Source organism: Camellia sinensis, chromosome 3 (genome assembly GCF_055761805.1).
Source record: "Camellia sinensis isolate YWXY chromosome 3, ASM5576180v1, whole genome shotgun sequence".
In the NCBI taxonomy this organism is placed as follows: Eukaryota; Viridiplantae; Streptophyta; class Magnoliopsida; order Ericales; family Theaceae; genus Camellia; species Camellia sinensis.
The window spans coordinates 38,796,963-38,869,051 of record NC_138963.1 but is presented as its reverse complement, the minus strand read 5'-3'; the positions used below and the strand labels follow the sequence as shown (position 1 = coordinate 38,869,051).

The 72,089-nt window shown below is 37.1% G+C and overlaps 5 protein-coding genes and 1 pseudogene across 6 annotated transcripts in view; 4 read left to right on the top strand and 2 right to left on the bottom strand.

Annotated features, from left to right (window-relative positions):
- The window catches only part of LOC114288412 (pentatricopeptide (PPR) repeat-containing protein), a 2,364-nt gene extending 2,232 nt beyond the window's left edge, over window positions 1–132 (top strand). The window contains exon 1 of the mRNA XM_028231907.2: window positions 1–132. This exon is cut by the window's left edge and continues 2,232 nt beyond it. The gene's annotated coding sequence lies outside the window, so the exon portion shown is untranslated.
- Window positions 133–12,322: 12,190 nt separating this feature from the next.
- Window positions 12,323–17,701, bottom strand: GNA1 (glucose-6-phosphate acetyltransferase 1). Its single transcript, XM_082919542.1, has 2 exons — window positions 17,545–17,701; window positions 12,323–13,087 (listed from the first exon to the last, which is right to left on the bottom strand). The coding sequence occupies exon 2, from the start codon at window positions 13,047–13,049 to the stop codon at window positions 12,579–12,581; it is 471 nt and encodes a 156-aa protein (XP_082775668.1). The 5' UTR covers window positions 13,050–13,087; window positions 17,545–17,701; the 3' UTR covers window positions 12,323–12,578.
- Window positions 17,702–41,551: 23,850 nt separating this feature from the next.
- LOC114288415 (iron-sulfur assembly protein IscA-like 2, mitochondrial) lies at window positions 41,552–48,367 on the top strand. Its single transcript, XM_028231917.2, has 4 exons — window positions 41,552–41,982; window positions 42,944–43,074; window positions 43,644–43,752; window positions 47,758–48,367. Exons 1-4 carry the CDS (start codon window positions 41,803–41,805, stop codon window positions 47,818–47,820), a joined length of 483 nt encoding a protein of 160 aa, XP_028087718.2. The 5' UTR covers window positions 41,552–41,802; the 3' UTR covers window positions 47,821–48,367.
- A 4,537-nt stretch (window positions 48,368–52,904) lies between these two features.
- LOC145821436 (protein FAR1-RELATED SEQUENCE 5-like) lies at window positions 52,905–53,492 on the top strand. Its single transcript, XM_082917958.1, has one exon. The coding sequence runs from the start codon at window positions 52,905–52,907 to the stop codon at window positions 53,490–53,492; it is 588 nt and encodes a 195-aa protein (XP_082774084.1).
- Window positions 53,493–53,805: 313 nt separating this feature from the next.
- Window positions 53,806–54,612, top strand: LOC145821435 (protein FAR1-RELATED SEQUENCE 5-like). The gene has a single exon (XM_082917957.1). It carries the CDS (start codon window positions 53,806–53,808, stop codon window positions 54,610–54,612), a length of 807 nt encoding a protein of 268 aa, XP_082774083.1.
- Window positions 54,613–63,783: 9,171 nt separating this feature from the next.
- LOC114288416 (large ribosomal subunit protein uL1-like) lies at window positions 63,784–69,935 on the bottom strand (annotated as a pseudogene). The gene is made up of 5 exons (XR_014363783.1): window positions 69,804–69,935; window positions 66,140–66,359; window positions 65,454–65,617; window positions 65,082–65,287; window positions 63,784–64,158 (listed from the first exon to the last, which is right to left on the bottom strand). The product of XR_014363783.1 is annotated as a large ribosomal subunit protein uL1-like (transcript).
- Window positions 69,936–72,089: the final 2,154 nt, after the last annotated feature.

The following is a 72,089-nucleotide window of genomic DNA, read 5'->3' as shown; positions in this document are numbered from 1 at the left end:
TATTTTCCACATTGTTTGGTATGGACAAAGTTACAATGTATTTGTGAATGTATAGCCAAAAAGAATTGTAATAAAGCACGTTTTTAGAAAGGCAAAATGGGAAATGTCATTCTCATAGCTGTTGTGGTTCAATCTATTCCATTGATGTTCTTCAATTTTGATTAATAGCATTCTTGTTTGTAATATATTTGGAAAGACCTTACACCTTACTACTTGGGTGTTAGCCAATTTTGATTAATAGCATTCTTGTTTGTTATGTATTTGGAAAGACGTTACACCATTCCAATCAAACATGCCAATTGTTGCCAGAGTCCATGTACCTGAGGAGGTCACAAGTTTGACTCCCCCTCCCCCTCCAAAGTACCAACAAAAAAAATAAAAAAAGGAATTGCCAAACTACTTTCTAATTTTTCAAAATAAAATAAAATAAAATAAAACAAGCTCTAAAAACTCAACCAAACGAAGCACATGGCAGGAAGAGGAAGAAGGGGGGAAGGGCACAGGGAACTTACCATGTATCATGTTAGCCTTCTTTTATTACCATATTCAAACATGTTTATTTACTCACAGGTTCCAAAGGTGAATGTATTTTTGAAATTTTGATTCCGGTATCATATCAACTCTTGCATGAGTCCTATGGTCACAAAATTTTATTTGATGTTAAGCACATTGCTCATGCTTTTATTCCTTATTAAACTCTGTAATTTGAGGCTGATTTTATTCAACACGTAATAGGGTGTGTGAATAAAACACAAATTTCGGATTTTTAAATTGTGAAATTGACAATTTGGGTGGAATCAATACACTTTTTTGAATGGAAGGTCCATTATTTTGAACCAAACACAAGTTATGTTTTATTCACATATTTTGGCATATTTTGGCCTATTTTGAGAAGGTGGTAAAAATCAGCTTTTTTGCTTTTAACCAAGATTTTTGGATTTTTCATAAAGTGATTTGGGAAGTTGGTAAAAAGTTGTTTTTTTGATTTTGTAGATAATATTTTTTTAAGTTGTCATGTCATAGTATAGAACTGTAAAATTACCAAAATGTCCTTACCCAATGCAATATGTAACCCTCTTTGAGAACCAGCAACTCCTCAAAGTCCTCGAAGCTCTGAAACAAGCTTCTCACGATTTACACTCCAACCCTATTCCCAAATCCTCCGATTCTTCCAACTCCTCCGCCATTAAAGCTCTCCTCGAGCTCCAGACCGAGTCCAACTCAATCCTCTCCACCGACCCTTACCTCTCCACCCTTTCTCATCACCTCACTTCCCGCAAATCCATCGTCGAATCCCTCGACAAATCCCGATCCCGACACGGCCTCCGATCCTTCCTCACTCGCCGAGTCACCACTCACGAGATTTCGCGAGTCGCCGTGTAACAACCCTCATACTGATTACTGATTAATGACTGATTGATCACCAGTTACTGTTAAACGGAACTGATAATGACTGATAACTGACCGATAATTGAACTGATTAAAAGTACTGAACTGACTGACTGAAACTGGAACTGAATTGACTGAGTATATGTTAGTTAATTTCATTCTATCTGTTTGATTGTATGATTATCTGTTCATGTTCGTATGTTTAAACTGCTAATTGAAGGCCTTATCGGCGGCCGAATCTGAAACCGATTAGTGTTCTGTGACCCTCGTAATTTACGTGATTTTATTGTACAATTATCTGAAAATTGATTAGGTATGATTAAATTAGATTAAATAAGCTAATTAAAGAGTTGGATTTAATTACAACCTTGCCACTAGTGGGCCACTCACACACACACACACATGAGCCTTGTAAACACTCCACGTATTGATTAAACCCACACTTCTCCTCACATTTTGAGCCTCAACCGACCCTAGAGAGAGAGAGACTTGAGGAGTTGGTTTTCATCTTGAATTGCTTGGAATTGCTTGAGAAATTGTTGAAGTAATTGCATATTTGAGCTCCCTTCTTGAAATACAAGACTTAAGGTAGCTCCATTGTCTTCTTATTCATGTTTTAAGTTGAATCTTGCATGATTTATGTCATATTGAAGGAGTGTAGAGCCAAACATGGTTTAGATGGCGAATTGTAGCTTAATTGTTGCATGCATGTGCATATATTGAAGTTTTGAGGTTGTAGTTCATAATGCCTCACATGCATGTCCATCTTTTGGTCATACTCCATGAGTTCATCTTGTTTTTGAAGGTTTGAGCTCTTTTGAAACAGCATTGAAGCTTTGAAAAGGATTTAAGATCATGCATGTCATGTTTGAAGAATGTTCTTGGAAAATGATTTGAAATTGGTTTGAATTAAACACCCTTGGGCTTTGATTTCTCGAATTGATCTTTGAATCATGTTACTCCATGTGTTTATAAGAGTTTTCCAGAAAATGAGCCCAAGAGGATCGGTTTTGATGCATTTAAACTTGAGTTTGAGCTTGGAGGTGCAATCTGGGTTTTCCAGATTTCGCACTTCCGCTCGAGCGGGGAAATTTACGCTCGAGCGTGGAATCCGAGCAACCAGCATATCTCTGCACTATTTTGCAGTCCGCTCGAGCGGAGTATTGGGCGCTCGAGCGGAGTCATGTCTCAAGCTCGAGCGGGCGTCGAGCGGAGATTTCACCCATCCAGTACTTTTACAGTACGCTCGAGCGGGAAAGTTTGCGCTCGAGCGTGTACCTTTGTTTGCCTGTACGCTCGAGCGGGGAAACCTGAGCTCGAGCGGGACTCTGTTTTACTGAAAATTCTGTAACTGTTTTCTGATCGCATTTTTGCATCCTCATCCCATCCTAGGCATTTTTAGGCCTAGTTTAAGACATCTTGATGAGGATATCGTTGTAGAACACACCAAGGCAAATTAGGGATTAAGTTATGCTATTTCCCAACTGTGTAGCTTAGTGTGTGTTCAACCTGTGAACTGTGTAGGGTTGGCAACTGGGGAGACACGCTCTAGCATACTGTAGCCCAGAACTCTGTGAGTAACAATTGTGTAAAGATATGTTCAACTGATTATCTTCTGAATACTGAACTGAACTGTTTACTGAACTGGTATTATTTACTGAATGAATGTATGTCCTTTATTTCTGAACTGTACTGTGGCATCCTTAGTATTTACGGTTTACTGTTACTGTTACTGTTACAGAGATCTCTGTCGGTTCCCTCGTGGAACCACTACTGTTTACTGACTGATGGCCATCATTACTGTTCGGTCTTTTAAGACCTACTGTTACTGTTATGCTAATGGATGTACCACATATGACTGTTTACTGTACTGAACAACTGAATGACTGATTGAAATGAACTGTTTTCATACTGTAAGGACATTCATTCTTAACCTCTTTACATATTGTGTTATTCACTGGGCTTTAGCTCACTGCTCATATATATATGTAGGTGTACAGGCACCAGACCGCAGCTAGAGGCGTCAGGGTTACTCCAGTTTTGTCAAGCCAGCCTTTGTGCCTCACTGTGAGGTTCCGAGTTGCCATGCTATGGCTTGGGGGTGTTTTGTCTGTTTTTCCCCCTTCTGCACTGTTTTACTGTTTTGTATAGACCGTACTGTTTTGTACAGACGGAATGTTTCTGTACTGTTCTGTAGGGTTGAGTCCCTAGTTGAATGGATGTGAATATTGTGTATACTGTTCTGTACTGTTTATGTATAAATGTGTGAAAAGCCTTTTTGCATGCAGACTGTCACAGCTCAATGGACACTATTTATTTACTGTATTGGCTTCCGCCAGGCCCTGTACTCTGTTTTACTGTATTACTGTTCTGCAGGCCTTCGGTAATCTCGGATTACTGGCCGGTTACGGTACTAAACCCATAGGGCCGGGTTTGGGTCATGACAGAGTGGTATCAGAGCGATACTTACCACGAGTTATATCGCACACACGTGTCCAAATGAGCTATAGGGTGTCCTAGAAAAGTGATTAGGGCATCTCATGAGCATGATAAGTGTGTGGTTATGTTATGACTGAATATCTGTTAATGTGTTAAACTGGTAAACAAATGACTGCTTATGTTTAAAACTGTTATAACTGCTTATAGTGAAATGGACAATGCAAATGAACCTGAGTCCTCATCTACTGAGGCAAGAATGGAAAGAATGGAAAGAATGATAGAACTGATAACTGCTAGACTGGAACAACAACAGAACCAACAGCCCCCTCCTCCTCCTCCGGTACAGCCGGAACCTAATGCGAATGCGGATGATGGGGATATTATTGCTCTTACCCAGAAGTTCAGCAAAATGAAACCGCCATCCTTTCAGGGAGGCCTTGAACCGCTAAAAGCTGAAGCTTGGGTTCTGGAAACAGAGAAATTATTTGAAGTGTTTCCGTGCTCAGAAGCGAACAAAGTACTGTTAGCTACCTTCACCCTACAAGAAGAGGCTAGAAGGTGGTGGATGTTAATCCGTGAAACAAACATTGTTATGACTTGGGCTCAGTTCAAGGAGTCCTTCTTTGAAAAGTACTTCCCTCAGTGTGTTAGGGATAGGAAAGTAACTGAGTTCGAACAACTGAAGCAGGGCACAATGTCCGTTGCAGAATACGAGACGAAATTTACTGAACTTGCTAGATATGCACCGCATATGGTGGATACTGAATATAAGAAGGCCAGGAAATTTGAAGGTGGCCTTAATGTGGCAATACTTGACCGGATAAATGTTTTGAAATTACCGACTTTTGTGGGTGTTCTCGACCGGGCATTGATGGCCGAGTCGAACATTGCAGCAGTGAAACAATCTGAAACACCAACGACTGAATGGCATGGAAAAAGGCAGAGTTTCAAATTCAAGAAAGGCAAGCACAACCCAGCCAACAAGAAACAGAATACGGGGTCGACAACTAGCCCCAGCCAAGGGAGTGGTTTCATACCACCCTGTTCTGAATGTGGCAAGAAGCACAAAGGGGTTTGCTACAGAATATCTGGAGCCTGTTACAGGTGTGGCAAGGTGGGCCACATGGTTAAAGACTGCCCCTCTGCTCCACAAGTCAGTGGTAAAGCTGCACCAAGCGCAGTAGCATCAAATGCTCCACCAAAGCCTAACCCCAGAGTTACGGGGAAAGAGCCTGTGAGGCAAGGCCGAGTGTTCGCACTAGTACCGGGAGATGTGCAAAATACCGAGACCGTTGTGTCAGGTATTCTCTCTATTTGTGCACAAAATGCATATGTATTAATTGATTCGGGGTCTACGCATTCTTATGTATCATATGCTTTTTCGCGGAAATTGGATAGACCCTTAGAACCCATGAACTATCTGCTAGCCGTATCATCACCCGTAGGGGGATCCATGACATGTGCTTATATGTACCCCGCATGTGAAATTATTGTTGGGGATATGCATCTGTTTATTGATTTACTGCCATTGAACATTGATCATTTTGACGTAATATTGGGGATGGATTGGTTACAAAAATATCATGCCACTATTGACTGTGTGACCAAGCAAGTTGTTTTCCGTCCACCTGGTTTGCCTGAATTTGTGTTTAATGGGAGTGGAGTAGTACCTCCTCCGTATTTGATTTCGTCAGTAAAAGCTGTTAAATTAATTAGAAAGGGGTGTAAAGGATATCTGTGTTCTGTACTGACTGTGTCTACTGATGATAGTGTTAAAACTGATGTGAATTGTATTCCTATAGTCAGGGAATTTCCAGATGTTTTTCCAGATAATCTTCCAGGGGATTTGACTGACAGGGAGATTGAATTTACCGTTGATGTGATTCCCGGAACACAACCAGTTTCTAAAGCTCCCTACCGAATGGCTCCAACTGAACTGAAGGAACTGAAAGTGCAATTGCAAGAACTGTTAGATAAAAAGTTCATCAGACCTAGCACTTCGCCATGGGGTGCTCCTGTTTTGTTTGTCAAGAAGAAAGATGGCTCACTGAGACTGTGCATCGACTACCGTGAACTGAATAAGGTAACTGTAAAGAACAAATACCCATTGCCACGCATTGATGATTTATTTGATCAGTTACAGGGTGCACAAGTGTTTTCTAAGATTGATCTCAGATCGGGGTATCATCAACTGAAGGTTAAACCGGAAGACATCGATAAAACTGCTTTTAGAACGAGGTATGGACATTATGAATTTCTAGTTATGCCTTTTGGAGTCACGAACGCACCAGCTGCTTTTATGGACCTCATGAACAGAATTTTTAAACCGTACCTTGATGACTTTATTGTTGTATTTATCGATGACATATTGATTTACTCCAAAAGCATAGGACAGCATGAACATCATCTGAGACTTGCCCTACAAACCTTAAGAGAACAGAAACTGTATGCTAAACTGTCTAAATGTGAATTTTGGCTTGATCATGTTATGTTTTTGGGGCATGTTGTTAGCAAAGATGGAATTTCTGTTGATCCACAGAAAATTGAAGCTGTAGTGAACTGGCCTAGACCAACAAATGTGACTGAAGTTCGAAGCTTTTTGGGATTGGCTGGATATTACAGAAGATTTGTCAAAGATTTCTCCAAAATTGCCCTACCATTGACTCAGTTAACTCAAAAGGGGACATCATTTGACTGGACCGACCAAAGAGAATCTGCTTTCCAGGAGTTGAAAACTAGACTTGTGACTGCACCAGTTTTGACTTTACCCTCAGGTACGGATGGTTATACTGTATTTAGTGATGCTTCTCATAAGGGTTTGGGATGTGTTGTAATGCAGAATGGGAAAGTTATTGCTTATGCTTCCCGACAGTTGAGACCACATGAAAAGAACTACCCGACCCATGACCTGGAACTTGCTGCAGTGGTGTTTGCACTGAAAATCTGGCGTCACTACCTGTATGGGGTGACATGTGAAGTATACACCGACCACAAGAGTTTGAAATATTTCTTCACACAGAAAGAACTGAACATGAGACAGCGGAGATGGCTAGAACTGGTAAAGGATTACAACCTACAGATCTTGTACCACCCAGGAAAAGCCAATACCGTTGCCGATGCATTGAGCCGGAAATCGATTGGAAACTTAGCATGTTTGCTTACAGGACAGAAAGAGTTGCTTTGTGACCTTGAAAAATCTGAAATTGAAATTGTTTTACGGGAACAAGGTGGAACCTTAGCTGCTATTTCTGCTCAACTGGCACTGATTGAGGAAATTAAAGAAAAGCAGCAACTGGATGACTTCTTGAAGAAGATCATCGAAGAAAGAGAATCTAAACCGAGACCGGGATTCAAATTTGAGAATAATGTACTGAAATTTCAAGAAAGACTGTGTGTACCAAATGATACTGAACTGAAAAGAAGAGTTCTGCAAGAAGGCCACAATTCGAAATTGTCTATCCATCCGGGGAATACGAAAATGTACCAAGATTTGAAACAGAATTTCTGGTGGCCGGGAATGAAGAAAGAGATTGCTGATTTTGTATCCAAATGTCTTCATTGCCAACAGGTCAAAGCTGAACATCAACGACCTGCCGGACTATTGCAACCCCTACCCATACCAGAGTGGAAATGGGAGCATATCACGATGGATTTTATCGTTGGATTACCTCGCTCCAGAAAAGGTATGGATTCAATTTGGGTTATTGTTGATAGATTAACCAAATCTGCTCACTTCTTACCTGTCAAGACAATCTATAATGCGGACAAATTGGCTGTTATCTATATTGATGAAATTGTAAGACTGCATGGAGTGCCTGTGTCTATTGTTTCTGACAGGGATTCGAAGTTTACATCGAGGTTTTGGCAAAGCCTACAAACTGCACTGGGTACTGAACTGAGATTGAGTAGTGCCTATCATCCTCAGACAGATGGCCAATCAGAAAGGACCATCCAAACTCTGGAGGATTTACTGAGAATGTGTGTCCTTGATTTTCAGGGAGACTGGGAAAGCCATTTGCCCTTAGCTGAATTTGCGTATAACAACAGCTACCAATCGAGTATTGGCATGGCGCCTTTCGAGGCATTGTATGGCAGAAAATGTAGATCTCCGATTTGCTGGGCAGGAGTTGGAGATGGGCCGTTGCTTGGGCCCGAGATTGTGTATGAAACAACTGAAAAAGTAAAACTAATACAGCAAAGACTGAAAACTGCACAGAGTAGACAGAAAAGTTATGCAGATGTCAGAAGACGGGACAGAGAGTATGAAGTGGGTGATCACGTTTTTGTGAAAGTGACACCAATGAAAGGCCAGACTCGTTTTGGAGTCAAAGGCAAGTTAGCACCGAGATACGTCGGACCATATGAGATCATTGAGAAAATCAATCCGGTGGCGTATCAAGTTGCGCTCCCTCCTGAAATGGAGCATATGCATAACGTCTTCCACATCTCTATGTTAAGAGACTATCTTCGGGATCCCTTCCATGTAATAGAGCCTACCCACGTAGTGTTGAGTGATGACTACACATACGAGGAACGGCCTATACAGATTGTAAACAGACGGACCAAGAAACTGAGGAACAAAGAGATCCCGTTAGTGAAAGTTGACTGGCAGAACCATGGTGGCGTGTATGCCACTTGGGAAAGGGAAGATGACATGGCTAAACGATATCCTGAACTGTTTCCACTGAATCCTGTTTTCTTCCAGAATGAAGGTAACTCGAGTTTAGAGGACTAAACTCTTTATAAGGAGGGGAGACTGTAACAACCCTCATACTGATTACTGATTAAGGACTGATTGATCACCAGTTACTGTTAAACGGAACTGATAATGACTGATAACTGACCGATAATTGAACTGATTAAAAGTACTGAACTGACTGACTGAAACTGGAACTGAATTGACTGAGTATATGTTAGTTAATTTCATTCTATCTGTTTGATTGTATGATTATCTGTTCATGTTCGTATGTTTAAACTGCTAATTGAAGGCCTTATCGGCGGCCGAATCTGAAACCGATTAGTGTTCTGTGACCCTCGTAATTTACGTGATTTTATTGTACAATTATCTGAAAATTGATTAGGTATGATTAAATTAGATTAAATAAGCTAATTAAAGAGTTGGATTTAATTACAACCTTGCCACTAGTGGGCCACTCACACACACACACACATGAGCCTTGTAAACACTCCACGTATTGATTAAACCCACACTTCTCCTCACATTTTGAGCCTCAACCGACCCTAGAGAGAGAGAGACTTGAGGAGTTGGTTTTCATCTTGAATTGCTTGGAATTGCTTGAGAAATTGTTGAAGTAATTGCATATTTGAGCTCCCTTCTTGAAATACAAGACTTAAGGTAGCTCCATTGTCTTCTTATTCATGTTTTAAGTTGAATCTTGCATGATTTATGTCATATTGAAGGAGTGTAGAGCCAAACATGGTTTAGATGGCGAATTGTAGCTTAATTGTTGCATGCATGTGCATATATTGAAGTTTTGAGGTTGTAGTTCATAATGCCTCACATGCATGTCCATCTTTTGGTCATACTCCATGAGTTCATCTTGTTTTTGAAGGTTTGAGCTCTTTTGAAACAGCATTGAAGCTTTGAAAAGGATTTAAGATCATGCATGTCATGTTTGAAGAATGTTCTTGGAAAATGATTTGAAATTGGTTTGAATTAAACACCCTTGGGCTTTGATTTCTCGAATTGATCTTTGAATCATGTTACTCCATGTGTTTATAAGAGTTTTCCAGAAAATGAGCCCAAGAGGATCGGTTTTGATGCATTTAAACTTGAGTTTGAGCTTGGAGGTGCAATCTGGGTTTTCCAGATTTCGCACTTCCGCTCGAGCGGGGAAATTTACGCTCGAGCGTGGAATCCGAGCAACCAGCATATCTCTGCACTGTTTTGCAGTCCGCTCGAGCGGAGTATTGGGCGCTCGAGCGGAGTCATGTCTCAAGCTCGAGCGGGCGTCGAGCGGAGATTTCACCCATCCAGTACTTTTACAGTACGCTCGAGCGGGAAAGTTTGCGCTCGAGCGTGTACCTTTGTTTGCCTGTACGCTCGAGCGGGGAAACCTGAGCTCGAGCGGGACTCTGTTTTACTGAAAATTCTGTAACTGTTTTCTGATCGCATTTTTGCATCCTCATCCCATCCTAGGCATTTTTAGGCCTAGTTTAAGACATCTTGATGAGGATATCGTTGTAGAACACACCAAGGCAAATTAGGGATTAAGTTATGCTATTTCCCAACTGTGTAGCTTAGTGTGTGTTCAACCTGTGAACTGTGTAGGGTTGGCAACTGGGGAGACACGCTCTAGCATACTGTAGCCCAGAACTCTGTGAGTAACAATTGTGTAAAGATATGTTCAACTGATTATCTTCTGAATACTGAACTGAACTGTTTACTGAACTGGTATTATTTACTGAATGAATGTATGTCCTTTATTTCTGAACTGTACTGTGGCATCCTTAGTATTTACGGTTTACTGTTACTGTTACTGTTACAGAGATCTCTGTCGGTTCCCTCGTGGAACCACTACTGTTTACTGACTGATGGCCATCATTACTGTTCGGTCTTTTAAGACCTACTGTTACTGTTATGCTAATGGATGTACCACATATGACTGTTTACTGTACTGAACAACTGAATGACTGATTGAAATGAACTGTTTTCATACTGTAAGGACATTCATTCTTAACCTCTTTACATATTGTGTTATTCACTGGGCTTTAGCTCACTGCTCATATATATATGTAGGTGTACAGGCACCAGACCGCAACTAGAGGCGTCAGGGTTACTCCAGTTTTGTCAAGCCAGCCTTTGTGCCTCACTGTGAGGTTCCGAGTTGCCATGCTATGGCTTGGGGGTGTTTTGTCTGTTTTTCCCCCTTCTGCACTGTTTTACTGTTTTGTATAGACCGTACTGTTTTGTACAGACGGAATGTTTCTGTACTGTTCTGTAGGGTTGAGTCCCTAGTTGAATGGATGTGAATATTGTGTATACTGTTCTGTACTGTTTATGTATAAATGTGTGAAAAGCCTTTTTGCATGCAGACTGTCACAGCTCAATGGACACTATTTATTTACTGTATTGGCTTCCGCCAGGCCCTGTACTCTGTTTTACTGTATTACTGTTCTGCAGGCCTTCGGTAATCTCGGATTACTGGCCGGTTACGGTACTAAACCCATAGGGCCGGGTTTGGGTCGTGACACGCCGTCTCAATCGAGTCCGAATCGAAGCCTGGATAGACCGCGAGAGCATCAACAACCTTGTTCGAGCACTCAATCAATCATCTTCCTCAACCGACGATCAAACCCTAATTCAAATGTTGATCAATTTCGAAAACAGGGTTTCCCAAGGCTTCAATCACAAGCTTCGGGATTTGATTCTCAATTTCGAACTTGGTGTTTTTGGGCAATATGTAACCCTAAACAACAATGAGGGCAATATCGTAATTTCACGTCTTTGATTATAATCAGAATCCCAAATCGTTTTTGGGATTTTTTGCCCAAAAACGCTGGCGTCTGACGTCTGAGTTTTCATCCCAGACGCAGCGTTTTACTCTGTTCCCAAAATACCACTTTGTCAATGTGTGAACAAAACAAAGCACGCATCTGGATGACATCTGGTTAAAGCAGAACCATTAAACCTATATTTGTTAAACAGGATGAGACTAGGAGACAAGTATAAACAATATGGTAGATTTGCAAGATTATTGTTTACTGTTTGTTATTACCATGCTTTTGGAGGTTATTGGTCCAGACAAATAATTTCCCTATCATGCCAATCAAATGTAGGATTATTAATCCGGAGTGAGCAAGGATCGAACATAAGAGGTCTAAAATCCAAGCAAACAAACACAGTCTAAGGGATTCCATTCTGTTTGTAAGCATGTTTCTGGAGATTATTTTTGCATGGTGGGAAATAACAAATACTGGGGTGGTATTCGTTATCTCCCATTTTCAGATATAATGTCTATCCTGGGCCAAAATTGCAACCAAACACCAAACAAGGAGACGTGAGGGACAATAAGAAACAAACACCAGACAAGGAGACATGAGGGACAAAGAAAAAGAAGCAAAATCCACGCGAGTACAAATCAAAGATTCTTCAATACCCTCTATATTCTATGATCGAATGGGACCTAAGAGTTCCTTCCAACTATCATATACCTAAAATTAATAATACAATTATAGAAAAACATAAATGGGACGAAGGAGAAAGATCACTAAATGAAGTATTTTCACAATTGCTCCTCAAAATAAATGGTGGACTGTGAAAGTATTTAAAGTGAGCTAAAAGGTGCATTTGGAACGGCCCTTGAAATGATTTACACTTCATTGAACATTTTTCCTACCGTAAACAGAAACTGTTTCATTTGAATCAGAAAAAAAGTATAGCTCATATTGTCTTTCCATGGTGATAATAGTAGTAACTGCTAAAAACAATTTAAAAAAACATTATAAAAAAAATGAAGAAGAAGAAGAAGAAGAAGAAGAAGAAGAAGAAGAGATTCTCACTAATTAGACTACTCTGCGATAACAGTAAGGTTTCATTTTACATGTCACTAGTTAGCCTGCAGCAGCACCAGTTACTTCTGGAGTAGAATCCAACTCAGGTAGTTAATCGAATCACCCTTTCCACCACCCAATGTAGTTTCCAAAATAAACTAACAGGGAGAGAGATTACTCTTCACCATTACTGAATTTGCAATATCAATCCACGGAAAAAAAAAAAAAAAAACACCTCAAATGAAGTACTTCACCATCTGAATTTCTTTTTGCTTGAAACCACACTTTTCATAGAAAACTCGGTTATCAGTGCTGCAATCAAGGATTACCTTGTAACAACCTGTGGAACGAGCATGATCTATAAGGAACTCAACAATTTTCTTTCCTAACTGCATTCCTCGAGCACTAGAATCCACTACAACATCTTCAATATGCCCAACTTTGCCACAATTCCTTATGAACTTCTTTTCAGTAAACACGCTTCCAGTTGCAACAATCTTCCCAGAGCGATTGTCTTCAATGACACATATAAGATGATCATCACCATATGAACTGAGCTCTCGAAATCGTTCTTCAAATTGTTTTTCAGATACAGAATCACATACAGTTAGTTGTTGTAACAGTTCAATGAAGCCCTTGCTTTTGTCTGAAATCTCTAGTTTTCGAACTTGAAACGAGTCTTCATGGAAGGAGTTATTGTTCTGCATCCTTTTACGCAAAATCTCACAGCTCCTTTTCAGATTTGCTGAGAAATTGAAAATTCAGATCAACAGCGAGACATTTAGAGAAGCAAGACGATGGGACAAAATAAACAACCTAGTCTGACAACCTTGATTATCCATACTAAATCACAGAAGACACTAAATAAAGTGAATGGGATTCCTAGTCTGATATGCAAATTTGAAGTCAAAAGTTTTCAAGAAATGAACCATTTCATACAAAATAGAGACACAAGAGAAGGAAAACAACAACAAAAAAATCAAAACAAAACAAACGGATTTCCATCAGAAAAAAATGCCTTTTTTTGTATTTTTATTAACAAAAATTCGAATAAACTATTTTGATGTTAGCCAAGAAATCCTTTCTCATTTTTTTCAATTAATAAACAACAACAATAAAAGTAAATTCTCAATCAATTATAACAGATCCAAGCAAAAGGATTTCACTCTATATGGGGAATACAAATTCAAGAGTACCTATTATAAAATAGCTCAAGATGCATATAGTTTTACAAGATTTAGTTGCCAAGACAAAAATTTACACACTTTTATAGGGCACCACAAGGGGATGCAAACCAGATATGAAGTACGGGTGCGGGTACGAATACTGGAACGTTACGGGCTATGTTACACGGACTCCGGTACGGGTATCGGGTGCGGATGCGTATCTAGGGGTCGGACACTTCAAAATTGAAAATTAAGGATATGTGGATGTGTATCAAAATTTGGATTCGGGTACGGGATACATTAAATAGTTTTTTTAAAATATATATATATATATTTATTATGTGAAGATGAGTTATATTATATATGAATATGATATAATAAATTATTTTTATTTTAGACAGAAAAATTATATTATTAATGATATATTATATTATATAATTTTTTTTGGACGAATAATATTATATATTATTATATAAATGTAATTTATACTATATGTTAATGTAAATGTAATATGAATAATGGATGACTAATATTATATGATGTGAATAATATTATATATTATTATATTAATGTAATTTATATTATATACTAATATAATATAAAGAAGAAGAGAAGAAAATAGAATAGAGAGAACAGAGAAGAAAATAGAGGGAGATCAAGAGAAGAGAGAAGAGAAGAAAGAAGAAAATAGAACAGAGAGAAGAGAATAAAGAAGAAGAGAGAGAGGGGGGGAGAGACAGTGGAGGGAGATCGAGAGACGAGAGGAGAGGAAGAGAGATCGATAGATCGAGAGACGAGAGAGAAGACAGAGCAGGAGATGGAGATCGAGCATCGAGCATGTCGAAGCTGTCGAACCAGCGACCAGAGGGATCGAAGTCGGCGACCGATGTCTTCGCCGTTTCGACAAGCGACCAGGTTCTCTCTGGCTTTCTGCTCTTTCATTTTTTTTGCTGTTTGTAAAGAGCTGTGTTCGAGAGAGAATAGGCGAATCCGACACAGATCCTACACCCGCACCCGTGTCGTGTCGTGTCGACATGGGTACTTCACCCCAAAATGCCGAGTCCATGTAACATAGGTTACAGGTACGCCGATACGACCTAAAAAAAATATAATACGGGTACGGCTAAAGTACGTCAATAAATTTTTTATTTTTTTAATTTATAGTTTAAGATTCAATTTACAAATCAAAATTCAATACCAAAACCAAATGAAAAAATTATAAAATCAAACGAGAAATCATAGTTTAACAATACCAATACCAAAGCAAAGTCTATAAGCTGTTTTAATGCCATTAAATAGAAGAAATTGCAAAATAAAGTTTCATTCCAAAAGCGAACTAAGCAAAATTTAAAAACTAAAAATTTCAATTTTCACTTCCATCAACCTCATCATTGAATAATACATCTTTCATCTATGGCACATCAAGTAAAGGATTTGTAATTTCAGGTAAATCAGAACTCTCTAATAAATTAAGCCTATATCCACCAATGTCCAATAGCTTAGTGTACCCTCGATGTACCCATCTTGTACCCATGAAGTATCCGCTGAGTACCCAACTGTCAAAGTATATATAAGAAGTACCTGGTACGTATTTTAAATACCCAGTACGCATACAGCCCTATCGGTACAAGTACCAGTACTCAGTACGACTACGGCAATATTTTTGTACTGTGTTTCATAGAAAACAATTAAAGGAAAACAAAAACATACACACAAACACGAGCAGCATACAGCAAATTTACATTGTTTATAAAAAAAAAAAAAAATTAATTAATTTTTAGAATTCATAGTATTGTCAACCTAAAATGTAAGTCTATTATGGGCATGACTGCCCGTTTAAGGTACTTAACACTGGAGACACACCATAGGTGTTAAGATGTTCTTACTAACATGACCTGCTTTACCACAAATCATATTTTTATAATGCAGTGGCGCAAATGCATCTTGCAGCAATATATCATATGTTTAGCCGGTGGGCATTAGTTTCCACACCTGCATAATGAAAAGCCCCTGTTGAACTTCCTCCACACCTGATGATAGCATAGATAGAAGACCTAAGTGTCCAACTTAGGTTCTATTTGGTTTTTGCTAACAAGTGATATGTTGAATTTTTTTTGTTTTTTTTTTAAATATTGGTTGTTTGCATAGTTGTCAAATCGAGATTCGTATCGTGAATCGAAATGATCTTGTACCGAATCGCGAATCGAATCGAATCGTGAATCGTAAAGATTCGGTCACTTTTTTAAAATTACTTAAAAATATATATTTACACATTTAGATGTTAAATATATCTTATGAATATGAAATATTTAGACTTAAATCAATGAAAATGTTATTTTGCGTGATAATCACATAGTTTAATAGGTAAGAAGTTAACAAAGATTCTTATGTAAGATCACTATCTTACTTAAGATCACTATCTTACTTTTTTTCTTTTTAGATATTTTTTATCAACCATTCTTAATAAAGATAATAACCAAATAGACAAATTATCAATTTCCAAAATAACAATAATTAATAACAATAATTAATAACGATATTGATATTTGGACAATAAGCATACGTACTTTTCTAAGTAACAGTGAGCAAATAATAAGAAAGAATTATTTAGAATATTTTATTTTAAAGCCTAAAACATTTTCAAAGGTATAACAGACCTCACATATGTAATATTCAATTATATTCAATTTAATAAAATAGTAATAGATAATTCATATTGTAACTTTAATCTTACACATCTTTAGAAGATATATTATGAATTTTTAAAGGGAAAAAAAAATGAGAAGAAAGGTTAAAAATATGTTGGGTCTGACTGAATCTGATTGGATTCTATTAAAAATTTCATGATCACTAAAATAACAACAAATTATGTATATATGTTGGTTATTTTAGTATTAAACGCTATTAAAAGTTGTATTATGTCATTTTCACTAAAAACATGGAAAAAAAAATAGTCGAAAATATGCCGGACACAATAATTTAAAAAATTACATGAATCATAAAAAGTGAATTGAATCGTAAATCGATTGTGAATCGTGCGATTCACTAGAGATTTACTTCCAAAATAGATTCACCCATAGATTCGTATCGATTTTGCAAAAAATTTGAATCGAATCGCGAATCGAATCGCGAATCGTAAGATTTTGATAAAAAAGAGATTCACTTATAGATTCGTATCGATTTTGCAAAAATTGTGAATCGAATCGTGAATCGAATCGCGAATCGTAAGATTCTGATAACAGAGGTTGTTTGGTTTCAACTAATTAAGGTGACCCAAAAAAATAAGGAAAAAAAATCACTTTTTTAACATAACCCACCATGCCTGGCATTTTTTTCGATCCTTTTTGTATTCTAGTAAAAAAAATTTAATTTATTATTATTTTAAAATTTTCAGTTTCTAATCTAGAATGATCTAAAAAGTATTTAGGGGGAAAAAAATTCAACTGCACAACTTTCTTAACAGATATGTTCATTCAAAGTCATCTTAGAAAAATAACCATATATCAACAGCACAGTCGCAGAGTTGAAGCTCATCCCAATTTGTGCTCGTAACTTTCAACTAATTAGGGCAAAATATAACAAATTACAGCACTAAGCCAGAATCAATTCAAACTATCTTCCAAATATAGCCCACAAAACTTGATTATTCATAAATTCAAAATGTACATCAGGTCAATTGAACAAACACAACACAACAATTCATCTTCAGAAAAACACACACACATATATATATGATATATTACTCATCCACACAAATAAATATATGTACATACACAGAGAGATCTGGATTCGTGGAATTCAAGCTACAGATCAGTGAAGAAGAACAGATTAATCAGATTAGGATATGATAAAATTAATAAAATAATCATAAATTGGAAACCATATATATATACATATATGTAATGCAACAGCTATAGATCGATTTAATCTGAGATGGAGATCTGGGAACAAATAAACAAAAATAGTCACCGATCCGAGAGAGAGAGAGATGAGAGATGAGAACACCGAGAGAGAGAGAGAGAGAGAGAGAGCTCACCGACGGAGAGAGAGCAGCAGCACACCGATCTGATCTGATCTGAGATGGATGAGAGTGTGAGAGAGAGAGAACTCAGTCTGAGATGGGAAAGAGAAGAGAGAGAGAGACACCATCGACACAGGCTCCGTTTGGCAAGAGGTAAACCGGATTTTTTTTTTTTTTTTACTTATTTTAGTCATAAAAGACAAAATAAATTATTTTAGTCACAAAAAATAAAATATTACATCAACTCCTAATCATTACATTCTTCTCTCACAAAAAAATTTAAAAAATCCAAAAGTCCTTCCCAAACCAAACTTTTTAACCCAGATTAAAATAGTCAAAAAAACTAAAAAGTCAAAAAGTCAACCCACTTTCCAAACGGAGGCACAGAATAGAGTCCTGAGATGAGATGAGAGTGAGGGTGAGGTGAGGCTGTTGGATTAGGTTACATTTTAGTTTTTATATCATATAAGAAATTATATTGCCTGGGAAGGTATATAGTATAAAAATATAAATTATTTTTAGATGGTTCGGATCGGTTTCAATTCGGAACTGTGAGGTTCAATCCGGAACCGATCCGTGGCTTACGGATTTTGAATTTTTCAATCCAGAACCGAATTACGGATTCAAAAAACCAATTTAAACCTATCAAATTTGACTAGACCAGATCGAATTACGAATTTTACGTACTCCTTACTTAGCCCTAAACTTAAGTGTCTTTTTAGTTATTTGAACCCAACTCAACAAATCAAGGTCAAGGTGAGGTTTGGTATTTTTTTAAATAGGGTAAATTACACTGACATCCCCGAAAGTTTCTATTTATTACAGTTCTTCTCTCACCTTTTGGAAATTACATCTCTCTTCCTGAGGTTTAAAATTTCATTACAAATTCCCCCTCAGCAATTTAATTTTTTTTAAATACCAATTTTGTCCTCACTAGCTAAATTACATTAACACCCCTTATATTTTAAAAATTACAATCCCTCCATAAGGTTTAAAGTAGTATTACCAAATGTCTCCTTGATTAGTATTAGTTGGAAAAAAATTCATTGAAAAAAAAAATTGTTAATAAAATTTTTAAATTTCTGTTTAAAAACCAACGTAAACTCATTTTTTGAATTTACTTTTTTTCTCTCAAATTTACAAACTGAGACAACAATTTATAAACCAAAAAAATTATCAAACAAGTTTTTATGACCGTTTTTAAAATTTTTGTAAATATAAATTGAGAACTGAAAACGAAATGGTTATCAAACAGGCCTCATATTGTAAAAATATCGTAAAATTAACAAATAATTAAATAAGTTATCAATGTAAGAAATGACTTATCAAAAGATTCTTAGACTATGTATGGTTTGATTTTTAGAAAAAAAAAAATTAAAAATTAATTTGTTTAAGAAATAAAAAATAAAAAATAAAAAATAATTATCATTTTAATATAATTTTTATCTTTCGAGTAGTTAGAAATAATTTTTTACAGATTAAATTGAAACAGCCATATGTATGTATATAACCTGCCCAAAAATTAAAATGATAATTATTTTTTACCCCTAAATGATAATTATTTTTTATTTTTTATTTCTTAACCAAATCAATTTTTTATTTTAAAAAAAATCTAAAAATTAAACCATACATAGCCTAAGAATCTTTTGATAAGTAATTTCTTACGTTGGTAACTTATTTAATTATTTGTTAATCTTATGACATTTTTACCATCTGATAAGCCTGTTTGGTAACCATTTCGTTTTCAGTTTTCAATTTATATTTATAAAAATTTTAAAAACTGTCATAAAAACTTGTTCAATAAGTTTTTTGGCTTATAAATGGTTGTCTTAGTTTGTAAATTTGAGAAAAAATGTAAATTTAAAAAATGAGTTTACGTTGGTGTCACGACCCAAACCCGTCCTTATGGGTTTAGCACCGTAACCGGCCAGTAATCCGAGATTATCGAAGGCCTGATTAACAGTAAAACAGTAATACAGAGTACAATGGCTGACGGAAGCCAAAACAGTAATTAAAAGATGTCCAATGAGCTGTGACAGTCTGTATGCAAAAAGACTTTTCATAACATGTTCATATTCAGAACAAAACAGCATATACATACATCATTTACAAGCATTCAGGTGAGGGACCAAATCCCCACCATAACAGTACAGTACAAATATCATTCAGTCTATACAGTATATACAAAACAGAAACAGAAAGGGAGAATCTAAAACACCCCTAAATAGTCTTGGCTTGAACAGTTCTGGAACCTCTCAGTGAGGCACAAAGGTTGGCTTGACAAAACAGGAGCTTAGCCTGACGCTCCTAGCAACGGTCCGGTGCCTGTACACCTACATATATATATGAACAGTGAGCTAAAGTCCGATGAATAACATATGCGTAAAGAAGTTAGAAATGAATGTCCTTTCAGTATTGAAAATAGTAATTTATCAGTATATCAGTCATTCAGTTTGTGACACATATTTCATGCCATAATAGTCATTCAGAAACTATAATAGTCATATGTGGTACATCCAATAGCAAAACAGTACAGTAGGTCTTAACAGACCGAACAGTCAGTTGATGGCCATCATATCAGTAAACAGTAGTAGTTCCAAACATGGGAATCGACAGAGATCTCTGTAACAGTAGCAGTATAGTACAATAACAGTAAATTCCTATGGATGCCACGAATACAGTTCACAAATTGGACAAACATCAATTCAATAAGAAATATCATTTCAGAAAGCAGTACAGTTGTTCATTCAGAAACTATTCATGATTGAACATATCTTTACAACATTGTTACTCACAGAGTTCTGGGCTACAAATAGGCTAGTGAGCGTCCTCGGATGCCAACCCTACACAGTTACAGAACGAACACACACTAAGCTACACAGTTGGGAAATAATAACTTAATCCCTAATTTGTCTCGGTGTGGTTCTACATCAATATCCTCATTAAGATGCCTTAAACTAGGCCTAGGAATGCCTAGGCTGAAATGAAGATGCAAAGATGTACTTAAAAACACTTTTCAAAATTTGCTGAAACAGGGGTCCACGCTCGAGCGTGGCTTTCTACGCTCGAGCGGACATGCAAACAAAGGTTCCGCGCTCGACTGTAACTTTCCACGCTCGAGCGGATTGTAACACGTGACAAAAGTACTGAATGCATGAAATTCACGCTCGACGGGCACTCGACCTCCGCTCGAGCGTGAGACACAAGTCCTCGCTCGAACGTGCATTCCCTCGCTCGAGCGGACTGTAAACACATGCAAAGTACTGGATTGTAGACGTCCCCGAACGCCCCGGGAGGATGAGTCCCCCGTTCTGTTCATTTGGGGTTCACTACAGTTCGGACTCACAAATTGTCACGGTTCTTAATCTGAACCAAGGAGTCCAAATCCGGCATATCGTTTTGAGAAAACAGATTTTTTGAAAGAAGTGCCAAACATGGACTGCTTTGCCAGACACAGAGTCGCCACCTAAATATTTTATTTTTGGGAAATTTAGGAAACCCTGACTCGTTGCCTAAGGCCACGTGTCCGTCATCACCAAAGTTGCCTCGGCTCGGGAACTTGGGTACGATTGGGGAAGGTCACTTCGTGAGTACCCCCGTTCGCCTGATCAAAGATCGACCTCTACTAACCATGATATCTAGTTTTGAAAACTTTATGTGTTCTTATTCCGGTTATTAGCCTAGATTTACTATGTGATGCGCACAGCATACAAGTATAGACTGGATCGTCTGAATTGGAACAAAACATTTCATGTTTATTTTTTAAAATGGTTTGATGGTGCTACCCGCAAGTAGGCTAAGACGTGGATTTGCCACCCTCGGGTGGGCTTAGAAAACATGATTTTGCCACTATCTAGTGGGTTTAAAACTCACAGTCAATGCATTTATTCCAATTCAAATAATCCAACCTTCACCCACAGGCATTCAGGCAGTTATATCACATAAGCATATAGCCTCATGGTAAGCATGCTATCATGGCAGTCACTCACACACATGCAAGGATGCTAAAGCATAAACGCTTACCGAGTACTCCAAGCCAAAACAAAAGCTATGTTAGAAATCCATGCATGATCCTAACTATACAGAAATGCCTAATGCAACACATGCAAAATGCAACTAAGATAGGCTCGGCTATTCTAAAGATGGCATGTGAAATGCTACAACTAACATGTATTCAACTTAGAATTGAGATACAAATGCAGTTAGTGTGATGCGCCGAGCCCGGTGCATGCAACACAGATGAATGAATGCAAACATGCTATCATACTGTATGCTAATTGAAACATGCCCTAATCTAACCATCATAAGCTGGTAAATAAAAGGGAGAAAGACGTGGGGTTGGAAGACATACATCACACACACGCACACTTATTACAATATTGCCCTCGCGTAGAGGGTCCGAATAAATAATACAGTCCCAAATGAATAAATAATACAGTCCCGAATAAATACAAAATCTTAATTAATTAACAAATTAATCTAGGAAAGCAGTAAATTGGCACGCAAATCCATGGACCGCCTCAACTCTGTTCCGAATGATGAATGATGCATGCTCGGGTTGCCTTGTGCAGAGAATCCCTTGCGATGCCTCGGTTTGCCTCTATTTGCAATTATTCTTGGGATGCGTGCCAGGCTCCGAAAGGTTGCTGATTTCTGATTTGCTGCAACAGAGAGCAACAAAGGGGCATGGCAAAGTATTTTTACATATGTATGCATGACTACTCTTCAGGGAGTGTAGTCCTCGATCCTCGTGCCATCAATCACGCATCTCGATGCATGATGGCCGAGAAGTCAAATTGCATGACTCAATATGAAATGAATGCACATATGGACACAACAAGGCCTAGACTCCATCATGGATAATCTGGAGTGTCGGCGACTGGGAATTAAGACACGTTCCGTCACTCGGAGTACGAAACGTCCCTCGTTTCCCGTGCTTGGGCTAACTCCTATCCCAAGCACAATGCAATATGCATGACATGCATGAATGCAATCCTAATATGCAACCTAGCATACGCAATGCTATGAAATGGCACACACAATGCACGATGTAACGAGGCATACACAATGCTCTAACATACAACCTTGCATACGCAATGCTATGAAATGAAATGGCATACACAATGCATAATGGACTTACACTAACATGAGTGGACCTCAGCCACACTCACATCAGTAGCCATTAGATGAAAATGAGACTCTCGAAATACGTGCACGTATGCACGCAAACCGAAGATCGAACCTAAGGCAACGAATGCCACTCTGCCATAGCATGGCAAGGCATGGAATATGGTATGCAAACATGCGAATTTCAGCGCTGAAATATGATACAAAACAGTCCCGAAACATGGAAATATGGCACCCGATGCATGGAATGAACCCCGAAACTCGAAATTAGGCACATGGAATGACTTACAGCTATACAAAGCATGCATTATTTTATCATGAAGTGTGAAGACAGAGGCAAGACAGTCCCAAAACATGCATATTTCCAATTTATAACAAGTCTCAAAAATGAACACAAATAGGGCTAATCTATCATGCAAAAATGGCCCTAAAAGAGAGATTAAACACAAGGGACAGCATCTGGCCCCAAATGGCAAAGAGCCCTTCAACAAAGTTGAATAGGGGCTCAAAAAAAGGCACTTTACAGTTTACATCAAGCCACGAAAATAATCACAAATAAGGCCAAACTATCATGCAAGAAAAGGCCTAAAAGAGGGGTAAAGAGACAAGTGGTAGCTTCTGTTCTCAAACAAAGGGGAGCCCTTCAACAAACTTGAAGAGGGGCTCAAAACAAGATATTTCACAGTTTATGGAAAAGTCTAAAACAGCTCACAAATAAGCCTAAAATACTATGCAAAAATTGGCCTAAAAGAGAGATAAAGAGGCAAGTGATAGTAGGAGACCTCAAACAGAGGAGAGCCCTTCAAAAATGTTGAAGAGGGGCACAAAAAAATTTATTTTACAGTTTATGACCAAGTCCAAAACAACTCACAAATAAGCCTAAAATACTATGCAAAAATTGGCCTAAAAGAGAGATAAAGAGGAAAGTGATAGTAGGAGATCTCAAACAGTAGGAGGTCCTTGATCAAACATTAAAAGGGGCTCAAAATATGACTATTTACAGTTTGGGTCAGAGCCCAAAAAAGCTTGCAAGTATGGCTTAGATAGCATGCAAAACAAGACAAGAAAGAGGGAAAAAGGGGCTCACCCTTGTAGAGCCAAGCTTCAACAACTTTTGGGCCAAGTTTGGGAGCTCTTCACCTCTGGAAAGCAGCCTCAAGTTGCTGGAATGGAGTGTAGATTGATAGGCTAGGAGTTGATGTAGAAATGGCCAAGAACCAAGGTATTTTGAAGCTTGGATGAGAGGGATAGAGAGAGATGTGTATACCAAGCTCAAAACAATTTTTCTAACCCTCTAAAATGCAGCTGGAAGTGCTGGTTTTATAGAGGAGAGGAGTGGAGAAAAGGGGGGAAAATCAAATTCAAATTTCTCCCCCAAAAGAACCCCCTCGGATACAGGATCTGGGGGGAAACAGAGGGTGCAGTTGTAAGGAACCAGGTGAGAGAGTCATGGCCGGCCAGGTTCAGAAGGTTCAGGGGCCGACCGGCCACCTCCCATGGCCGGCTGACCAAGGGTCAAAAGGGTCAATGACAATTGCTGGTCGGCCACCTAAAAAAGGTGGCCTCCCATGTGTGCACAACACAACTATGTGGTCAAAACCCAGAAAAAGTGAACCAGGAGAGAGAAAAGCCAACTTTTTAGAGGGGTTCAAAAGGGTCAGGCACAATTACTGGTCGGCCACCAAATATTGGTGGCCTCCCAGGTGTGTACAATACAAATATGGGGTTTAGGGTTCAAGAAAGTGGCCCCAGGGTGGTCAACATTGGCTTTTTAGTGAGGAAAACGGGCGACGGAGAGCAATAAAGAAATAAAGCTGGCTTTTCAAAACAATTTCTGGCCTCCCACCCTCCTACAAGCTTCCTAACCATGAAAATAAAGTCTCCACCAAAAATGAACCAAAACGGATGAAAAATGAAGGTTCGTGGGACCGAAACGCGCGGCCCGAGGCCCCGAAAATGGGCTATTAAGCACCGGAGGTGGCGTTCGATCACGAAGTTGATCTCTCGGACCCCAGTGTCCCTCAAAAGGGAGGAAATAAGATGTGTGCCAAAAACCGGAGCAAACGGAGGTGGTTAGGCGGTCCCGAACCGTGGCACACGGCTGTCGGCTCCGAAAAACCGGAAACCGGGCTCCAAAATGGAAAAAATGGCCTACGACCACGAAACGTAGCCTACGGCCACTGAGAGATGATCTACGAGACCTCTCTCTCCCTTCGGGAAGAGAAAACAGAGAAAACTGAGCCTGGTTCGCAAACCGAAGCAAGGCACGAAAGAGTCCGGAAGTCCAGAGGCAAGGCTTGCAGCCGGAACTCTGAAACTTTTGAACGAGCACAATATGCAATATCACCGAGCGCTTAACTGGTGACGTCTGAGTCTTAAGGTCGGTCAAAAATGGGGTGTCTACAGTTGCCCCTCTTTGACAGAACTCGGAAATCATAAGTGACGGGAGTGAATGTAAAAGCCCAGAGACGACCCATTTTTGACAAGGCTGAAGACTTAGACAAACAGGCAAGACAAACAGAGATGTGCCCTCAGGCGTGCCCACAGGTAGGGGCAAAATGCAACCGACAATGCAAGAAGCCGAAGGTACTTCATGATCATGCAAATGCAGTAAGCTGTAATGAAGCACATATTCACAATAGATGCAACAATTTTAAGCAAGAATGCAAAGTAACAACCACAATTCATGCAATTAAGAATACGGAGAATTATTCAATTCTCGTCACGTCTCACACGGAGAAAATACAATACCTGCGCGGTTCGTCTGGTCGCACCAGCCTCGAATGAACCGTACATGCAATATCGTGCCTCATGCTGTTGGGGATCTCTCGCTTCTTCTTGATTGAGCCACAGGTACTACTTTTCTCCCTGACTATGGTCGCAGCTTTCCCTATTCTCCAACAGGGTGACAGAATAGGTTGGTTCAGTATCCAGAATTGAGGCGCATACACAGGCTATCTCAATCTATGGGGCTGCCATATAGATTTCAAGTCGAGGATATACCTCTGGGTATTTAAACCAGACTTTAGTCTCAGAAATCCCGAACCTTTGCGTTCTAGGCAAGAGCCATTCGAACTCTAGTTTCCACCGTCTCAGTTGATCTCCTAGGAACTCACTGCTAACACAGGCAGGTGGCTATACCAGACCACTGGAAGTCGTTCGGGCACGACAAACACCAAATGAATTGCACCTTTGGAGGATTTAAGGTCTCCTAGACCCGGGAGTGCACAAGATAGTGCGAATAAAGATGCAGGATTTAAGGTCTCCTTAGACTGGAGAATTTAAGGTCTCCTAGACCAGACAGTAAAATAGATACGATGTAATAGATGTGATGCAATAGATGCAAAGGGTGAACACACGCCAATCACGCTGGACTCATGAGTGGAGGAAGAACAAAGAAAATCAATCAGGAGCGCATTCCATGCAACCTAAGATAAATTCCAAACACGCTGAAATCGTGTGAGGAAGGGAGGCTCCAAAAATAACCCGCCCAGTGCGTCTACAACGCAACCTGGGATAAATTCCAAATACGCTGAAGTCGTGTGAAGAAGAGAACACTCTAACCATGCTGAAAACGTGAGAAGAGATCCGAAAATAATTGCTCAAGTGCGCACACAACGCAACCAGAGATAAAATCCAAACACGCTGAAATCGTGTAGGAACGGGACACTCAAACCACCCTAAAATCGTGAGAGGAGGTCCAAAAACAACCCGCCCAGCGCGTCTACAACGCAACTTGGGATAAATTCCAAACACGCTAAAATCGTGTGAGGAAGAGAACATTCTAACCATGCTGAAAATGTGAGAAGAGGTCCGAAAACAACCGCTCAAGTGCGCGCACAACGCAACCTGAGATAAAATCCAAACACGCTGAAATCGTGTAAGGAACGGGACACTCAAACCACGCTAAAATCATGAGAGGAGGTCCAAAAACAACCACTCAAGTGCGCGCACAACACAACCTGAGATAAAATCCAAACACGCTGAAATCGTGTAAGGAACGGGACACTCAAACCACGCTGAAATCGTGAGAAGAGGTCCGAAAACAACCGCCCAAGGGCGTACACAACGCAACCTGAGATAAATTCCAAACACGCTGAAATCGTGTGAGGAAAGGGACACTCAAACCACGCTGAAATCGTGAGAAGAGGTCCGAAAACAACCACCCAGGTGCGTACACAACGCAACCTGAGATAAATTCCAAACACGCTGAAATCGTGTGAGGAAAGGGACACTCAAACCACGCTGGAATCGTGAGATGAGGTCCAAAAACAACCGCCCGGGTGCGCGTACAACGCAACCTGTGAAAGTCCCAGAGGACAACGATTCTAAACGCAGCACGGCGCAAAAGGATAGAAGATAACACAAGATGCAAATAAACGCAACAAGTGCGATGATAAAGTACATGTTACAAGCAATGTAGAGCATGATGTTTAGGGAATGTAATAAATAGGCAAAGCAGCACTCTAGAAAGCACCTCATGGAGTGAGTGGCGGTAAACCGCTTTACTCTGACGGGGAATGGTATTCAGAAAGAGCACTTCTGATTGCCATTCGGGCTTGAAACAGTGAAACAGTCAACACAGTATTCTGTTCACTTTGAACACACAGCTCGTATCGGCATACTGCTTATTCTGAACACGCAGCTCATAACACAATATTCTACTTATTTTGGAACGTACGGCTCACGCAGGACACCGCTGATTCTGAACACATGGTTCGTTCTGAACACAACTCATTCTGAATTCACAGCCCATAACACAGTATTTTGTTTATTCGGCACACAGCTCATACAAGACACTGCTCATTCTGAACATACAGGATGCAATGACGAAACTTGCAGAAGTTGAAACAATCTTGGATGCCCGACATTTTCCCTCTTTTCTTTTGCTTTGTAGCCCGGAACTTTCATAGCTTCAGATGGGTCCTGGTTTTACTGTTTTCACATGACCTGGGTTGAATCCCGCGGCTTTATGAAAGAACCAATTTGCACAAATGTGGAGAACGACACGGCACTCTGAGCACAAAATGATTTTTGAAATTAAAATGAGAAAAGGGTTCTCAACCAGGTATTGAGCCTATAATTGACCACAGCCAAAACGACTCAACAATGGGAAACAAAGGTAGAACAACCTAAACATATCTATTGACACTTAAACGACTCAAAACAAGAATCGAGACAAACAAAACACACAAACACAACACTCAACTGTGTTATAAAGACAAGAGACCTCTTGGTGCACGAGGAGCCAGTTTCTTCGGGTATTATTTCCCACCATTTTCTTATTTGTGATTCTCACATCACTCGGCCCTCAGGCTCTGTTTTTCTGAAAAAGCCCTTTTCTCACTTTTTCTCTCAGCGCACATCTCTCTATTCTTCAATCTCTCATTTTTTATCCCTCCCCTGGGTGGTTGATGGATAAACAGAAAGTTGCGGGTTCTTACCCAACATAATCAGTTCGCGGTTATTTCCTCCGGTGACATCTGTCGATGCGCCGGATGAGGGAATGGAGTATCTTGATCCGTTCCAATCTTGTGCTTCGCACTTGGCTTGATATCTCGCTGCTTGCAGGATGAGAGAGCTTTCAGCCCTTTCGCTATCGCCTTCAATTGTGCCTTTTCTGGCAGGTAGAGTGCCCTTCTTGGCAAGTATGGCGCCTTTTCTGGCATGTATGTTGACAATGGGGAAAAGACAGAACACCTGACTCAACTATGCCCCTAGTTCATCATTTTGACCATTTTTTGTTTTTGGCTTTCTACTAAAACAATTTTAACCAAAATGAGAGTTAGATTAACACGCTTGTTCGATTTTCTGATTCAAAATCATGCAAGTTAGGTTATGAGCACTGAAAATTTTCTTTTTTTGGGTCCAAGAAAAAGGTCCAGTTTTGGAAAAAAGGAATAGTTTTCGAGAGAAGATCAGTCGACCTTAGTAAAAATTCTCAAAAACTGTTTTTTCAAACGGCCACTGCTCAACGAGCATGGAACCCGCTCTTGAGATGCACAACTTCAGATCCGAAGGAAAATTGCCTCGTGCTTGAAGAGAGCTTCCTGGCAACGGAAAGTTGCCCCTTGTTTGAACGGCACCGCAACGTATTGAATAGCAACGGAAAGTTGCCCCTTGTTTGGATAGCACTGCGGCGCATTGTAGTCAGTCCTCAGAGTGACGAACACAACCAAATTTTCGGATTCAGAGAAAGCAAAGATGATCAAAACCATTACATCGACACAGTGTTTTACGGCTGGACTTCAGAATGAAGTTGCCTACGTATCCCAAAGATGGGAATCAAGCCTCACGTAGTTCGGGGTTAAGGTACACTCGGGTATTAACCTCTCCTTTTGCGCTCTAACTTTTGCCAAGGCCGCCCTTCCGGGTTTTCAACCTTGCGAGCTTTGTTCTTCTTTTCTTTTCATTTTCTTTTCTTCAATCTTTTCAAAATTTTTATTTCTTTTTCTTCACTTTTTTTTTTGCATTTTTTTTTTTTTTTTTTTTTCTTGCTCTAACTTTTGCCTGGGCTGTCCTTCCGGGTTTTTGGCCCAGCGAGCCTCTCAAGGGTAAAAGTGTAGCTTTGTCCGTGTCAAATGGTTTTGAGATCTTGAAGTCATCTGAATCCAGGAGAATGGTTGTTGTTCGCTAACGATGTAGAAGTTAATCCAATGGAGGGTGAGTTTTCCCCTAGTGTTGTGGATAGGAACTCGGTTGTCCTTCAGCAATGTCTTTTTCTTTCCTCCCTTCTGGGGTTTGGCATTCTTGTCGATCTTCGTTGATTTGTGGAACGATCCATCTTCAGCTTTTCGAGCACAATCTGGCATCTTTTGCCCCTAGTTCGAGTGGTGCTTCTGATCTAGCTTTGCAAGCTTCTTTTGACGACATCTGATCTTCTTGATCGGACTTCCCTGCCCCTAGTTCGAGGGCTGTTTCTGATTCGGCCACACAGGCCTCACATTATGGTTGACCATTGAACATTCTGAATCTAAGTTCAAGGTTCGAAAATAAGGAGTCGAGTCTCGAGGCTGAGAGCGATCCTAAGCTGCACAATCTCAAGAGCGATTCCACACAGGTCTTCGCAGGACCGCGTAAAATATTTTTTTTGAAATCTTTTAAGAAAGCGACTAATCGCTCGTGCTGAAGACGGTGTGGGACCAATCTGGATCAAGCCAGGATCCTTCTCAGTACTCACATTAACAAACATGATTTCATTCATTAAGGGCTTAGCACGCCTCTCTTTCTCTCAATTTGATCAAAGTTTTGCAAATCCCGAGGAATTCCTTCCTCTTTGTTTTCATCACATGTTCAAAAAGTTTTGAAAAACTTAGGTCAATGCAATGATTTTCAAAGCACAAAAAAGCAGGTGAAAAGCACTGTCGTTTCATTCAGAACTTCTGGCACAACTGGCACAAGGCAGAAGCGAACACAAGAATGTGAAAATCACTGTTGTTCATTCAAATCTGTTGGCATTACTGGCTCCAAGACAGAAACAGAATCAAAAGAAAGCAAAAAGACAAACACAAAATAAAACAGTGATGCCCGAGGTAACACCCCCGGAATCACTTGACTCTAACAAAACAGGACTGACTCGGTACAACAAGACAGACCCAACTAACTCAGTAAGAAAAGACTGACTCTGTACAAAACAACAAGACCAACTCAATACCCAAGTCAGAAAGCACAAAAATTGGTGTTTGCATATTGCTCAGAACAGTGCGTGTCATTCCCACGTCTGGAGTTAATCGAGTGCCACCCACAGCTGGTTCATCCCCCGATCACATCACATTATCCCCCAAGTTCACCGATCCAGTGCCGATAGACTTTGCTGAGCTCGGCAGGAGGATGGCCCCGTTGTCAAATAGATCCTGTACTTCATGGCGAAGACGGAAACAGTTGTCGGTAGTATGGCCGGTTTGCTGATGGTACGCGCAGTACTAGGCGGCATCATGCGTAGCCGGAAGAGGATTTGGGAGAGGCCGAGGTTCAAGGGGTTTGAGATGGCCTTGTCCAACAAGGACTTGGAGAGCTTTGGACAAAGGCATATAGAGGGCATGGAAGACCTTCTGACCTCGGGGTTAGTACTTCAAGGTTTATGGATTTTTGCGTGTAAAGGGATTGGCAGGTGCTGGCCTGGTTTGTTGATCTCTTATGAGTGCAGGATTATAGTTGAAAGGAACGTTTCTGAAGGAACGTTTCTGATACAACGACCCTTCTCCCGGCTTGCCCCTTGATTCAAACTGCCCCCAACTTGAGTGGCGAAAATGTCGTCTACAGTTTTTGCAACAACTGCGAGCACTTGCTCTTTGTTCAGTCCCTCGGCTTTCAAAGCCTCAACAGCCAACAGAAGATTTTCATGGGGATCCATGTCCGCCCCTATCTTGTTCTTTCCACTCGCCTCCACTTTGCCAAGGGATTGACATTCCTCAAATACAGCTCGTTCCAAGACTGGGGAGCCTTTTGACATGAACTCCCTGGTATGTGATGTGGTTAATGATGGAGCCGATGTCCCAGAGGCCAAATCTGTCATAGTTCTCTGAAGATCTTCGATCATTCTCTTCAGCTCAGAAGTAGTGGGCTCACGGGTTTGAGATGATTGGGGTCCAGGTGCATCCATCATGTATAAGTCCATGCTTTCTGGAATGAACACCTCAGGCTTGGGTAGATGGGCTGGGGTGATGTATATGCTGGGGTCGAAGGTGGATGGTAGTGTATAGATGAGGTTGAGATGGGGAGGTGACGAATCGATACTAACCTGAGGTCCTTTTGGTGGAGCTAGGGTCTCTTCGTCAATAAGATCCTGAATCTTATGACGGAGGCGGATGCAACGGTTCGTATCATGACCGTGTTGTTGATGATAGGCACAGTATTTAGCTGGGTCATATCTTGGTGGAAGAGGATTTGGAAGAGGTTGGGGTTCTAGGAGTTCTAGGTGCCCTTCTTCTTGCAACTTTTTCAAAGCTTGGGAGAGACTCATGTAAAGAGGATAGAATTTTTGGGCTTGGGGCCGAGTTGAAGTGGTTGGTTTTTGGTCATTGAGGGAAGTGGTGATAGTGTCTACTTTTGAGCATTTCGCAGCTGTGCTACCATTAGTAGTAGCATTGGAACTGCGAGCAACATTCTTCTTCAAAGGCTCATTATCTTCTGCAAAGATCCCTTGTCTGATGGCATCCTCGATTTGAACCCCCATTTCATGAAGGGCTGGAAAGGTAAACAAAGGTAGAACGACCATCTTTTGCAGCAACTTGCCATGCAGATTCCGAACAATCATCCTGATCTGATCTTTGTCGGAAGGCCTTGTAGTCATCATTGAGGCCTTTGCTCTCCATCTTGTCACGAACTCTGAGAAACCCTCCTTTGGCTCTTGGCGGGTGACTTCGAGATCACGAGTCGTGACCTCGATTTGTGTGTTGTAGGAGTATCGAGCAATAAAGGCCTCAGCCAGCCCTTCACAGTTCTGTTTCACAGAGTTCTCCAATTTTGCATACCAGATTGTGGCTATCCCAGACAGGGTTCGGCCGAATAGTGACAATTTCTAGGCTGTGGTCAAACCCATTGGCCTCAAGATATCAGAAAACAGTTGGAGGTGCACCATTGGGTCTTCAGAGCCATCAAATCGATCGATATACGGCATTTTAAACCGCTCCAGCAAGGTCACCACTAAGTCGGTATAACCATCTTCTATATCAGGAATAGAGCGGGCCCCCTGAGACTTTTTGAACAATTTCTCAAGCTTGCTCACTTTCAATACTGTGGGGTCCGTCTCGAACATAAAGGGGGAGTCTGGCAGGTTTGTGGGTGTTTTAGACAGCTAGGGTAGCACCGGGGACGGAGCTGGCCCGCCTAGAATGTCCGTATCATCCTGGACGTGGGTTACCTCCCCGAGTATGGGAACTCTTGGTGGGGGAGGAGCCTGGTGTGAATTAGACACTCCAGTTTGCTGCTCTAACCTGGCAATTGTCTCTGCCTGTTGGGCTATGACCACGGCCTGTTGCTTGGTGAATTCCACTTGACGGACAGCATCTTGCTGCATGGCTTTCATACTATCCTGGAGTTGGCGCACCATCTCTTCTAGACCCGACATATTGTCCTGATCTAATTGAGCAACTGGTATACCTGTGTCTGCAGTAGGCTCAGAAATCTCAACCTGGATGTTCAAAGACCACTGAGCTGGTAGCTGCTGTACTGGTGGTCTGTGCCTGACCGGCCTTTTCACCTTGCCTCTGGTAAAGGAACACTGATTGCCCTTGGAACTGAATCTCTGAACCGACAAAGTCTATCAACACAAGTTCGGTGTACCCAGGGGATATTGGAGCCCTCTGAAGCTATGGTTCCCAGACTACCTAGTAAAAGAGAAAACATGCAGCATCTCAGCCCGATTTCACGATAACCCATATGAGCAGAGCTGAATGACTGTGCCTCCTACAGAATTCTGTCCAAAATTCTGCCCGTAAACTGATACCTTCAGGTGAACTGAATGCCAAAGTATTAAACTGGTGCCCGCAGGTCTGATGCCCAAACTACTAAACTGGTGCCCGCAGGCCTGATGCCCAAACTTGTAGACTGATATATGCATTCCTATAGAGACGCACTATAAAAGCACATAGCAGACAAGTGAGAGCCAAAACACCCCTATGTTGGGGGAGGTTTCCCTGTCCTATTTTGTCAGGAGCTAAGGTTTCACTACGCACGCAGCGGTTTCAAACAACCTATATCGGGTAAGCAACCTATCCTAGTTTGGAATGGTCACTATGGATCCGAATATGCACTAGGTCGAATGGTCAAAAAGGGTGCCCCGATAAAACCGGGGTTTGTGTTCCCATACTCGCAGAGCCTATAACCGGTCAGCCTTATGGTCATGTCTTGACAAGACAAGCCTCCGGCAAACTGTTCAGGAATAGCAGATGGCAAACACGGTGTCCTAGGCGCACCAATGCAAATGCAATGCAAAGAAACACATAAGTGTAGTCAAAACAAGATATCATGAGTTCGAGTCAAGTTCTCTAAACTCCCCAGCAGAGTCGCCAGAAACTGTAGACGTCCCCGAACGCCCCGGGAGGACGAGTCCCCCGTTCTGTTCATTTGGGGTTCACTACAGTTCGGACTCACAAATTGTCACGGTTCTTAATCTGAACCAAGGAGTCCAAATCCGGCAAATCGTTTTGAGAAAATAGATTTTTTGAAAGAAGTGCCAAACATGGACTGCTTTGCCAAATACAGAGTCGCCACCTAAATATTTTATTTTTAGAAAATTTAGGAAACCCTGACTCGTTGCCTAAGGCCACGTGTCCGTCATCATCAAAGTTGCCTCGGCTCGGGAACTTGGGTACGATTGGGGAAGGTCACTTCGTGAGCACCCCCGCTCGCCCGATCAAAGATCGGCCTCTACTAACCATGATATCTAGTTTTGAAAACTTTATGCGTTCTTATTCCGGTTATTAGCCTAGATTTACTATGTGATGCGCACAGCATACAAGTATAGACTGGATCGTCTGAATTGGAACAAAACATTTCATGTTTATTTTTTAAAATGGTTTGATGGTGCTACCCGCAAGTAGGCTAAGACGTGGATTTGCCACCCTCAGGTGGGCTTAGAAAACATGATTTTGCCACTATCTAGTGGGCTTAAAACTCACAGTCAATGCATTTATTCCAATTCAAATAATCCAACCTTCACCCACAAGCATTCAGGCAGTTATATCACATAAGCATATAGCCTCATGGTAAGCATGCTATCATGGCAGTCACTCACACACATGCAAGGATGCTAAAGCATAAACGCTTACCGAGTACTCCAAGCCAAAACAAAAGCTATGTTAGAAATCCATGCATGATCCTAACTATACAGAAATGCCTAATGCAACACATGCAAAATGCAACTAAGATAGGCTCGGCTATTCTAAAGATGGCATGTGAAATGCTACAACTAACATGTATTCAACTTAGAATTGAGATACAAATGCAGTTAGTGTGATGCGCCGAGCCCGGTGCATGCAACACAGATGAATGAATGCAAACATGCTATCATACTGTATGCTAATTGAAACATGCCCTAATCTAACCATCATAAGCTGGTAAATAAAAGGAAGAAAGACGTAGGGTTGGAAAACATACATCACACACACGCACACTTATTACAATATTGCCCTCACGCAGAGGGTCTAAATAAATAATATAGTCCCAAATGAATAAATAATACAGTCCCAAATAAATACAGAATCCTAATGAATTAACAAATTAATCTAGGAAAGCAGTAAATTGGCACGCAAATCCATGGACCGCCTCAGCTCTGTTCCGAATGATGAATGATGCATGTTCGGGTTGCCTTGTGCGGAGAATCCCTTGCGATGTCCCGGTTTGTCTCTGTTTGCAATTATTCTTGGGATGCGTGCCAGGCTCCGGAAGGTTGCTGATTTCTGATTTACTGCAACAGAGAGCAACAAAGGGGCATGGCAAAGTATTTTTACATATAAATGCATGACTACTCTTCAGGGAGTGTAGTTCTCGATCCTCGTGCCACCAATAACGCATCTGGATGCATGATGGCCGAGAAGTCGAATTGCATGACTCAATATGAAATGAATGCACATATGGACATAACAAGGCCTAGACTCCATCATGGATAATCCGGAGTGTCGGTGACCGGGAATTGAGACACGTTCCGTCACTCGGAGTACGAAACGTCCCTCGTTTCCCGTGCTTGGGCTAACTCCTATCCCAAGCACAATGCAATATGCATGACATGCATGAATGCAATCCTAACATGCAACCTAGCATACGCAATGCTATGAAATGGCACACACAATGCACGATGTAACGAGGCATACACAATGCTCTAACATACAACCTTGCATACGCAATGCTATGAAATGAAATGGCATACACAATGCATAATGGACTTACACTAACATGAGTGGACCTCAGCCACACTCACATCAGTAGCCATTAGATGAAAATGAGACTCTCGAAATACGTGCACGTATGCACGCAAACCGAAGACCGAACCTAAGGCAACGAATGCCACTCTGCCATAGCGTGGCAAGGCATGGAATATGGTATGCAAACATGCGAATTTCAGCGCTGAAATATGATACAAAATAGTCCCGAAACATGGAAATATGGCACCCGATGCATGGAATGAACCCCGAAACTCGAAACTAGGCACATGGAATGACTTACAGCTATACAAAGCATGCATTATTTTATCATGAAGTGTGAAGACAGAGGCAAGACAGTCCCAAAACATGCATATTTCCAATTTATAACAAGTCTCAAAAATGAACACAAATAGGGCTAATCTATCATGCAAAAATGGCCCTAAAAGAGAGATTAAACACAAGGGATAGCATCTGGCCCCAAATGGCAAAGAGCCCTTCAACAAAGTTGAATAGGGGCTCAAAAAAAGGCACTTTACAGTTTACATCAAGCCACGAAAACAATCACAAATAAGGCCAAACTATCATGCAAGAAAAGGCCTAAAAGAGGGGTAAAGAGACAAGTGGTAGCTTCTGTCCTCAAACAGAGGGGAGCCCTTCAACAAACTTGAAGAGGGGCTCAAAACAAGATATTTCACAGTTTATGGAAAAGTCCAAAACAGCTCACAAATAAGCCTAAAATACTATGCAAAAATTGGCTTAAAAGAGAGATAAAGAGGCATGTGATAGTAGGAAACCTCAAACAGAGGAGAGTCCTTCAAAAATGTTGAATAGGGGCTCAAAAAAAGTTATTTTAAAGTTTATGACTAAGTCCAAAATAACTCACAAATAAGCCTAAAATACTATGCAAAAATTGGCCTAAAAGAGAGATAAAGAGGCAAGTGATAGTAAGATACCTCAAACAGTAGGAGGTCCTCGATCAAACATTAAAAGGGGCTCAAAATATGACTATTTACAGTTTGGGTCAGAGCCCAAAAAAGTTTGCAAGTATGACTTAGATAGCATGCAAAACAAGACAAGAAAGAGGGAAAAAGGGACTCACCCTTGTAGAGCCAAGCTTCAACAACTTTTGGGCCAATTTTGGGAGCTCTTCACCTCTGGAAAGCAGCCTCAAGTTGCTGGAATGGAGTGTAGATTGATAGGCTAGGAGTTGATGTAGAAATGGCCAAGAACCAAGGTATTTTGAAACTTGGATGGGAGGGATAGAGAGAGATGTGTATACCAAGCTCAAAACAATTTTTCTAACCCTCTAAAATGCAGCTGGAAGTGCTGGTTTTATAGAGGAGAGGAGTGGAGAAAAGGGAGGAAAATCAAATTCAAATTTCCCCTCCAAAAGACCCCCCATCGGATACAGGATCTGGGGAGAAACAGAGGGTGCATTTGTAAGGAACCAGGTGAGAGGGTCATGGCCGGCTAGGTTCAGAAGGTTCAGGAGGCCGGCCGGCCACCTCCTATGGCCGGCCGACCAAGGGTCAAAAGGGTCAATGACAATTGCTGGTCAGCCACCTAAAAAAGGTGGCCTCCCATGTGTGCACAACACAACTATGTGGTCAAAATCCAGAAAAAGTGAACCAAGAGAGAGAAAAGCCAACTTTTTAGAGGGGTTCAAAAGGGTCAAGCACAATTACTGGTCGGCCACCAAATATTGGTGGCCTCCTAGGTGTGTACAACACAAATATGGGGTTTAGGGTTCAAGAAAGTGGCCCCGGGGTGGTCAACATTGGCTTTTTAGTGAGGAAAACGGGCGACGGAGAGCGATGAAGAAATAAAGCTGGCTTTTCAGAACAATTTCTGGCCTCCCACCCTCCTACAAGCTTCCTAACCATGAAAATAAGGTCTCCACCAAAAACGAACCAAAACGGATGCAAAACGGAGGTTCGGGGGACCGAAATGCGCGGCCCGAGGCCCCGAAAATGGGCTGTTAAGCACCGGAGGTGGCGTTCGATCACGAAGTTGGTCTCTCGGACCCCAGTGTCCCTCAAAATGGAGGAAATAAGATGTGTGCCAAAAACCGGAGCAAACGGAGGTGATTAGGCGGTCCCGAACCGAGGCACACGGCCGTCGGCTCCGAAAAACCGGAAACCGAGCTCCAATATGGAAAAAATGGCCTACGACCACGAAACGTAGCCTACGGCCACTGAGAGATGATCTACGAGACCTCTCTCTCCCTTCGGGAAGAGAAAACAGAGAAAACTGAGCCTGGTTTGCAAACCGAGGCAAGACACGAAAGAGTCCGGAAGTCTAGAGGTAAGGTTTGCAGCCGGGACTCTGAAACTTGTGAACGAGCACAATATGCAATATCACCGAGCGCTCAACTGGTGACGTCTGAGTGTTAAGGTTGGTCAAAAATTGGGTGTCTAGATGGATACACGCATTCCTCGCTCGAGCGTCACCTTACCTGCTCAAGTGGACTGCATGAACTCAGTGTATACGCTCGAGCGTGGAGTTCCCCGCTCGAGCGTGAGTCCAAAATCTGGAATTTCCAGATTCGAACCTCAAGCTCAAAACTCAACTTTAAAGCATCAAATTCGATCCTTTTGGGCTAATTTTTTGGAAAACACTTGTAAACTTATAATATGACATGTTTCAAAGATCAATTTGAGAAATCAAAGCTCAAAGGTAGTTCAATTAAACACAATTTCAAAGAAGTTTTCATGAACATAAAGAACATATCACATGCATGAATTCTAGTGAATTCTAATGCCTCAAAACATGATCCAAAGCAAGTTTAACTCAAAACTATGATGAACTCATGGACTAGAATAAATGTTCTACCTTAGGTCTGGAATGCAGGATGTGAAAGCTCAATTAATCTCTAAACCAAAACAAGATGAAATCAAGCTTTCCTCCCATCTCTCTCTCTCTAGTCGGTTTAGGCTCAAGAAATGGCTGAACAAAGTGCTAGAAATAAAGCTCAAATGTGTTTTATGAAGTGGGCGACTAAGTGGCAAAATGGTGATTAAGGCCAACTATTGTAACTTAGCTTATTTAATCTATTTTAGTCATTCCAAATCAAATTTCAATTAAATTTACCATAAAATCACATAAATTCTAACTAGCATAAAACATTACTCGATTTCAGATTCGGCCACCGGTAAGGCCTTCAATTTACAGTTTAAACATAATACATGAACAGATAATTTAGCAGACAAACAGATAGACATGCGTTTAAACTAATACACTCAATCAATCAGTTCAGAATTTCAGTCAATCAGTCAATTAACATGTTTAATCATATATTAACATTAATCAGTGGTGAGGGTTGTCACAGTTGGTTTTTAAATAGAAATTTAAAAAATTTACTAACAATTTTTTTTTTCAAATAATTTTTTTCCAATAATTTTTTTTTCAATGATTTTTTTTTCCAACTAATACTAACCAATGGAGCAATTGGTAATGCTACTTTAAACCTTAGAGAGGAGATTGTAATTTTTAAAATGTGAGGGGTGTCAATATAATTTACCCAATGAGGGCAAAATTGGTATTTAAAAAAATTAAATTATTGAGGGAGAATCTGTAATGAAACTTTAAACCTCATGAAGGGAGATGCAATTTCTAAAAGGTGAGGGGGAACTATAATAAACATAAACCTTAGGAGGTGTCAATGTAATTTACCCTTTTAAATATATATATATATATATTACATTTTTTAAATCTAAAAAATCTAATATATTTACAAAGTAAATTTGTTTTTTTTTTTTCCTTCTTAAATTTGCTAAAAAAATTTGATTTTGTATTTTTAATTTTATGAACAAGCCATCCAAACAGAATTAGTTTCTTTTAACTTTGTAACAAAAATATTGCTTATTTAATTCTTCTCAAAAGAGAACATGAATATATATTATCTTGATTTTTAAGTCTTAGAGCATCAGCATCAGTATCTTTAAAATAACAAAAAGTTAAAATATAACTAATAAATCATCAAATTCTCCCTCTATCAACCTCAGCAAATTTTTGTTAAATTAACTTTTTGTTCAATTTGCTACAGTAACTCGTCTAATGAAGCGAGGAACTGTTCGTTGCTACAACATGCGATTTGGTATAACCGGACGTCCGCCCGGAAGTCCAGCAAGTCAATCGGTCAACGACAAATATATATATATATATATATATATATATATTTTTCTTTTGTAAAACCTAAGAATTAATTGTTTAGTTGATAGGTCATCAATTTAATTATAAAAAAAAGAATAACAAATATTTTAATAGGATTGAGTTAAAATAGAGAGTTTGATGCAGTGGATGACTAGCTAAAATAAGAAAATGGTTTTTTAAGTTATAATTTGACTCAAAATTTGTTAAAACTGATGCGGATGCTCTTACTACTACGCTATATAACTTCCCTTTCTAATATCCCCTATTACGGATTGTTAAAAAATAAAAATAAAAATAAATTATGTTAATGTCATTCAAACTCTATTTGGTTTTAGATTTTTCAAAAATAGTTTTTAAGTTTCAATATATATTTTGATTTTTAGTAATTTTTTAGATATTTTAATCAAATTTTATTAATTTTTAATTCACTTAATTTAAATACACTTAAAAAGTATAAAATTTGTTAACAAAACCTTTAAAAATACAAAAACTAGTACATTTTTATATTTTTTGTATGTATTGAATTTTTTATATTTTTTCATACATATTTTATTTTGTTAGTATATTTAAATTATATACATCTACAAAATAATTTAAAAAATTGACCCAAGTATTAAAAAAAATGCACTAGAGACAACAAAATACAAAATACTCAAAAATTCAAAAAATATTTTTAAAAACTCAAATCAAATTGAGTGATTTTAGGGAAACTATAGCAAAATTACAAAGTGATGTTTTGAGAAGTTGATAAAAAGTTAATTTTTAAATTTTTTGACTTTTTTAATAAAAAATTAGATTGTTTTAAATAAAAAATCTAATTTTTTTAATTTAAAAAGTTAAAAAATCAAAAAATTAATTTTTTACTATTGATCCCAAAATGACCTAAAAACGTTTTTTTTTGGGGGGGGGGGGTTTTAAAAGAGAGAATAATATTCCAACCAAAAAAGAGAGAATAATATTCCAACTATTGGACCCAAAATGACCTAAAACGTTTTTTTTTGGGGGGGTGTTTAAAAAAGAGAGAATAATATTCCAACTAAAAAAGAGAGAATAATATTCCAACTAATAATATTCTAACTATTGGACCCAAAATGACCTAAAAACGTTGGGGTAAAAAAGAGAGAATAATATTCCAACTAAACGTTGGGAGGTTCTATTTACACACACACATTCCTCTTTTTACACATCTTTCTTAATTCACACACCAAAAAAAAAAAAAAAAAAAACAATTTACTCAACACACACAATTTTATTCCAGGTATACACATGCACACACTCTCAATTCACACACCTTTTTCCACACCAGCCAACAACGATCAAACCCTAATCCTAACCCTAGGCAGCAACCACCTTGCCGACGGCGACGCAGCACCGGCGACCTCCCCTCTCTCTCTCTCTCCTCTCAGTCGCGAAAAGGAAGGCGACGACGACTCACAGACGAACGGCAACGGCGGCTCGCAGACGAAAGGGGGTTCGGATGTTGATGGTCGAACCAGTGTGCTTTGTTCGGATGGTGATAGTCGAACCAAATTCATTGGTTCGATGGTTGATTTCCGAACGGAGGCGATTCGTTCGACACTGGTAGTCCGAACGGAGGCGATTCCACAATGCCCAACGTGGTGGAGAAGAGAAGTGGGAAGGCAATGGGTTCGCAAATGAAAGGGAGTTGCAGTGGTGAAGGAAAGGGTAACGGCGGTGATGGAGGAAAAGAGAGGCAGCGACCATGGAGGATGATGGTTAGGGTTAGGATTAGGGTTAGGTTTTTGGACTGAAAGAGGCAGGGGTTGGGAGAGAAGAGGAAGGTTATTTTGATAATTTCATTTTGGGACTGAAATGTAATAAAAAAAATTTATTAAGTGTGTGTAAAGAGGGTAAATGGCGTGTGCAAATAGAGGCTCCCCTAAACGTTGGGGTAAACGTGGATGGTGTAGAGCGGTTCGCGTGTTTGGCAGACGAAGAACAAATCTAAAAGGCGGAGAAACTTTTCTAAAGAAACTTTTCTTCGAACACCGTAAAAACACCGCCTTCGAGTCGATCGATTCGAAGGCTGTTTTCAAAATTCACTGCCTATACATAATCAATCATACATTCAAACTCATATCTACATATATATACAATGATTTGAATAGCCATGTCTTCGTCGTCGATATCGTTGATACATCGACTCACTCCATTTTTCGTAGCTCGAATTCGACAAAATCACAGACTCCTGAGCTCTTCTTCTTCTTCTGCGCTTCCCGAATTTCAATCACCATCTTCATCTCCATCTCCATCTCTCGATGCTGTTCACATGACTGACAATTGCGTCCGGGTACTCTCTCTGAAGACGTGACTTCTGAGCAGCTCTTCTTTTTTTGCTTTTTTCTTTTTCTTGATTTCAGTTTTTCTCATTTTTTTTATTTGGAAATTTCAATTACTTGTTTGATTAATACAGTCAAATATGCATATGCAGCAGAGATAGAGATAGTTTGATTTATTTTTGTCATAGATTTCTCATTTTTTTGAGATGCGAGAGACGAGTTGTGGTTGTGCTTGCAAAATTTGGTAGAAATGCATGTTATTGTGGAGTAAAGACCAAGGATTTGTGTGCGCGTGTGTGTGTGTGAGAGAGAGAGAGAGAGAGAGAGAACACCTGTAAATTGTAATGGAATTGCAGAGGGGATTTAATTGTAGTTTGGATGATTTTATGTTGATGAAAAAGCTTAGGGGAAATTACCTTATCAGTGGTACTATCATAAAATTATTATACAATCATGAAAAAGTTTATAACTTTAGTTATTAATGCGTATAAAGGTTACCACTTATCTGTAATCTATCTATCTATACTATTATAAAGTGAACAGAAACTTTGGTATCCTGAAGCTTTACTCTCCTCATGTCATGTGGCAGTATTTTTTATTTTTTAAAAAAAAGTTAAACAAAGAGATGGGCAAGGCTTGAACTCATGACCATGGGTTTAAGTACGAGAACTCATACCACTTAAGCTAAGTACACATTACAATATTAATTTCATTATTATTTTTTTTTATTTCTACTTATTTAAATTGCACACACATCGTGTGTGCCACCCACTAGTTTTTTTAAAAGCTTACACTGAATTGAAATTTTCCCAAAATTTTATCCTTATGCTCTTTATTTTTTTATTTTTTGTTGTTGTTGCTTCTTTGTTTTGTGATTTGTACTGGAAATTCAAGTCCTTGAGCTTGTACTGTTTAGATGAGACTTTTGAGATGCATTCAATAGAGCTTACTTTATAAGTATATATCTTGCAGAAAATGAAAGAGCTGCAAACTGATGAAGCCTCACGAAAGGAAAATATGCTACGGTTGAGCATAGAGGCTGGTGGATGCTCTGGGTTCCAGTATAACTTCTCTCTCGATGACAAAACCAACGCAGATGACAGGTTTTCCCTCAGCTTTCTACTCAAAACGATTCTTGTATTTGTCTTCTAAGATGTGTGCTTCTATTAGGTTTGCAAATGAACCGAGCCAAGCTTAATATCCTCCAAGCTCAGCTAATCAAAATTTGAGAGAGCTTGAACTCAGCTCAAATTGAGCTAGAGAATGAAATCAGTGTCTCATGTTGTCATTTCCCAGTCGATGCGAGCTTAGTTATCAATTGAAACAGATTTTACACAAAAATGCCAAACATAAAATGTAATATAGATATAATCTCCTATGAATTATTATGACACATGAAAGTATGAAACAAAGAGCCATATATCTTATAATACATCCTTGGCATCAGATCATAGTCGTGAACCATTCGAACCGTGCTTGGGCTTGCTTTGGCTTGTCTTGTTTATGAAATGAGTGCAACGTAAGACCTTGAGATTTGTTTGTTTGCTACTCACTACCAAGCCGATTGTAAGCTGTGCATGAACTTCTCAATCCATTTGCAATTAAGTATATACCTTGCAATTTTTATGCTTTTCTCTTTTGTCACATATTAATTATTCTCCAATGCATATAGACTTTTCGAGAGGGATGGAGTTAAATTGGTGGTCGATAAAATTTCATTTGACTTTGTAAAAGGTTCAAGTGTTGATTATGTTGAGGAGTTGATCCGCTCCGGTTTCCAGGTATGCTTACCTTAACTTGTTTGCTGTGCATGTTTTATTGTTTATGGTTGTCATCGTATCAACAATGCTTGTCTGCATTGTATATCATCACTTTAATTGTTCTGAATACTCACTTAGTAGGGGTTGATTGTGTTTGAAATGTTCTTATATGTATGATTATGTTATGAAAGTTCATAGAGTTGAATAGGTGCAACTTAATCTCTGGTATGGTGGAACTTATTAGCATCTAGGACAATGTAACATGGGCATGAGGATAGGCTCTTAGAAGGTTTTGCATCCTATTTTCAGTTTATCAGCCGCTACAGTACCTTAACTGTAGACATGGATAATTACATATATGAGAACTCTGCCATGGTTACTAAAACCTACTGGAAAAAGGGGCCAATTGTATGTTGATTTTAAACCTTGTTCGGTGGATTTACCTTTCTTTTGAGAATTGATTATGTGGTAAATATTAAATTTTTAGCCTTCTATTAATGAAGCAATAGAAATATTAGGCCTGACAGGTTATCAAGTGTAGGATATTCATTATGCAAGGGGCAGTTATACTCTTGGTTTGGTGATCACATAGCTCATAGTGTTATTGATGCCAAGAATAAAACATGTTATCTGGTGAACCGATTGAGATTTGATTTTGTAGCTGTATAATATTATCATCACCAGGAAAACCACTATGGCAGGTAGCTATTAGCATTTAAGTATAGATTTATTTAACAATTAACATAAATTAAGTACAATAGAGAAATGGATATTATTGATGTGTCTATATTAAACACCTCTGAAAATTGCTTACTGTTATTGTGATTAAATGGAAGTTATAAGCTGGTTTTTATATGAGAGACGAGCGCTGAGGATCTCTACATAGGAAGTTAGAGGTTTGCCCTGAAATTTTTCATCCAAGTTAAAGGTGCCAAAAGTACTATAGGAAGGCCCAAAAGGACCAAAAGTTGAAGCCATTAAAAGAGACTTTATATTTAAGCTAGTATTTGGCTTTATATAACCCAAACCAAACCAAGTCAAGCCCTAAGTCCCATCAAATGGTGGTGGTGGTTGGTTGATAATCCTTTTCTTTCTAAAAGTCCCCCACCTTAACTTTTACCAATAAATGCTTCTTCCTTTGCTTGGTTTAAAACTACTTGCGAAGAATGGCATGGATCGGCAGGAAATACCATTCCGGCACATATGAGGCGGGGTGGGCATTGGATTAGCAGGTATATAATTGCCAAGAGACTTTGATTCCCATAATGGTAGGCTTCCCCCCTCTTGGTAAAAACTCATAATGAGTATAGAATTTAAAAAAGAAATAGATGATTCTGAGTTTAGACACAGTTAACTAATCATAAATTGTAGAAAAAGAGGGATAAATTTGGAATTTAATTACACATAAACCGCTTTCATGACAAAATATGGTTTTTCCTATGTTTTTGCACAAAACAAAAAGCCAAGTTTACTTGATAAGTGTACATGAATCCTTACTTTTCTGTACTTCCCTCTATTCTCTTGTGAAACAAACTAATGAGAGGTTAATTTCCATCACTTTCTAGCGCCCCTTGCTAAACAAACAAAAATGGTGTGTTTTGTATTACATTAATCAGAGGCTTTGTTTAAAGCATAAACCAGATCATCAGTTTGTTTATATACCATGATCTACCACTTGATTTCTTGTAAGAGGCTGCAAATTATCTTTTTGGTTCGTTGGAAATAGAATTTTTAGGTATTTTTTTTCTTTTCTTTTTTTCCTTCTCCATCTTACATTTATAAATAAGGAGATTTTCTATATGAAGGATAAAAGGTGGAAATGGGGAGAGAACATGATAGTGTTGATCTTTGCTGAAGTGGTTGAAAATGGGAGGTCCATTATTTGGCGAGTATCACCCCTTTGTGAGCTAAACCTCAGTACTACTTACAAGTGGAAGCAAGTACAGTTGGGTTTCTTAATGTTTGAAGAACCTCAAGAGAAGTTAATGTAATAACAATTGGCAAGAAATTGTTGTTACATTAAAACATATGCCACAAATTGTTGTTACATTAAGCCAGTCCAAATACAATATGAGATCTTGCTTATATGATTTACAACACAATATAAGTCTTGAGAGAATAACCATTTGAAAAAGTACTATCCTTGTGTGTGTGTGTGTGTGTGTGAGAGAGAGAGAGAGAGAGAGAGAGAGAACTTGGATAAACGGCAGGGTTGATTCACCCTTGCCATAAAATAGCATATGTAATCTAAAGGGTGACTTGGATTGCTTAATACCCTTTTTGGGATTGGTACACTTTTTGAAGCAAGGGTGTAAAATGGCAAGCGAGAATTTCTGAAGTTTTCTTTGTTTTCATTTGTTGCTTATTAATTGTCATTTCAGATAAAATCTATTCTCTTAAATTTCAGCAAAACCAGAAGTTGCATTTCTTCATATTTATGCAGTTCATAAAAATTAAATTTAAAAAAAGAAAAGAAAAAGAAAATAAACAATCAATGCAGCTTGTAGTACATGTTTTGAGATTAAACTATCTAAATCAGTTCAACCAAACATGATCCAACAGTTTTTTGGGCAACTTGTATTGTTGTTCTTTTCGGTCTGATATTGTCTACTGATCTTAAGTAGCGTATCAAAGGTGCATAATCAAACTTTGCAGTTAAAATTATGATGTTAGTGTGATCTACATTCATCTGATGGCCCAATCAGGAGCATCTCTAATAGCAAATGCTATAATTTCCCAATGAATAGTAGAAAATGGCAAAATTATAGCAATGGTGCTCCAATGGTCAGATGTTATTTTGGCATCCGGCTGGTCGTCTGAACACTGCAGTTTCTATGTTTGGTTCTGCAAAAATGGCGGGAGAGAGAGGAGGAAGGGAGGAAGGGAGGGAGGGATGTTTTGTTGGGAGAAAGGCTGGGAGGTTTTGCCTGATGAGTTGGCAGTTATGGCAGCTATCAAAACTTGTGTCAAATTTAACACAAGCTTTGGCATTTGCCAAATTTGGCAACTGTCATAACCAACCATTGGAGCACACTTTTTATCTCTAGCTGCCAAATTATGGCAATAGCAGCTCTAATGGCAAACCATTGGAGATGCTCTAAGTAACCATCTCATAGACCGCTTATGTATATGTCACAGCCATTGAAAACCGGAATTAATGGGCAGTTGCCAGATCAACTGTTGCTTGTGTCTGCTATTGGGCAGACTTAAGAAGGGTCCAAGGGTTATTATTATTATTTTTACTTATAAGATTGTGACCAGCAACCCAAGTGCCTCCCTACACTCCCATTTGCAGCGTTCTTCTTACTAGTTAGAGCTTTTTTGCAATACATTAAATTTTATTATTTTGGTTCAACTTGCATAGTATCTAGGACCTTCTTTGTCTGGTGATTTGTGTTATAAATGATTTGATTTGCTAAAATTAGAAATTTTGATTTGTAATTATTTGTACCAAATTAGAAATCTTAATGCGTTGAAATTTGGGGTTTTTATGTGATGATTTGTACTAAAATTAGAAAGTTTGATTTGTTGTGATTTTTACCTCAACATTAATCTCACCAATTGCAAGTTTGCAACCGCTACTATTTAGAGGGTATTGTCAACTAATATTGTGAATAATCGGTTGCAAAACCGAATGGATGATCAATTGATGAACAATAACTTGGTTTATATATAAAGAGATATTTTTTATGGAAAGTTTTCAAAATATAAATACTTGTCAGTGACACTTATAAAAGTTTACACTAATTTTTTTTGTAATGAATATTTAAGTTTTTTGCTTAATATTAGCTCAAAAATAATTAGTCTCATAGTTATTGATTATATAAATCAATTTTTTGGCTCCGCCACCGCTACTGAAGATTGCTCATTACATGTTATTTAGCTTGATTCTCCATTCCATATTATCTCACCTCAAACAATGAAGTGGTCCAAAGAGCAATAGTTTGACAATTATTTTTTAAAAATTGCCTCGATTTTAAACTCTATTGCACGTGCCGCAGTGTTAAAATTCTGTTTACTGTGCAGGTAGCTGATAATCCAAGTGCAGTGGGTGGTTGCAGCTGTAAAAGTTCTTTCATGGTGAAATAGTAGTTTCTGTGGTACGAATACCAAATACCTTCTCTGTTTATCAGCACTATGAAGGGATCATCAATAGTTGGCTTTAATGGGGCACATGCTTAGATTTCTTCTATTATTAAGAAGGAAAATGCTATACAAACTAATAAAATTTTCCCACTAACCTATGTCTCCTGCAATAAATAAACTTTGAAAACTGAATCCCTTCGATAATATGACAGATGTCACATCAGTGAATAAGAAAATTTTGTAAGATTCGTTAGTTTGTATAGTATTACTCAATTAGAAGATTTGTTCCTTCAATTTTCCATTATTACTACATTTCCTGGTACAACGTGTAACCCATTTTCCCCCCTATGTCTCCTGTGTGTTGATGGAGAAAATTTGGTGAGATTTGTTGTATGGTTAAAAGGATATTTGAAACTATGTTATTTTTTATTTTCATTTTTTTTGGAGGTTAGTCTCAGAAAATAAGGACTTGATGCATTGTGATTGATGTAAACAGATTCTCTTTTTACTCCTATGGATTCATTTTCCTTTGAGAGGATTTGCAAATCAACTCTGTTTTTGCAGTCAGGAGTTTGCTTTTTTGGTGGTTTTTTGTTTTTTGTTTTTTTGTGGTTATTTTAGTTTTTTTATTTTTGTAAAGAACTTTATACTTTTACGTTGTGTTTGATTGAGAGATTTACGGAGGGATTTGAAAAGAAAAAAAAAATGTGTGTGAAATTGGATGAAATATATGTATATTTTATTCACATTTCATATATCTTTTCCATTTCTCTTTTTAAATTACTTCTCAAATTTCTCAACCAAATACAAAATTAAGTTCTACATAAAATATATATATATATATATATTATGAGATTGCTTGGCAAGAGTTTTTTGGGCTATTTTAGCTATAAGAGACAAAATAGGTTATTTTAGTTACAATAAACAAAATATCACATTCAATCCACAATTATTATATTATTCTCTTACAAAAAAAGCCAAAAAAGTCAAGAAGCTGAAAAGTTCTTCCTAAATCAAGCTTTTTAACTCTTGTCTTATTCTCTTACAAAAAAAGCCAAAAAAATCAAGAAGCTGAAAAGTTCTTCCTAAATCAAGCTTTTTAACTCAAGTTAAAATGGAAAAGGGGTGACTGCTGTACAGCAGGCACTGCTGTGCTTATTCCACCCATAGTTTTGCTTTTTTTTTTTTTTAATATAATTTTTCTTTTGTTTTTTTTTTTATTTATTAGTGTGTGTTGTATGCATGGCACACCCTGCTGTGCTTAAGCACAACAGGCACCCCTTGTCCGGTTAAAATAGTCAAAAAAAAAAAAAAAAAATTAGAAAGTTTTTAAACGGCGGCTCTATTGGTTTTGGATATGAAAAATGCATTGCCGATAGGATGACCAATAGAATGAAGATGTGAACAAATCTAAGCAACTCAAACCAAAGATCTTATGAAAAGTTTTGTAATGGTGGTTTAAACTTCAAAACACAATCTATCAAGGTGGTTTAAGAGTGAAAAACTACTATTACATGATTATTGTATCAAAAATTATTGCAGAAAATCTCAAGTCCTTAAATGAAACACTTTTCTGACACATAATTTTCAGAGGCCAAGAACCTTTCTCTGTCTTGTCATTCTCACATTTTTATTTATTTATTTTTAAAGAATATTTTAACATATTTTCGTCTTTCTTTTTTGTCTTTTATTTCATTGTTTATTTATTTATTTATTTATTCCTGGACAGCTCATTAGAGTTGTATGGCAGAAGTTCTAATTAGAGCTCTGCAGCAGCTTTCTTATTCCATGATATAAAAATTGTAGTAGGCTAACGATACTTTGATTCTAGCCTGTCACTACAATTTTAGGTTTGACATTTCTTCAAAAAGATAAAAAAATAAAAAAAGTTACTCAAAAAGTTAAAAAGTTATCACTATTTACCAAAAAAAATATTAAAAAATTAATTTTTCACACATCCATACAACTCAGCAATCATGTATATTGTACGGCTGTGCAGCGTTTGTTAAGAAAAGTAGCACAATTTGGGTGTACTTTTCACACATTGTTGTTCGGCCCGTAGGGGCCATTACGGGTTCCGTTTTGATAATATGAACCGTTCAATGTATAGAACTCGTCGAGTACTATATGTTTATAAAAAATCAAATTGATCGGATATCGATAACTACATGATCACATCAGTTTTATATAAAAAAAAATGGATGGTATTATAATTAACGATTGAAAAAAAACAAATCTGATCAGATAGTTATCGACATCTGATCAACGTAATTTTTTATAGGCATATAGTACTCGACGAGTTCTACACAGGGACCCGTGATGGCCCCCATAGGCCAAACAAAACCATTTAGTACAATACCCGAAAAGTAGCCAATCATTTATTACCATCAATTCAACCCCTCAGATTGTACGGCTGTACAACACATATTTCTAATATTCTCCTACACACTTCTTTATATAATTTTTTATTACATATTTTTTCATAAAAAGTCAAAAAGTTAACCCAAACATTCATATTTTTTCCTCAACTTTTTGGTCCAAAAAGACAAAAAGTGCACTTATTTAGGACACCCCAAACAACCTAATTTCGCTTGTTTTGCGTAAAACATTTTTGTATAATTTTCTCAAAAATGACTTATTTTTAATATTTTCGTAAGTTAATTTTTACGAAATTGACTCAATCATTATTTTTTAAGCATATAGTCTTTTTAAATAAATATCTTAACTCATTAAAAAATCATAAATGATATTTTATTAAATCAAAATTTCTCTTTTGAGTAATAAAATATTTTTGTTTCAAATGTCAACTAAATGTCGTAAAATAAAAATAAAAAAATATTTTTATGTAAAACATATTACGTCGAAACAAATAGAGCCTAATGTTTAAATCTTAAATTTTTCAAAAAAAATTAAAATTATTTATAAGTACTTACTTTTTTAGATTTTATCCAAAAAATATAATTTTTTGAAAATTATTTATCCATTTATACTTTCTTCTCATTCAACACAAGCAAGAAAAATAATAACATAGTAACTTTTTTCACTTAATTTCCTTTCTATACCTTTTTCTCCGCAAATCTAAATTCAAATATACCCGTTAAAGATTAACACAAATGCTTTCCTTAGGTCTCGTTTGGCAAGTATTTTTTTTAGTCAAAAAATTAAAAAGTCATTAAAAAAAAAAGTCAACAATCTATTTCAAAAAGTCAAAGATTTACTTTTCTCTTTACTTTTAACACATTTTTTCTTAAAAAATTAAAAAGTCATCCCAAACATACTAATTTTTTTATATCATATTTTAACCAAAATATCAAAAAATTATTAAAAAAACATGTTCCCAAACAAGGCCTTAGTGTCAGCAATGTGAACAAAAGTAAATAGACTAGGCCTATTTTGGCATACGAGTTAAAAGTTAATTTTTTGACTTTTAAATTTTTTTAAATTGCATCATCTCTTTATTTTTTTGGGGGGTGATTATTTAGTATTCTAAGAGTATGCACACATAATGCTCCATAAGGTTTTGATTGGTAGAGAGGGATAGGGTCCACAATTTATGTTGAAGATGAGGAACAACATAGGACTAAGTAATTGGCAATTAGTTTGGAGTATGGCCTCGTGATATTCCAAGATTATTGAATAATTTTTGTTTTTTTGCATATTTTTTCACAAAAAAAAAAAGTCAAAAAATTAATTTTTAATCAACTTACTCATTCAATAATCTCCTAGTGAATAATCATTCAATTACAATAGTGATAGCTATTTTTATTATTTTTCTAATAAACTAAAAAAATAAACATTCTAATAAAATGATCATTTCATCTCAAATCAATCAAATACTACCTAAAGGGTTAAATCAATGCCTCACTAGTGCTCAATAAAGCTCAAACCAAGCTATCTATATGTCTCATTTAGAAAAATAGTTGAGAGCACCAAAAGTGGTGCTCTAATATCACCATTAATGATGTGACAGTGGGCTATGTGGATTCATCTCATCTCCAGCGCTTTACCGTCCAGCTTCCTTCAGCCATTCCACCAGATGGAGATGCGTGGTGACAACGGATTTGACGGGCGAGAAAAGAGCCACGTCTGTGAAGCTCAAGAAACAAACAAAACGACGCCAAGTTCTATTGTTTTGGCCAGATGGAGGTATGTAATGGAAAGTTTATTTATTTATTTATTTTGAATTACATATCCAGAGTCAGATCCCTTCTCCCGCCTTTTTCATAAATTCAGAACCCAATCCCCGATTCCCTCTCTCTCTTTCTCAGAACCGAGTCCCCTATGTATGATTCAGTTTTTTTTTTCCATTTATAATCGATCGACGGTAGAAGGCTTCGCCATCCCTGGACTCCATCATTTGAAAATCTTCGTTTACCCAAACAATTGTAGACACCAAAGGTTAGATTTGTAGTATTTTATTTTTCGTCTTTTTTTTTTGGGAGGGGTTTCAAATCCATTCCGAGTGTATGATGAAATGCCTCAATGAATCATGGACTTGCAAACATGGATGTGAAAATCTGGAAGTCAGATGCTCATTTATATATGTTTGCTAGTCTGTTTGAGAACCCACCTAAAATCTAGAAACAATAGTTTCATGCTCATATATATATGTTCATTTATAAATGAGCATATATAAATCTCATTTATATATTTCACTGAACAGATTAGCAATAGTCTGTCTTTTTGAGAACTCATTAATATATACTCATTTATAGATGATGCTCATAAATCTGGTAATTTTAGAGAACCCACCTAAAATCTAGTATGTATATGATGCTCTTATTTCACTGAACAGATTTTTTTCACTCTTAAGCAGAAACAAATTTGTCATATCAATCAAGGTTAGGCTTTTAGATACTTCTGTAAAGTTTTTCTATTGATTTAGGAGAAGACAATCATTTTTCCACAAATCAAATATTTAGAAAAAGAAAAAATTGATTTTGTAGATAGTATGAAACAGAACATTAATGTGCAAAACAGAGCCTCAATATCATTTAAGAGCATTAAACCATGTACTGCTTTCACATATTTCTTAGATAAAAAATCATGTTTACTTTTTTGCATTTTAGGTATTGGATATATCAAAAATGGATGATTTAACAATTGTTACCCAAATAGATGTTCATGGCGAGGATGATACACAATGTAAATCCATATTAGGTATGGAATTTGACTCTGAACAATCAGCTTATGAATTTTATAATTCTTATGGAGGAAGAGTTGGATTTAGTATTAGAAAAGAATATGCTCACAAAAGTAAGACCGGTGAAATTACTTCAAGGACATTTGTTTGTTCTAAGGAGGGTCTTAGAAAATCTGATAAAAGAGATTCTGCTGTAAGGATTCCTAGGGAGAAGACAAGGACCGGTTGTGGTGCTTTGTTGAGCATTAAATTAATTAGGCAAATTGGGAAGTATAGAGTTATCAATTTTGTAGAAACACACAACCATTCTCTTGTAGTAAGTGCATGTGCTCATATGCTTCCTTCCCAAAGAAAAATTTCCACCTCTCAATATATTGAAATAGATTTAGTAGATGATTGTGGAATACCTCTTAGGTCATCCTATGAGTTAATGGGTAGAGAGGCAGGTGGAAAGGAATGTGTTGGGTTTTTGAAAAAAAGATCAAGAGAATTATTTAAGAACAAAAAGACAAAGAATGTTGGAATTTGGTGAAGCATGGAGCATATTGAAGTATTTTCAAGATCAGACGGTACAAAATCCTTTATTCTTTCATTCTGTGCAGTTGGATATTGAAGAGCAAATAACAAATATTTTTTGGGCAGATGCTAGAATGATAATTGACTACGGTCGATTTGGGGATGTTGTAACATTTAACACAACATACAAGATTAATAGAGAGAGCCGACCTTTTGTTATTTTCGTTGGCTTCAATAACCACTGAGAGACCATTGTTTTTGGAGTTGCATTGATGTATGATGAAACAACCGATTCGTTTATATGGTTGTTTGAAACGTTTTTAGAGGCAATGTCAAATAAACATCCAAAAACTATTTTCACAGATCAGGATGCAGCAATGGCTAAGGCTATTTCATATGTGATGCCTAACACATATCATAGGCTATGCACATGGCATATGATGCAAAATGCTGTAAAACATATGAGTGGCATTTTTAGCGGTCCTGGTGGGGTAAGAAGTGTTTTGGGAAAGTTTATAGATGAGTATGAGGAGGAAGATGAATTTTTTGCAGCTTGGAATGCTATGTTAGATGAGTTTGCTGTTCGTGATAATTCATGGGTGCAAAACATTTTTCATTTAAGGAAAAAATGGGTTAGGGCATATGTTAGGTGGACATGGTCAGCAGGGATGAAGAGCACACAACTTAGTGAGAGCTTAAATGCTGATTTGAAAGAGCACTTGAGATCAGATTACAATTTGATTCAATTTTTCACTCACTTCAAAATAGTGCTTAATGAGAAACGATATAAGGAATATGAAGCTGAGTATGCATTGTCATATAAGTTGCCTAGGATAAACGTCCAAGTTCTGATGTTGATTCAGGCAGGAGATGTTTACACAAAGACTATCTTTGAAAAATTTCAAGATGAATATGTTGGTTCACTTGAGTTATACGTAGCAAATTGTGTTCACAAGGGTGCTTGTTTGGTTTATATTGTCAAAGCATATCGACAATCTACAATGCGTGAAGTGAAGAAAGACAAAGATGGTAATTTGTCTTGTTCTTGTAGGTTGTTTGAGATAAAAGGAATATTGTGTAGTCATGTTATTAAGGTTCTTAAAGATGAAATGATCATAATGGCTAATATATCCTGAAAAGGTGGACCAAATTAGCCAGAGCTAAAATTTTCCAAGATTACAAAGGGCGCGACATTCAAGCTGACCCTAAGTTGGAACAGAGTAGTAGATACAAGTCATTGTGCTCCCTTTTTACTATGATTTCATCCTAGGCATTTGAATTGGAAGAAACATATGAAGATTGTGTTCAGGAAGGGCAAAAATTGCTTGCATTTGTTCAAAATAAGTTGTGTAGACGTTGTAAGTATTAATAATACATGTAACCATGATAATAATACGAAATTAAACTTAACAGGATCTTGAATTTAATACAACTCAAGAATAAAACGAACATACCTTTGTCAACCATTGAATTAGAGAAGTTGAGAAAATACCCCCAATAGTTGAACCTTGAATTCTTGGCTCACCTTCTTCTCTCTGTCTCTCTTAATTAGGATGACTATAAAACTTAAAGTGATGGAAAAATACTCATAATACGAAAGGGGAGTCACCCATTCTTATATAGAGGAGAGAAGAGGGCCAAATAAACTCTATCAGAAGAATTCCTAATCCATCAAGGTTTCTTTCTTATCTTAGAAGAGTGATTATATTAAAATTCTAATTACTGAACTTTATACATAATATTGGCTTTATCTAATTGTGGAGTCCAAATAAATAAAACATGTAAAAATATGTAGGCTATTGGGCCACACTAGAAAATAATTCCAACATTCTCCCACTTGGCCCATTAAGCCGATTATGATGCAATTATGAGTTTTTCCAAAATGCAACTTATAAAAAATTTTGACTCATTGGATTCCACACTAAAAACTTTAACACGTGATCACGAATTTTAAAAATAGCCAATAAGTTCAGATATATTAGAAACTATAATACTGTGATTACTTCAGATCACCAATGCGAGTCATAGTGGTTATATAACATTTATGTCATATTTCCTTCTATGCACTACACCATTGATAACCTTCACCAACCCAGTCCTTTATCGGGATATATAATTATTTTCCTGAAAGGCCCCTGTAATTTGTCATGTTAAGACATTCCCTGTTTATTAATATTCAAATTAATGTGTACACACACTTTTAGAAACAGAAAAAATAGAAACAAAATTATTATTGCGCAAATAGTGTCAAATAAAAATAAGGACTCACGATTAACCATACACATCAAGGGTTTTGCTTAAATGACCCATCCTGATAACATGCTCTTTATTTGTCTTTGGTGGCAATCCCTTTGTCAATGGATCAGTAATCATAAGAGAGGTGCTTAAGTTTTCAATTAACTCTTGTGGTTTCTGGACTCTTTCTCTAACGACTAAGTACTTGACTTCCATGTGTTTGGAACCACTAGAGTACTTTCCATTCATAGAGAAGAAAACTGCTGCGATATTGTCACAATATATCTTCAACGGCCTGGCAATTGAGTCAACAACACCAAGTCTTGAGATGAAATTTCACAACCATAAAGCATGATTTGTAGCCTCAAAGCATATGGAATGTCCTTCATTTGTTTTCTTTCCAAGTCATTCCTTGAATACTGTTTTTCACTTAATTTATCACCCTTCGTGATGGGTGCATCACCGGCTGAACAAAATTGCATATTGAATCTCTTCAAAACACGATCAATATATCCTTTTTGAGATAGTTCTAGCAATCCTCGAGATCGATCCCTAAAGATCTCTATGCCAATAACATAGTTTGCCTCACCCATATCAATCATTTTAAAGTTCTTGGAGAGATATTCCTTGGTTTCATGCAATAAGCCAAGGTCATTACTAGCTAACCAAATGTCATCCACATATAGCACCAAAATAATAAACTTGCTCCCACTAACCTTCAGATATATGCACTGATCAACTGCATTTTCCTTAAATCTGAAAAAGATAATGGTATCATTAAACCTTAAATACCATTGCTTGAAAGCTTGTTTAAGGCCATATATGAATTTCTATAATTTGTAAGCTAAATGTTCTTTACCTTTCTTTGCAAATCATTCTGGCTGCTCCATATAAATTTCTTCATCCAAATTCCCATTTTAAAAAACAGTTTTCACATTCATTTGATGCTACTCTAAGTCATAATGAGCTACCAATGCTAGGATGATTCTAAGCGAGTCCTTCTTAGATACCAGAGAGAAGGTCTCTGTATAGTCTATGCCTTCTTTTTGAGTAAAACCCTTGGCAACAAGTCTAGCTTTAAATCGTTCGATATTGCCTTTTGCGTCACGCTTGGTCTTGAAGACCCATTTACACCCGACCTTTTGGCAGTTATTAGGCAATTCGATGATATCCCAAACACTATTCTGTTCTATGGATTTTAACTCTTTATTTATAGCATTGACCTATTTAGAAGAATCATCACTATTCATGGCTTGTGAAAATGAGACTGGATTTTTGTTAATCCCAATATCAAAATCAGATTCCTGTAGATACACCATGTAATCATCTGGAATGGCAAGCTTTCTTTCCCTCTGAGATCTTCTCAGAACTGCCGATTGTGGTGGTTCGACAATATTTTCAATGGTGGTATCTTCATGAAGTGGTGAAACATGAGGTGGTGAAAGATTTTTATTATGTTGTTCGTTTCCCTCAGCCTATGGAAAAGTCTGAGGTACAACAATTTTTTGATAAGGGTCAAATGTTGGGACATCCACCCTAATTTTTCTTGAAATTCACCACTCGTGTTTTCTCACTCCCACTAATTTCACCATTCTCTAGGAATCTAGCATTATCAATCACCACTATCCTCGTACTGTGATTAGGATAATAGAATTTGTACCCTTTAGACTTGTCTGGATAACCAATGAAATATCCAGATATTGTTCTTGAGTCCAACTTTTTCTCTTGTGGGTTGAAGATTCTTGCCTCTGTTGGACAACCCCAAATATGTAAGTGTCTTAAATTAGGTTTCCTACTAGTCCATAACTCAAAAGGAGTTGTTGGGACCGCCTTACTAGGAACTCTATTTAAGATATACATTGCATTCTTTAAAGCTTCACCCCACATTGAAATAGGTACAATTGAGTAACTTAACATACTCCTAACCATATGTTTAAGTGTACGATTACGCCTTTCAGCAACTCCATTTTGTTGTGGCGTACCAAGCATTGTATATTGAGCACAAATTTCTTTCTTTTCTAAGAATTTGCCAAATGGGCCACGATTTTGGCCTGACTCATCATATTTACCATAATACTCACCAACCCTGTTTGATCTCACTATTTTTAACATTTCTATCTAATTGTCTCTTGACTTCAGTTATGTACACCTTAAGGATGTCAACAGCCTGAGACTTTTTATGAATTAGATACACATATCCATAACGTGAGAAGTCATCTATAAATGTGATAAAATATTTTTCACCACTAAGACATGGGATGTTGAGTGGCTCGCAAATATCTATATGAATTATCTCAAGAAGCTCATTACTTCTTGTGGCACCTTTCTTGGTGTGTTTGGTTTGCTTTCCTTTAATTCAATCAACACATATCTCAAAATCAGTGAAGTCTAGGTTTTCCAAAATCCCATTCTTCACCAATTTTTCAATTCTATTTCTAGAGATATTCCCCAACCGTCTATGCCACAAGATTAAGGATTTTTCATTAATTAGACCACGTTTTAAACCAATATTCGAATGCAGAGTTACTAATGATTGTGCAAACTGATGATTTAAGGTAATTTTATATAAACCATAACATAAATTACTGGAACCAATTGTTATTGAATTAAACATTAAATTGAGTTTTCCACAACTAAATAAAACTGAATATCCAACACGATCTAATTTGGATAACGAAACTAAATTCCTAGAAATTGAAGGAATATAAAAAGTGTCTTCTAGATCCATCTGATGAACCCGTCTCTAAGATCAGTCGGTAGGTTCCTACAGCTACGACTTCAGCTTTGAGACAGATCCCTATATAGACAAATCTTTCATTTTTCTTCGGTTTCCTGGTTAAGAGGTACCCCTGTATGTCATTTGTAATGTGGATCGTGGCCCCAGAGTCAATCCACCAAGTATTAGAAGATACTTCAGCAAGATTTGAATCATAACAAACAAAAGAAAATTTCTTACATTTCTTTTTGAACCAAGCCTTTCACTTGCTGCAGTCTTTCTTCACATGTCCCTTTTTGCCACAAAAGTAGCACTTGACAGTGAAACCATTCTGAGCCTGATTTTTTTCCCCAGGTTCATTCTTTTTCTTTGGTGGATTTTTCTTTGATTTTACAAACTTACCCATCTTTTTCTTTATAGCTCCATGAGTTACAGCCAATGCAGTTTGACGGCCTTCCTTCCTCAACCTCACTTCCTCCTGAACACACATATTAGTCAGCTCATTCAAACTCCACTTATCTTTATTGGTGTTATAGTGAATTTTGAATGTACCGAACTGTGATGGAAGTGAGTTGAGAATAAACTACATGAGGAAAGTTTCATCAATCTGCATCCCTAAAGTTTTAAGTTTTGTAACTTTGTCGCCATATTGAGGATGTGATCCTAAACTCCTCGGTGGCCATTATATTTCATTGTTGTTAATTCAACCATAATAGTGCCAGCAAGTGGTTTGTCGATCTTTAACAGCCTTTAACCAAATTTTACTTTAAGCGTTAGGGTAACGTCACTAAAGAGTCCTTTGGTCAATAACCAAGTAAGATCTCAAGAAGGTCGGAGAAGTCAATATAGCCTTCCTTCTAAGTCCAACCACCTTAGATACCAAGCTATCTTTTTGACAGATCTTAAGAGGTATTAACACAAGATCTCATAAGTAACACGGAAAAAGGCATAAACAATATACATATTAAAGCTTTGAGAATTATGATGAACTATTGATATCACATAAGTCTTTCCTTTGGGCAAAACTTAGGTATATCTATTGTCCACTCGTCAAGAATCACTTATGTAGGTCTAAAGTAATTTATGTAATTTTTCAGCTAGTCATGTTACCTTTGGGTATTCAATTCTAATCTGTCAAATTACATAAGTTACATTATCTTACCCAGTTTATAATTATTTGAAAGTGACACTCCTTTGGGCTAGTCTTAATCTCCTAATTATAACTGCAATTGAGAATATTATCAACCTTAATGTTACCCTTTTAACAATTCTTTTATGTAGTTATATATTCATAAGTTTTACAAATTTAGGCCACTTTGGCGGCTACTAAATTAGTAAATCCTATGAATACGGAATTAACTAACAATATTCTCTATTCATTAATTTGAGTTATTTAATTATCACTAATTCAATCACTATTTAATGATTTCTAGAATTTCTTTTATGTGATTGCAATTACCAATATGATAATAATAATAACTCTAGACAAACATGAATATATATATATATATATATATATATATATATAATATGACAATTATGAATATCTCATATAATGGTCAATAAGAATTACACCTAATATGAATTAACCACTTCAATATTTAATAATTAATGCCATAAAATTATATCATGATATCAATTTTAGATCATGAAAATATATAAATATTAATAATAAAGTGTACATAATCAAACAAGATAAAACCATAATTTTTTGACGTAATACAATCAAATATTTATTTAATAGACTGAATGATTCAACGAATTCTAAAATCACTTTTAATCCAATAATTTGTAATCAATTTTGATGTACCAAGTCAACCAAAATTGGTAGCAAAATCAGTTGGATTGTGCAGTGACTAAGTAACGGCCTAAGTCAAATTTTTTATCGTGGCTTGTTTTTAAAAAAAAAAAAACTTGTCCAATTCTCTAATAAGAGGCAAGGTGTTAACTTTAAATTTAACCAACCAACCTATATGGCAGATAAGTGGACTATTATCATGCAAACTTTAAAGTCATGGCTATGTATATGCTTATTGTAAAGGGTTATGGAGAGCATGTTAATAGCATAACAAAAATCAAAAAGGTGTATTACACGTTTGATCAATACAAACAAATTGAGATAATATTTCAAAGTCAATACTTTTAATAAAACCAAGGTACCGTTTATTAATAGCAATATCATAAATATATTATTATTCCAAGGTGTATTGATTCACAAAACTAAAACTCTGATACCACATGTAAGTATTAATAATACATGTAACCATGATAATAATGCGAAATTAAACTTAACAAGATCTTGAATTCAATACAAATCAAGAATAAAACAAACATACCTTTGTCAGCCATTGAATTAGAGAAGTTGAGAAAATACCCCTAATAGTTGAACCTTGAATTCTTGGCTCACCGTCCTCTCTCTGTCTCTCTTAATTAGGATGACTATAAAACTTAAAGTGATGGAAAAATACTCATGATATGAAAGGGGAGCCACCCATTCTTATATAGAGGAGAGAAGAGGGCCAAATAAACTCTATCAGAAGAATTCCTAATCCATCAAGGTTTCTTTCTTATCTTAGAAGAATGATTATATTAAAATTCTGATTACTGAACTTTATATATAATATTGGCTTTATCTAATTGTGGAGTCCAAATAAATAGAACATGTAAAAATATGTAGGCTATTGGGCCACACTAGAAAATAAATCCAACATACGTATCACCAATGGACCACTAAACTTAAATGATGCTAGCTCTACAAGGAAAACGAATGAGGGCAGTGAAAATGTCATTCAAGCGAAGGGACTGAAGAAAAGGATTGACCCCATTCGTGGAAGGCGACAATTAAAAGTAGCTTGGAAAAGGCATTGGAGACTTCAAGAAAGAAAAAGTAACGCGTTCAGGTATTATTTAAAAAAAAAAAAAATTATGATCTTTACATTCTTTAAATTTTTCAATTTATGTTACTTGGTTTCATCTAAGTTCTTATCTTGATAGGATGTACAAACATCTTCAAATATGCTCCCATGTATGATGCCACCATATGCTCAAATACCAACTTCAATGCAGGTAATACTTAATTTTTTGTGTTCTTATCTTTACATTTTTAAATTTATTCGAGTTCTTTTCAAGAAATTTCAATTTCTAGGATGTACATATATCTTCGAATATACTCCCACATATGAGGCAACCATTAGCTGAAGTACCAAATTCAATGCCTTGGACATGGAATGGAGAGCCTCAATATGCCAACTTCCGAGCCTTACTTCAACGATTTGCTTTGCTTAACTTATCACAATGCTCGACTAGCACACTTTACAATCAGGTATGTAACATGAATTATGGTGGATATCCTTCAATTCTATGCTTTGAACTCATTCTGATTATGCTTTTTACTTCATAGGTTCCCAATCTAAACATTATTCGGAATTCCCCTACACCAATATATCTAGAAATTCTTGGAGACCGATGAAGATTGTTGCAAGTGAAAGATTTTTGTTAACATTAAATTTGGAAATGTTTATTGCCAATTTAAATTGTGAATATTTCTATTGCTATATGGTCCATTGAATCATAGAGGTGATTTTTTTTGGGTATGAAATTTTATTTTTTGGATAATGAAGAATATCTCGCAAGAGTTGATTTTGTAGATATTGTTGTTGATAGGCATATTTGATGAGGTGGGTATGAGATTGTTTACAAGGACGTATTGCAAGACAACACTAATGTGGTTGAGTTGAATTCACTGAGATTGTGCAATTGGATTGTTTACAAGGGTGTGATGTTTACAAGGATGTATTGATGAGCATTAATGTCTGAATATATGGCTTCTAGATTTTGAAACTGTCACCATCATGTTTTATAAATTATGGTTGCTTTTGTGCTGTTTCATAGAGTTCCCTTTAACTTCAGTCTAATATGCTGCAATTAATGTAGGAAAACAAGAAAAGGAAATCTGATCTCAAAGAGTCTTTGTATAAACATCTCCTGCCTGATGTTCAAAGATAGTCTTTGTGTAAACTATCTTTGAAGACTACTAGTGAAATCTGATTTTTTATAAAATAGATTGGCTTGACTAAGGGAACATCAGATTTCAAATACTATGATTTGTTACACAAAGACTATCTTTATAGAAGCCAATCACTCTATTAGCTGAACATCATTTGTTATGTAATTGATTCAGGCAGGGAACATTAGAAAGCCAATCTCTTTGCACTCCTTGGAACTCTCAAGAAAAGGAAGAAAAAAAAAAAAAATTTGGTCTGACTGGACGTCCGGCCGGTCAACCGGCGGTCAACTAATTTTTTTTTTTTTTTAAAAAAAATTAACTTGTTGGGATTTTTTTTTTTTTTGGCTTAAAATTTAATTTTGGGTTTGAAATTTTTTATTAAATTAAATCATTTACTATTTTATTTATTATAAGTGTTGAATCATCCTGTTAGTCACCTTCCGTTAACCCAAAACGATTAATTTCGGTATCGTTTTGTCAACTCAGCAACTACATAGATGTGGCCTCCTTGGTGCCTTCAGATCTGCCAGACGCCACGCGTCTCCATCTAATGAAATGGCTGGAGGAAGCTGGACTGAAGAGTGCCGAAGAGGAGGGAGATCCGGGCTATGCCTTTTTTTTTTTTAGCATTCCAAATACATTAGTGCTATTAGTGATCTTTTTTTTAGTGGTATAAATCATTATTGTTTCATTTAATAGCAAGCCATGTTCTAGCAAGGCATTTGTATGTTGAAAGCTAATGATAAAAAAATAAAAGCTAAAAGTATCATTTTTTTGTTTCTCAATTTTCAATTTTCAGTTTTATCTAATTTATTGTTTAAAAAAAACATTTAATTTATTTAAATTATTTCTCACTCATAAGTGGAATACAAAAATTACATCAAACACTTTGGTATAGATTTTCAAAATAAAAAAGCCATTATCTATGTAGAAGGCAAGGATGCATTAAAATATGAGCAATTCATATAAAAAACAAAGTAAAGAAAACACCTGCAGTAAATCCTTCATTTGATGAACTTTTAAAATATAACTCCACACTCACTTTTGAGTATAATACTTGTTTAGCATTTTTAAAAATTAATTTCACATCCACTTTTAAAAACTCTTTCCAAGGCCAGAAAATTTGAGCTAACTGGTCGTCCTATCGATCGTCCGGCCAGTTGACCGAAACTTTGTTCGTTTTTTTTTTTTTTTTTTGCACCTATTATTTTTATATTACAAAAAAAAATATTTGTGAAATTTTTTTTAAAAATTTTATGAATTTTGAATACTAGAATTTTGAATTATGTCTGATTATAAGTTATAAATTTTTGTATCAAATATCATGTCACATCACTCAATTTAAAACTCTTTTCAAAACTCATAACCAAATAAATTTTCCACGCGCAAATCATAATTCCAAAACTTACAAACTCAAAATACAACTTTATTCTCAAATCATAATTCTAAAACTCTATCAAACACTACCTTTGTCTTTCTCAACCAGCAAGATAAGCCCAATCAAAATTTAAGCCACAGAATTGACTTAAAGTTCAAACAAAGCTATCCAAAAAAACACATAAACAAAACAAAAACGGCAATCTGAAGATCTCCCAAAAACTCTAATGTATGCCTGGATGCATTACCACTCACTAGTACTACACAGCTAATCCCACAAAGTACAAGAACCTCTTAAAAGACGCAGACTGGCCTTCCCATCGTACTCTTCAGGTACAAGCACCTCACCTGATTTGCAGACAACAAAGCACAACTAATGAATAACCACTCAAAATATAATAAAAAAAAATGATCACAGAATTGCCATAGATATATATGTAACACAAAGCATATACGAGAAATGAGTAGAGTTCAAAATCATAATAAACTCTATGCACTGATGAATGATGAGCAACAGGAGACATTATAACAAATAGGTACCGAAACTGTAAATGAAGCAGTTAAAAATCAGGACATAAAAATTTTAGAGTTAGTTCCATTTCTAGTGAAGTAGATTCCCGAAAGCAAGTTCACTTAACAGGCAAGGTTATCCACTTAAATTCCGGGTTAAAACTGTTTCTAGTTCAGTGATCCTAAACACAACCGTTCATTGGTCCCATTCTTAGACACGTACAACTCCTCAATTAATTCATGTGAAGGAGTCTATCTATTAATAAAAATAGAACCATGTGTGTTGTGAACTACATTCAACACTCTAGACATTGTTCCAAGGCAATACAAAAAGTATAGCTTAGCCAATGGAGGACTTCCATAGCCATAAATGCATAAAGCAGAGCTTCAAATGCAAATCATAACCATGTTTTTTTATCGTTGTTCTTCTCAACTTGAAAACTCTTCCCAAAATCAACCACTTGGCCAATTGGGCAATTCAGCATCAAATATTATGGCAAAAACACAGATATATAAAAGACCATTTAGATAGAACTGGTGAAAACATATAATTGGAAGTAACAACCCTGAATGTAAATAGAGCATCGAATATTATGGAAGAAACATGGATATAAAAAGATAAGAAGACCATTTTAGATAATAGTAGCGAAAACATATAATTGCAAGTAACAACCTTAACTGCTGTACATAGAGAGTATTCTAATCCAGCTGAAATCCCAAATATTGAAACCTCACTAAAGGTTGAGGGCAGTTGAACTTACATTTTGCCAATTCTTCTTCAGCAATGAAACAAGAAAGTTTACGCTCATTTGAACATTCTGGAAGATCTGCTTGTCCTCCATACCACAGTTTCCCACAGCAACACCCATGCACAGAACCTTCTTAAGTTGAAACTTCACTGTTGCTTTTGTTTCATTAACTTTTGACTCGAGGGATTCCTGATGAGTCACCAATGTTGGAAACTTTCCTGCATTGGCATATCAAAGAGGGCTAACATGATAAACGATAGACCTCTCTAATCATGACCACATTCCCTACTTCTAAACAGGCATATGAGTTAATCCAAAAATGGCTAAAAGATCTCAAAGTTTACAGATACAACTAGGAGGGTTGTAATAAAATTAAGCACTTGCCTGCCTTGTTTAGACCAGGGCCCAAGAGACGAGGGATCTGCTTGATGACAGCCTCAGATGCTAGAAAGGCATGGTACTTTTTGGCAAGCTTCTTGACCAGTTTCTTGTTCTTGTTGCTTCTTCAGTCCTTCCACGTCCATATAGTCAAATCCTATCTTCTCCGCCTGTAATGAAAAATTAAATGTAGCATTAAGCGAAGAAGCTCATGCAATGCAGGGATTTACCATCTTATAATGGGTTCGTATATTGCAATTATTAAGGGAAAAGAAAGTCAGAAAATAAGCATGAAGAACATTATATATGAATCTTGTGTACCACTATAAGTTAAAATATGAACCCTCCCCCAAAAACCAAAACTAGAAAAGGTTGTATGCCATTATACTTATAGCCCGCAGTAGCTAATATGTGAAATTAAAAGCATATAGAAGATTACATGCAACCAAAAAAAATAGGCACAACTCAATATGAATTCCTGATGAATATAAATAGTTTAGTTTCACAAGAACACATAGGCAATAGCAACATGAATCCATTGAATACACAGAATTTTTTATAAAATTGATTGCAATAGAAAAACATCGTGATATATAACTAAAAGAGAGAATGAGAAGAAACAAAATTCAACTGAAATTAGAAATTTTACTTATGCTTTCTCACTGAACTTGTAATCAAGGGGTTCAATTTACCTCTTCTACGTGCTGAGCATCACCAAGCATGCAGACCTTCATCTTAGGATGAGGAATGTGTGGAAATTTCACAGAGCCACTAAAACGCTTATCTTTTTGGGGATCGTAGTTCTTCAAACCAATTTGGAGTTCAATGGTCCCCACAAAGTTACGCTTTTTTTCCTTTGCATCTCCAACAATCTGGGAGATGGCTTCCCTTACAGCGTCACTTTGTAGCTTACTGTAAACCAAAAACGATGCACAAGAATTATATGACACAATTAGAACAAAACAAAATCAATCCACGATAAAAAGGTTCCAATGCAACAACGTCATATGCATATGATAAAAAATATATATTGATCAAGATGATAGGAGTCCATACCAAACCACTGATCATGATAAACGAACCTATTAGAAATTGAAAAATGGAGGTGGGAGGACTTTGTCGATAGGCATAACCTCAAAAGAACAGCATGTATATTCTTAATCGCATGTTCTACCAAAACATTAACAGAAACAAACAAAGAAATGCCAATCGAGCAGAAAGAAAAACAAAAATGTCTCACCTAGTACAAGAAATATTCCTCTAGGAGCACGATGTTTGGCTGATAATAAACATAAAAGTTTGGGATTGTAAAGGGAATGGTTGCAGAGGGCAGGGGAGAGCCGAGGAAGGGGAGGGGAGACGCTAGAGAGGTTTAGGGTTTAGGGTGGGGGAAGGGCAATGAAGGGAGTTGGGTTGGGGGATGGCAGGGGTGGTGATGGATCCTCTACCAGCCTTCAAAATCTTACCAATAATCCCCACAAGAACACAACCCATCCTCGAAATGGTGAAATCTACTATTGTCCCTGACAATTATCTTTCTCCCAACAACTTTGGAGATAAACTTAATTGCAGAATGGCAGTCCACACATACCCTCAAATTTTTCTTCACAATGATCGGCTTCCCAACAGGCATGCTTATTAGTGCAAATGCAATAGCTATCCTCTCACTGTGACGATGAAGAACCTTCTCCTTCATGTTATTATCCATGTCAAGTGGGATAGAATCTGTGAAAGCAACATATCCAGCTTTCTTGATCTGATCAAGAAGACTATCAAGTTTCTCATATATTTCTTTCTTTTTAGGATGAGACCAATCCTCAACTCCAAAAACATGGGTTTTGTTACCGATGTCTACCCAACTATAACCAGGCGATTTCTTCACATTGCCATCCCTCATCATCTTCCTGACACTCCTTACGTCATCCCATTGTTGTTCCTTTGCATAAATATTTGAGAGCAAAACATGAGCACCACTGTTCTCAGGTTCAAGTCTCATCAATTGTTCTGCTGCCAGTTTGCCCCTCTCCTTGTCACCATGCAACTTGCAAGCCCCAAGATAAGAACACCATCCAAAAGCATTTGGCTCAAATGGCATGCTATTGATAAATTCTTCAACTTCTTTAAGCTTTCCAGCACGCCCAAGCAAATCAATAACACAAGAGTAATGTTCTGACCTAGGAGTTATTCCATATATCTTTTCCATGGAATGAAAGTAATTTAATCCTTCCTCTACCAATCCTGCATGACTACACCCGTTTAAAAGACTGATGAATGTTATAGCATTTGGTTTCACTCCATTTACAATCATCTTGTCAAAAGTTTTCATGGAATCTTTTCCCCAGCCATGTTGAGCAAATACATTCACTAGCAAATTCCATGCAAACTCAGTTGGGTATTCAATCTCCTCAAACACTTGGATTGAATGATCAAGCAGACCACATTTTCCATACATATCAATGAGAGCTGAAGAAACAAATGGGTCTCTGTCAAAGTTGAATTTAACTACTTGGGCATGAAGTTGGTTCCCTTGTTCAAGTGCAGCTTGATCAGCACAGGCCTTTATCAAGCTAGAGAAAGTGAACCCATTGGGCTTAATCCCCTGCCTCTGCAACTCGAGATAAACGTCCAAAGCCTTCTCGATTTGATCCTTCTTGACATACCCATCAATCAAAGAAGAATAAGACACAACATTTCTACCTTCAAAGCCAATAGCAAACACATTTGAAGCACTTTCCATATCTCCCACTTTTGAATACATATCTATTAGGGCATTGCCCACAACAAGGTCCAACTCAAGCCCTAACTTCACTACACTTGAATGAATAGATTTTCCAAAATTAAAGGCCTTTAGAGCCCCACAAGCGCCTAATGTGCTACAAAGTAGATGCTGATCAATAACTACATCTTCAAACATCATCCTCTTAAAAGCTAACAGAGCTTCTTCAAAATCTCCATTTTTTGCAAAACCATCTATCATAGCAGTCCACGACACCTCATCCTTATAAGGCATCTCCTCAAAGACCTTACAGGCATCAACTATCGTGCCACACTTCGAGTACATATCAGCTAAATTACTACCCACAAATAATTCATAACCAAACCCACATTTTAAAGCAAGACAATGCATTTGCCTCCCCAACTCACTTGACCCAAGAGATGCAGATGCCTGAATGACACTTGAAAATGCAAACTGTGTTGGAGTTTCGCTAGCCATTCGCATTTGACAAAATATTCTTATGGCTTCCAAAAACTTCATATTCTGTGAAAACCCAGAAATCATTGTTGTCCAAGAAACCAAGTTTCTATGAGGCATTTTGTCAAATAGTTGAGCAGAGTGGTCGAGTTGACCACATTTGGCATAAAGAGTCAGAAGGTGGTTGGTGAGGAAGGTGCATAGTGGGTACCCAATGCAGATTAATTGAGTGTGGAGTTGTTTGCCTTTGCTAAACTGTTTGGTTTGGGCATAGGACTGGATGACGTGCGCCAAGGTGGTAGAGTCCCAAAGCAAGTGCTTGCTCAGAGTTTGAAATTTCATATGAAAGCTGTAAAGAAGACAGTAAGAAGGATGTTTGACAAACTTTCTATGAGAGGGCTACTATTGAAATCAATCAGATATAAATGTTTCTTTTTGTAATTTTAGTTAAATTTCATTTTGCAAATAACAAGGAGCTTCTATTGAACTCTTTCCGCTTATATTTTGGGTAACACTATATACACACCATTTACTCAGTAAACACAGTCAATTTGAATTTTCTAGTTATTTCCTCAATTCACGCCATTCATATTCAAATAATACCAAAATACTCCCATATCTCCAATCTGAAACCCTAACCCTCACCACCCCCACTGCCATCCCCCTCCCCGGACCCTCCTCCGCCTCCCTGCCCTCGTGCAACCATCCCCTCCTCCCCAACCCAAAATGTCTACCCCCAACACGAATAATTTTCATCCATAAAAAAGAGCTCAGGCGATGCGCAACATACAAGCCATTATCACATACATCAATGAGATCCATAAGTCATTATTCTCAGCTATTAAGCCTCATTATCCTTCAACAACTAGATTTGTGGAAACAGGACACTTGTATATAAGGTTTAAATTAGATACATACACCCAGTCAAAGCTGGACAAAGAACAAACATTTCAATAAACAAAACTACACATTCATTGCATATTTAAAGCCACACAGATAGCATACATACATTATACTTATAGGTACATAACATACACAAACATATATGTACTGAAATTAAGCAAGCAACGAACCACAAAAATAAAAATAAAAAAAATCCAGATTGAGTTCAATCAAATACATAACAGCAAGTCAGAATCAAAACTAAACATAAAAAGAATTACCTCATGGCCAATTATTTCTGCTTTGGAGAGTTGATCTACAGAGACTACCACCCCAACAACAACGACAACAAAAAAATTTGAGTGAATATCGAAGAAATGCGATTTATAAAGTAAACCCAGATAGATAAACCCTAAAAATCAAAAGCTGGAAATGAGAGTAGAGAGAGAAACCTACGGGAGTTTGAGGGCTGCGCCAGAGAGAGAGAGAGAGAGATTGAGGCGCGAGTTTCAGCTTGGCGGAATAAAAATGCATGTTATACCCTTCGGAGAATTATTCAGTGCGTTTAGTTTGAATTTTTTGAATTAAGTTTTTTTGAAAATTAAATTTTTTAATTTTTATTTTTTTCTGTTTTTAGTGGGTATTTTTTAAATTTTAAATATTTTTTTTTATTTTTCACATGCATCTTATTTAGATGTATCTAAAAAGTAAAAAAATTATGAAAAAATATTTTAAAAAATTAATAAATACATAAAATACAAAAAAAATATATTGAATTCTCGTATTTTTTTGTATTTTGGGTATTTAGTGAATTTTTAAAAGGTTTTCTTCACAAATTTTTTACTTTTTAGATACATCTAAGTTAGGTATGCCTAAAATAAAAAAATTGCTTAAAATATTTTTAAAAAATCAATAAAAACAAAAAAATACGAAAAATAAGAAAATAGAATTTTCTGAAAAATATTTTTTGAAAAGGGAAACCAAGCATGGTGATTAATATTTTCAAAATATTACCGACTTATATTTCTTAATTAATCATTATTTAATATATTTTTAAAATTAATTAATTACTTAATATAATTTTTATTTTTTTATTTTTTTCATTAATTATAATATTATAAAATATTATATATTTATATTTTAAAATTACTGAATAATTACTCAATACCCCTGCCTCATTATTCCGTTCCTTTTTTATGGCAAATTCTAACCCTTCTACTAAAATCATCTCCAACGGTGAACTAAACTTAGCATCAAATTTAAATTTTGGTGAAAAAAAGTACTTTTTGGTGCTCCAATCGTTTCACCAAATTGATATTAAAATGAGAATTCAACAAAAAAATTATTAAACTGAGAATAAGCTGCAGATTTTACCAAATTACTGTTCCTAACCGTTGAAAGAGCTGAATCGATCAACCAGCCGGTTGCTCGCCCAATTGACCAACCGGTCAACCGGTTCCGTTGCAAAAATTTTGGTTCAAACAGGTCAAAAGGTTCAAAGAGGTAAAAAAATATATATATATATATATATATCCTTTACCGATCGACCCCTGTTTTGATGCCCACCATTGGAGCAGTCTGTATCAAAATGAGAAAATGGGTCTTTCTTAACTTAAATTTGGTGAAAAATTTAATAAACGATTGGAGATGCTCTAATGGTTGGATAAGCGACAAAGACCAAAGGGGTTGATAAGTCTCGAGTCTCCAGTTTGATTTTTCTTAAGGCCAGCCAATCATTATGTTGGCACATGAGGCTAGTAGGATTATCTTAGTTTATTTGGATTGTTTTGGGTGGTAGATTAAAAATTAATTTTTTTTGATTTTGTTTAATATTTTAAAAAAATATATATGTAAAAATATAAATAAATGATATAACCAGGGTGCCTCTATTTACACATCATATTTGATCTCAAGTGACACTGTTAATTAATTATTTTTTATTACAATAATGACCTTACTTAAAATGACCAACATGACCACAACTGATTACACACTTTAGTTGAATATACATTCAAATCCTAACCCTATACACATTCAATCCTAACCCTAGCCACCACTGTCGGAAAGAACAGAGCAAATGCTATGAAGATTGACCCATATTAAAAAAACATTCACAACTATATATTTGAAACCCAAAATTTAATCTTTTAGCTTTTTTTGTGTGTGGAAAAATCTAAATTTCAAACGCGGCGATACAATCAAAGACCTAATTCGAATCATATGTGATTATACAACTTATATATATATATAGTACTTTGAATATAAAACTGTCGAGAAATAAACGAACCTATGGAAAGAATAGAGCAAACAATGGAAGAACTACGAAATCTTCATATTCTGGATACGATTTTTGTTGCCAATCAATGGATTGGATGAATTGAGACAGACCCATTAGAGTTTTCTGAGTAACCAAACAAATCTGTATAGAAAAATCAAAGCTTGTGGATCAAATATGGAAACAGAGACATTTGTTTTCCCTCTCTCTCTCTAGTTTCTCTCTCTAGCTTTGGGCCAATGGTCAGTGAGGAAAACAGTTTTTCGTGGGCTCAGAGGGAGAGGAGGGTTGT

Coding starts and splice junctions, on each gene's coding strand:
- LOC145821435 (XM_082917957.1), top strand. CDS start 53,806: ATGTCAAATAAACATCCAAAAACTATTTTCACAGATCAGGATGCAGCA.
- LOC145821436 (XM_082917958.1), top strand. CDS start 52,905: ATGGATGATTTAACAATTGTTACCCAAATAGATGTTCATGGCGAGGAT.
- GNA1 (XM_082919542.1), bottom strand. CDS start 13,049: ATGCAGAACAATAACTCCTTCCATGAAGACTCGTTTCAAGTTCGAAAA.
- LOC114288415 (XM_028231917.2), top strand. CDS start 41,803: ATGTCTTCGTCGTCGATATCGTTGATACATCGACTCACTCCATTTTTC. Junction 43,075..43,643: donor AAAACCAACGCAGATGACAG/GTTTTCCCTCAG, acceptor CAATGCATATAG/ACTTTTCGAGAGGGATGGAG. Junction 43,753..47,757: donor TGATCCGCTCCGGTTTCCAG/GTATGCTTACCT, acceptor TTTACTGTGCAG/GTAGCTGATAATCCAAGTGC.